This window comes from Chenopodium quinoa, unplaced genomic scaffold (genome assembly GCF_001683475.1).
Source record: "Chenopodium quinoa cultivar QQ74 unplaced genomic scaffold, ASM168347v1, whole genome shotgun sequence".
NCBI lineage: Eukaryota > Viridiplantae > Streptophyta > Magnoliopsida > Caryophyllales > Amaranthaceae > Chenopodium > Chenopodium quinoa.
In genome coordinates, this window is record NW_018742214.1 from 630,339 (window position 1) to 702,427 (window position 72,089).

The 72,089-nt window shown below is 38.2% G+C and overlaps 3 protein-coding genes across 21 annotated transcripts; 1 reads left to right on the top strand and 2 right to left on the bottom strand.

The window, feature by feature from the left end:
* Positions 1-28,954: 28,954 nt before the first annotated feature.
* LOC110734277 lies at positions 28,955-34,637 on the bottom strand. 11 transcript variants are annotated; one of them, XM_021914402.1, is made up of 8 exons: positions 34,309-34,491; positions 31,697-31,757; positions 31,307-31,387; positions 31,108-31,218; positions 30,918-30,990; positions 30,507-30,589; positions 30,308-30,367; positions 28,955-29,476 (listed from the first exon to the last, which is right to left on the bottom strand). In XM_021914402.1, exons 4-8 carry the CDS (start codon positions 31,186-31,188, stop codon positions 28,991-28,993), a joined length of 783 nt encoding a protein of 260 aa, XP_021770094.1. In that variant the 5' UTR covers positions 31,189-31,218; positions 31,307-31,387; positions 31,697-31,757; positions 34,309-34,491; the 3' UTR covers positions 28,955-28,990. The 11 variants fall into 11 exon arrangements, with proteins under 11 accessions (XP_021770094.1, XP_021770103.1, XP_021770060.1 ...); XM_021914411.1 differs by having other exon boundaries at positions 31,642-31,757; XM_021914368.1 differs by having other exon boundaries at positions 31,697-33,206.
* A 1,551-nt stretch (positions 34,638-36,188) lies between these two features.
* Positions 36,189-44,015, top strand: LOC110734387 (probable galacturonosyltransferase 14). Its single transcript, XM_021914526.1, has 6 exons — positions 36,189-37,024; positions 38,471-38,523; positions 38,610-38,765; positions 40,339-40,929; positions 41,497-41,799; positions 42,966-44,015. The coding sequence occupies exons 1-6, from the start codon at positions 36,811-36,813 to the stop codon at positions 43,248-43,250; spliced, it is 1,602 nt and encodes a 533-aa protein (XP_021770218.1). The 5' UTR covers positions 36,189-36,810; the 3' UTR covers positions 43,251-44,015.
* A 1,648-nt stretch (positions 44,016-45,663) lies between these two features.
* On the bottom strand, positions 45,664-57,231 carry LOC110734335 (pentatricopeptide repeat-containing protein At5g39350-like). 9 transcript variants are annotated; one of them, XM_021914493.1, is made up of 7 exons: positions 54,690-57,231; positions 54,375-54,539; positions 50,125-50,411; positions 49,251-49,469; positions 49,075-49,157; positions 48,665-48,733; positions 48,222-48,243 (listed from the first exon to the last, which is right to left on the bottom strand). In XM_021914493.1, exon 1 carries the CDS (start codon positions 56,903-56,905, stop codon positions 54,866-54,868), a length of 2,040 nt encoding a protein of 679 aa, XP_021770185.1. In that variant the 5' UTR covers positions 56,906-57,231; the 3' UTR covers positions 48,222-48,243; positions 48,665-48,733; positions 49,075-49,157; positions 49,251-49,469; positions 50,125-50,411; positions 54,375-54,539; positions 54,690-54,865. The 9 variants fall into 9 exon arrangements, with proteins under 9 accessions (XP_021770208.1, XP_021770153.1, XP_021770145.1 ...); XM_021914500.1 differs by lacking the exon at positions 50,125-50,411; XM_021914486.1 differs by having other exon boundaries at positions 49,251-50,315.
* Positions 57,232-72,089: the final 14,858 nt, after the last annotated feature.

The following is a 72,089-nucleotide window of genomic DNA, read 5'->3' on the forward strand; positions in this document are numbered from 1 at the left end:
AGTTCAACCCAAATTGATTATGACCCGAACCGACAAGAAACCGTCCCGATAAGGACCCAATCTGAATAGAAACTACAATTAAAAAACCAAACCGAACTGACCTGATAATTTTCAAAACCGACCCAAACTGACCCGCTTATTATTTCAACCCGTTATAAACCGACCCGTTATAACCCGAAACTGATAAACCCAACCCAAACCCGAACTGTTTAACTGAATTGACACCATAACCTGTTAGGAATATAGGAAATTGCCGGTGGGTTAGAATATTAAACCCACCGGTGGGATTCATAAATTTGCTTCCGCTTTGCAATAGTTGCAATTTTTGAGTATGCTTCCTCCATTATTGCATCTCCATGGAGATGAAGAAAAGCCACGTTTGGCGTATTTTTTATCATAAAAAAGAAAAAAAAATTGCAGAAGACCGCGGATACCAGCGAAGGGCTTGGCAGAAGAAGATTACGAACACCGGCAAATGGTCGTGGCAAAAGAAGATCACGGACACCAACAAAGGGCCGTGAGAAAAGACCACGGACACCAGCAAAGGGCCGTGGCAGAAGTGTAATCCCCCGTATTTTTAAATATGTTATAAATGAAATTTAATTTTATTTATAATATTGTTTTGTATTTTTCCGTAATTTAATTTCAAAATATTCAAATTATTAATTTGGGTCAAAAATTATTTTGGTACAAATTATTTTATGAACCTTCATTCTATAATTTATTTCAATACAACTAAAGCTTAGTCCATTTCATTCATTTGGCCCATTAATTTTATGAGGCCTGTAGACACCCATTTGTGTCTCCCCAAAACCAAACTCGGTGATGAGTACCTTTCACGTCGAATCATAATCGATTGAAGTGAAAGTGTGGAAAGTTTAGTGTTGCGGATAATTTTAATTTCTTTTCTCTTCTCTCTGTTTTTGAAAACTTATTTTAAGAAAACAGCCAATCCAGTTTGGTTGGTCCATGATATAGGTCCAATAGTAGTGTAGTTGGATAGGGCTTGACAAGAGCTTTCCAACGATATATTATAAGCTCAATTCCGATGAATAATGAGGAAGTTATGGCCAATTTACTAAACTGGGCCCGGTTTGAGCCTTATATGCGGCCCAATGATCTAGAGGAGGGCCTAATATAGATTTATCATTCCTAATGCAATTAGAAATGGTTTTAGTCTTCTAAATTCTTCTAGAAGGTTCTTTTCATTCCTAATTCAATTAGCATTGATAAATTGACTTTTGTTGACTTTTCAGAGTTTTAATTAAAATCAAAGAACATTTTTGAGGAAAAATACGATTTTATCCTTCTGTACGGCAATTTTTATCTGATTTTAAGAAAACGCGTGAATTTCCAGATCAGCGCCAAACGCCAGCTGTAGCGCCTGGCGCTAGCATTGGCGCCTGGCGCTAATGTTGGCGTCTGGCGCTAATAGCTAGCGTTGGTCCAACATCGTTTTATGTGCGCCAGGACTCTGTTTTGATATTTTATCTTTTGGCTGATTTTCTTTATAAATAACGTCGTAAAAACTCCGTTTTCATTCATCAACAATCATCAATTCTACAATCTACCAACTCTCATCAAGTTTTTCTTTCTCTCTCTCTTTTCTAAACTAGCCTTTTACATACAAAATTCAGCATATATTAGATCTAGATACACCTAGCCATATTCGAATTTGCCTTCGCCCTAGACGTGAAAGGTTTAATTTATGAGGGTTTGGTCCCAAATCTCTCTTTCAATTATTTAATTTAATTGTTTGATTATTATTTTCCTTGAAATTACTAACGTGTGTATTTTGTTATTAGAAAGAGATACGAGGCATCAAAGTAAGTATCTTTAATGGTTTTTATTGATGTTATGATATAGAGTTCATGTTTATGATGTTATTATGATTCCTAGTATCATGTCTAGGGTAATTTTAATATTAATAATGATTTCTGTGATGCCTTTTATGTTCTTCCTAATATATATTCATGTTAGTATCATGTTAGGGTTAAAGCTTTGATTTTTATTGTTTAGTGACATGCTAGGGTTTGTTATTAATCTTGTTAGTATCATGCCTAGGATCTTGCTATTAATATTATGCTTTAACATGTTTATGATGATTATTATTATTGTTATAATTATTATTATGATTATTATTATGTTGCTTAATGCTTATTTATTGTTATTGCTTGATCACACCTTTTATCCATGTTTAAAGGAAATTAGTAATTGTAATCACGCTTATATAAGATAATTAATAATCTTGTTAGGTTTAATTTGATTATAATTCAGGTGATCGCCAATAATAGTTTTATTTGTGCATTATATTCAACCAACATAGATAAACAGGTTTAGGGTTAAACATATTGATTGCATGTTAGTCAGAAAGCGCACATGAATACGATCTGAATAAAGTAGAGGCCTATTATTAGGGCAGGTTCAATCTCTTTTAGGTTGGATTTGTACCTTCATCCCCGAACCCTATTTTGGTTCAAGACCTTATGGAGTTAACGATCTCTTGGATCGTTAAGGGGTGTAACCTTCACCTCGTGAACGGTTTACAAGTTCCTAAAACTTGTTGGCGACTCTTTTGCTCTATCTTTTTTCCCCTTGGACGCCACCATAGTTTAATGTATGATCACAGTGGGGTTCAAGTTAGGGGTAATGCTTGAAATATTCCCTACAAGGCCCAATCTTTCTATTTACCCTACAACATTCTATCCTATAAATACCCCATGAATACCCAAAAGTTTTCCACACAAAAAGGTTAGTCTTATTTTCTTTCTCCTTTGTTTTATTAATTTGTGTAATTATAATTATTGATTTATGGGTTTTAATTTTATTGTTTGAAAGTAATTTAATTAGTATCAAGTTGTATTTTGATGATTAAACTTTACAATTTCAGATTTTATAGATGTCATAATTTTCAGATTTTGTAAATTTTATAACCTAGGGTTTTTAATTATTGAAAATCATAATTTTTGGGTTTTTATGAACAATCGATTTAGAGCTTTTATAGTAATGATGTTTTGAAATTTTGGTGATTATAACTACTGATTAGTTTAACTTAATTCCAGATTATTTTGAACATGTAAATTCGTGTTTTAATTTTTAGATTTCCGTTCGTTAATATTTATCCCGTTTTAATCCCGATCAGATTCTGAACTCATCCAATTTTGATGAACAAGTAGTGTTTTCCATGTGGAAACAACGTTTTAAGAAAGACTCACTACCTTAGACCACCCTCTCGTGGCCAAATTCAGCCTCTAAATATGATTTTCGGGCAATTTTTGATGTTAACGAAGTTTTTTTATACTTAAAATATTATCCTTGAGTTTGATTAATAAAATTAATTATGTTTAAAGTTAATTAAGCATAAATATATGTTTTATAGAAGTTTTAAGTGTTGAAATAGTTTCCAAGTATTACTTTTGATGTTTTATAAAGAGGATTTAATCACCCATTAAAAAGGGAGATTATTAGGGGTTTTTAAATAATTCTAAGATTTTTATTAAACTTTAAACTTGCTGTAATTTCACGTATAAGAGTGTATTTTAAGGTTTTTATGATGAAAATTTAAAGAACTATATATAAGCCTTTAATTGTAACTAAAGGGAAGGTTTTAAAGTGTTGTTTGATTTGGATTTTGAAGGTTTTAAAGTAAGTTAGTATTGTTGTAAATTTGATTGATTTGGTATTGATTGAGATGTTATTATTTGGTTTAGGAGAGGAGTTTATTGAAGGTGATTTCTAGTTAGTAAAGTGGCATACCAATTCGTTTGCTCAAGGTACGTACAAGTTACGAAACCTTTCTTTTAGGTGCATGTTTAAGGACGGATCGAGAACTTAGTATCATGTATAGGGATGACTGAGTTAAATTGTTTGGTTATACATTGTGAATTTCTTATGACGTGCACTATTTTATAATGCAAGTATTATTTGTGCTCTAATTATGCAAGGTGCGCTTAGAGGCAAAGGTATATGATTGGTGTAATGATTAATTTATTACTCATTCATGATTATGCAAGCCTCATGAGTAAAGGAAGAATTTAAGTCTTATAAGACGAGGTTAAGGTTTTGGGGTGCCTTATGCACTCAAGGTGTTTATACACAGAGGTAGTTAAAGGAATAAATAATAAATGTTGCTTGTCACTAATAAATCAAGAATTGAAATTGAAAAGTTGTTTTACTTGATTGAATTGATATTGGATTGATTGTATTGTTTGCATATGAGTCATCACCAAGTCTAAACCTGTAAATCACGTAAAGTGCAAGATGGATGAGCAATAAAACTCTGGATTGGTGCACTTCTGGATTAATGACGGTTAGGGGTTGGGGTACACGGGGTATTAGTCGTGTACTTTTATCGAGGCCGTCTGATCTACGAGTCTCCTATTTCAAATATTTTTTTTAAACTAGAAGTTAGGTGAGATCTCATACTAACTACGGTCACGGAGTCGCGCCCGTGGTCGTTGGATGTTTATTGATGTTTCCGAAAGGAGGCATGGGGTTTTTCTTTTATTGATGTTCCAAATGGAGCATGGATTGGACAACCTTGTCCTTTGCGTAATCCAATAAATAAAAATTATGATTTACCTATTATTAATTAATTGAGTCTTAGTAATATAAATAGTTGAGTCATGTGTCAAGTCTATAAACTAATGATGCATGATGATTGATTATTAGTAGCATGTTATGGATTTTTTATTTGTTTCGCAGCTTGTATGTACTCAGCTTTGCTGATTGTGTGCTTTTGTGTGTGTCTTTCTTTGGTCATGACCTTCGCCTTTCAATGACCCTGTGACGATCCAATTTTTACACTTGTAATATTGGGGAGCAGATTAACCACAAGTTCTTACATACGCAGCATTCGCATCAGGGTTGTGGGATTTTGAGTAGAGAGTTGGTTATTATTCGCAGTTTATTTCTTTTCATAAGTTTGAATTTATTTAAACTCTGGTTTTATTTATTTACTACTTTTGTGGGGTTTTGAATAAGGGCCTTAATGGTTCCAAGTTGTATGATTTAATTTGGTTTTGGTTATTGGTTTTGAAACTTATTTATACCTGAGTTAGTTTTTCCGCTGCTAATTTCTGATATAGCTTTAACGTTTGAACACGTGGCGGTAGCACGCCAGTAATTCTCTTGGATTTTGTTCAGGGTATTTACAGGTTTTAAGAGAGAATTATTGGGGTGTTACAAGAAGACCACGGACACCAGCAAAGGGCCGTGGTAGAAGATCATGGACACCAGCAAAGGGTCGTGGTAGCAAAAGTTCGTTTTTTTAAAAATAAAAAAAATTTGAAGGCGACATCAACAGAGTAGTGCAACTCGATCGACTTCAACAAAGTGCGAATTTTCAATCGTAACGTTCGTGTTACTACCGTTACGATTGCGAGAGGGTGTAAGGAATATAGGAAAATATATTATTGTGATATATTTTCCATATAGATCTTATGATATTATATTTAGGATAATAATATATCTTAGTGATATTTTAAGATAGATTTATGGAAGTTTATATGATAGAGTTTTATTTATTTATTTTTATTTTTTTTGAGGAAAAAGTCATTTATTATGTAGGTTATCTTTTGCAGACTATAAATATTAGCCAAAATCATCAATACAAGGCAACTTATTCTCTCATAAATAATTTGTCATAACCACATGTTTATATTGGTAAATCATGTAAAGTATAAATAAAAACTCTTGAAACACCTAAAGAATATATATATATATATATATATATATATATATATATATATATATATATATATATATATATATATATATATATATATATATATATGGGGCAGTTTATGTATTGTTAATAATTACTTCTTCTAATGTGGTATGAGAAAAAAAAAATTAACAAAAAAAAAAGAAAAAAAAAGTGGTATGAGAAATCGTACATTTATTTTATGCATTGGAATTCTATAAGCGTAGGTGTGACATTAGTTTATTTAATTTACTAGTTTAGGTAGCTCTCGAATAAATTCCTTTTAGCCTTTTAGGGTAATAAAATGAAATAAGGTAACCCATTCGATCTGTACTCCAAAACAAGTTAAACTATTAAAGTGGATCAAGTGTCAAGAAGTGAAGTATTATGTGGATTATAATAAATTTCATATAGTATATTTAGCATGTGATGTTTTAATGAATTATTTTGGAGTGTGAATGTTTAGTGTAATTCATTTTTACTAGTGTTTATGCACTTGAATCTGCCGATTACGTGCTTTATTTATTTATTTATTTATTTATTTTTATTGTGATGACCCATTCATTAGACTTTTTTTATAAATTTTGAGTAGTCGTAAAGGAGTTAATTTAGGAAGAGATTATTCGCAGGAGTTTAGCATCAACATATTTGGGATGTGCAATTAAAGTTATCTAGTTTATGTATCTCTTCTAAGTTCTTTATTTTGATTTCATTTGTTTGGATTACATTTTTGCAATACGCTTAATTTTTGGTATTTTTAAAATTTTGTTTGATTTGATTAGGATCATGAATGCTCCAACTTGTAATAAAGTTATCTAAATTTATTGCAGATTTCTAATTTGATTTCAAAACTTTGTTTGTCCATTTATAACTTTGGTAAAAAGCCTCTACTGCATGATAGCAATATTAACCTAGTAGTTCTCTAAATATATTCAATGAAGAGGTTTTAAAGTAAGAGAATTATTCGGCTATGTGTAGTTCACCTTATTTTTAAATCCTCATTACTTCCAAGTCAGAACAATAAAATAAAAGTTTATTATTATTATTATTATTATTATTATTATTATTATTATTATTATTATTATATATATATATATACACACACACACACTAAACTTTTGGCCAGGTCACGAGGCAACGACACTTGACGTTTCAATTTTCCACCAAGTGTCGCACCATATTGTATAGAACTAAAAAGATTTCGTAGGATGAAAAAGTATAAAATTGTTAGTTTAAAGTTTTATTTTCGATAAAATGCCATTATTTCATATATATATATGAATTGATTTATAATTTTATTCAAAAAAGTTAGATTACAACTCCCAATAATCATCATATAAATTTATTTTTAATATCAGAATATTTTTTGAGCGAACTAAGTAGTTCAAACGTACAACATCCATTTAAAATACATTCTTATCAATTAAAATAAATCAATCGGGTCGGGTCATGAGTCATCTCGGATAGGGCCACTCTAGGTTATGGGTCAATAAATGTTTAACCGTAGCCCAAACTTTTGGGTTTGGATCAACCGAACGGGTTTTAAACAATTTTTTTATTTAATTTATTTGCTAATTTTTAAAAATTTCAATTATTTCAAATTTAATTTGCTTTTTTTTTTTTTAAAAAAAAATGTATTTAATAGGACAACTTCAGCAATATTATTATTAGTTATTACATGCCTACTACATTGATAAAATCGTCATAAACGCACATTAATTCCTAAAAAATTTTGTAACAATGATATATTTTAAAATTTGACATATAGATTAAAAGTTTATCTTAAAATTCAATATATATATAACATTACCCTTTGATATCAGGAATGTAACACCCCCCAATTTACTGATTAATAATAAACAATAAATAAAAGAAAAATAGACAACCTTTAAATAAAATTGCAGAAGCATACACCTAAATCGGAGGTATTACTGCCACACTCAACAACCTATCGAGTGTTAAGGCTTACAAAAATCTCAACAATTACAACCCAATAAATCTAAGTGAGCTATTTGTTCAACTTTATAAATTAAACTTGTTATAACAAACTAATTAATCGAAACACATGAACTCCTTTAGCTACGATCATCACTGGATCAACCTGTTATAATCTTAACTGCTCACCATTAAGGACAAATTCCAAAATAGATCGTCGTAGGGCCACCATAAGAAAAATACATGACCGCAAACACAAATAGCACAATAAAACAACACACACGTCAGCAAAAAACTGAGTAATCACCACATATCATAATACAGAGTATAACAAAATCATCAACATTACTAGCTCAATTAAACAATGTAGTTCAAAACCACATTACACATTGTGCTCTGAAAATAACCTTTGTCAACTCAACCTCGAATAATAATACAAACCTTTACTCAATTAACTCATATATCCCATAAGTGTGTCATGCTCTTTGTTCTATACCTAGCCTTGGACATGGGTAATTCGAATAACAAACCAACAAGTATAAAAACTTGAATACTCTCAATAACCAGAAAAACACCTTGAACCAGACCACATACGGGTCAATTCCCACTGTAGGGGACCATAGAAAAATAAATAATAAATATTGTACCTCATTCTTAACTCATGATCATTATCTCATTACCAACATGCCAAGAACTAAGGTATATAACGTTGAGCCTCAAACCAAGAATAAAATAATAATCTCAACCTTTTTTATCTCATACATCGATCAAATAATTATTCATAAACAATCTTAACAATAGCACATGTTCCCAAGTAATATAATAATTCGATTTATAAATATCTCAACTCTTAAGGTAATAATACTAGCACCCAAAAATAATCAAATCTCAACCCAAAAATAATACTGCGCATTAGCAACTCTAAAACCTCGATAAAACAATACTCCCTATAGAAACAACATTAAAAACCCTAGAAATTATAACACAATCAATCAATATAATAAAATAAAATAATACAACTATTAAATCATACATCATCATAAATTAACCATATGTTTTCGAAACATGATCATATGAGTAACATCATAAAATTTCACATAATAATATATAGATTACAATCAATAAACAAATTATAACCAAACATGTCAAATAAATTTACACATAATAATAATAATAATAATAATAATAATAATAATAATAATAATAATAATAATAATAATAATAATAATAATAATAATAATAATAATAATTGATTAGGGGATTTTTCCCCACCAGTCACCATCTAACAAGTGGACCAATCAGGTTCCGCCATGTGTCCGTCACATGGGCTAATAGGAGCCTGCCACGTGTCAAGCAATGATCCGTCCACCATGGACCAATCACGACACGACGCGTGTCCTTCCCATGACACCTGGGATAACCGGTCACCTAGGCCCAACTTCCGAGGGAAGCCCAATCAGCCCAAGGTTAACCTAAACCTAGATTGGCACGTTTCCCGAGGTTATAAATACCTCCCTTAATCCTCATTAAGGGGGATGACAGGCTGATCACGCTAAAAAAGCAGATTACCTACATTAAACACTCTCACCTAGAGAGACCCAATCACTTTAATTTCCGCATTAATTACTCCTTAATCAAGTACTAACTTGACCGTTGGAGGCGGAGCTCCCACCACCAGGAGTCTCCGTTGTTTTGCAGGTACAGGCGTCCGGTTCCAGTCTCGGAATTGTAACTCTCCCGCAGGACATCAGAAAACCCCGAAACATTTGGCGCCGTCTGTGGGGAGAGTACTTCTGAGATGGCATCCACGTTTGTACCGACTCCTGAAGAGAGGCGTCCCCTAGACGACCCTCAAGTTCAGTCGGACCACGATATTGAGAATGAATTTGAAGTTGAAGCTCACACAGCTTCAGACGGGACCCTAAGGGCCCGACGTACCCGTCATACCGAAAGGAGGGAACGGGAACATCTTCAAACAGGAAGTGAGCCAGTAGGCGCACCGCCTGTTCGGCAGCAGCCGACTGATGGGTCTACTCCCATCACAAGGAACGAACTCATGACCTTCATGAGGGACTTCAAGGGAGAAATTCAAGAGTTGATCAACAAGAAGCCGCCTGCTCTGGACAAGGAGCAGTCGGCTAAGAAACCCTCCACATCACTGAAGAGGAAACCAGTTCAAGGACGAGAGGCGACCCCTCATCCTAAATCTAGGAAGTGGGAGCCGCCTGCCCTTGATTTCACAAAATACCGTTTTCCTACTCCAGAAGAAGAGTAGCCGATTGTCAGAGTCGGCCTCTACTTCAAACTTCCAAGACAGTATGCGAAATACCTCAATGAGGCATACTCAGTCGTATCGTGAGAGTCAGTCAGGCGGCACCTCCCGTCAGTCCGGCTTTCATAGCGACCAGGCGGTTCCAAACTTACCGTTTGTACCGCAACAACTGTATTTTTTACAGCCACCTCCGTTTGGTGGACATGCAGCAAAAAATGTCCAACCTATGGACTGGCAGCTACGGTTGCTTAGACTTGGTGAACAGCCGTCGGCCTTCTCCAAGGAAATTATTGAAGCCGCTCAGCCGGCCAAAGTGAAAAATGTATTAGTAGGCGCCTATGACGGCACTACTAACCCAGAAGACCATCTGATGGCATTCACCAACCTGATGTACCTTCAAGGGTTGGATGATCCCACTTGGTGCAAGTGTTTCCCAGCGACTCTCAAAGGAATCGCACAACAATGGTTCGGCAACCTGCCGACTGGTTGTGTAAATAACTTCAGGATGCTTGCTTACTTATTCACCTCCAACTTCGCCATGAACATCCCTGCGAAGAAGACGACCCTTGATTTAGGAACAATTCAGCAGGGCGAGAAGGAGGGGCTTCGTTCTTACATCAGGCGGTTTAACCTGATGAGAATACAGATTCAAGGGTTACCGGATGAAGTAGCCTATACTGACTTTTTCAGAGGTCTCAAAGACGGGTCGACCTTCAAATTTGATTTGGTCTGCAAGAGGGTGGCGACTCTTCAAGAGGCCTTGATTGAAGCGGAAGCCTATATACAGGCGACTGATCTTTGTACGGTAAAACAGTCAGACGGGAAAAGGTCCGACAAAAGAGAAGGACGACAGAAACAGTCGTCAAACAAAGACGAGAAGAGAAAAGAGGTCTGGGCGGCTGACTCCTCTAAACAGTCGGCCCAGAAAAAGAAAAAAGAATTCAAACCATACTCCCCAAAGTATGCGTTTAACAAGGATAGCCAATTTATCCTAAAGGAAATCAAGGGACGGATCTCAATTGAGAAGCCGGTCCCCATGAAGGGTTCTGCAAACAATCGGAACCAAGAAAAATTCTGTGATTATCATGAAGATGTTGGTCATCACACCAATGACTGCATCAGTCTCATGCGGTATCTGGACCGCCTGGCTGAGCAAGGTGATCTTGACACTTATGTCAAGAAATCTACGAGGAACACTTCCTCAAAAAAGCAGTCGACCAAAAAGAATCAACAGGCCGACAGCTCCGATACAGATGATGCAGTCGTCTACACCATTGCAGGCGGCTTCTCAGGAGGCGGCCCCACTATTAGGGGCAACAAAGACAATATCAGGCGGTTAGATGTAAATTCGGTTCACCAAGAACGACCCTCCAAATATTCATTTCCTGAGATTGTCATCACTGAAGAAGATCTAGGAGGGGTAAGAGGGCCGCATGACGACCCTATCGTTATTGAATGTAAAGTGGCCAACCAGAGAGTTGGCCGAATCCTCATAGATACCGGAAGCTCCTCAGATCTCATCAGTAGCAAATGTCTGTCGAAACTAAAATATCAGACTGATTGCATACATCTGGCATCCCACCCTTTAGTAGGGTTTGGAGGAGGACTGGAGGAGTCGTCCACCCAGTGGGACGAGTGGATTTACCCATCCGCCTGGGCGAAAAAGGGGAAGGACGACACATGGTAGTCCGGTTCCTGGTAGTAAAAGAACTCTCGGCCTACAACATGATTCTGGGACGACCAACCCTGAATAATTCCAAGGCTGTTATAATCCCATCTCTTATGTTGCTCAAGTTTGAGAGGGATAATGGAACAGTCGGGTCCCTAAGGGGAGATCAGAGGATGGCCCGAGAGTGCTATCTCTCGGATGTCAAGCCCACTGTTACTGCCACTGGGTCGAGTGGTGGAAAAATAGACCTTGGCAATGTCAAGGAGAGTGCGCCTGTTCAAGAAGCAGGCGGCAAGAAGAGAAAGGCATCCCAGACGGGGGCCGCAAGAAAAGACAGAAAATAGCAATCATTGGCAGAGGAGCGGTTGGATGAATTCCGCCCTCAGCCGGCTGGTGAGCATACGGACCTGATCTTAGATGACTCGCGTCCTGACCGAACAGTCAAAGTTGGGACGACTGCTCTGACAGTCCTGGGTGACGACTTTTACAAACTATTGAAAGAATACAAGGACATCTTTGCATTCGAAGTCCATGAAATGCCAGGCATTCGTCCTGACCTGGCGGTACATAAACTGGCTGTGGATCCGAAAAAGAAGCCGGTAAGGCAGAAAAAGCGGAACCATGGCGAAGAAAGAAGTCAGGCGGCAGCCGCCGAAGTAAAAAAATTACTTGACGCAGGGTTCATTCGGCAATGTTACTTCCCAGACTGGATTGCAAATGTGGTGCTTGTTAAAAAGCCGAATGGCACCTGGCGAATGTGTGTAGACTACACAGACTTAAACAAGGCGTGCCCCAAAGACAGTTACCCTCTGCCTAAAATTGATAACCTGGTCGACTCAACAGCCGGCCATGCTTTGATGAGCTTTATGGACGCTTTCTCTGGTTTCCATCAAATTCCTTTATGGAAGAAAGATCAGGAGAAGACGGCCTTCGTCACTGATCAGGGGTTATACTGTTACACGGTCATGCCGTTTGGTCTTAAGAATGCCCCGGCCACTTTCCAGGGAATGATAAACACTATGTTCTTTGATCAAATTGGGAGAAATGTCGAGGCATAAATTGATGATATGATTGTCAAGTCTAAACTTCAGAAAGATCATCTGTCGGACCTCCGAGAAAGTTTCGCCACACTCAGGCGGCACCATGTCATGCTCAATCCCAAGAAATGTGTCTTTGGAGTTGAGTCTGGGAAATTTCTCGGATTCCTTATCAATCAGAGAGGAATAGATGTGAACCCTGAGAAGGTGCAGGCGGTCATTGACATGCAGTCGCCTCGTACCATCCGAGAGGTTCAGAAGTTAACAGGTTGTCTGGCGGCCTTGGGAAGATTTCTAAGCCGATCAGGCGACAAATGCCTATACTTTTTCCAGGCAATTAAGAAAAAGGCAAGGTTTGAATGGGGGCCGGATGCTGAGGTCGCCTTCCAGAAATTGAAAGTTCACTTGCATTCCTTGCCGAGGCTGGTCAGCCCTTTGCCCAAAGAAGTACTCTACATGTACCTGGCCGTCTCTGATCATGTGTTAAGCGCTGTTCTCCTTGCTGAAAGAGACGGCTGTCAGCTCCCGGTCTACTTTGTCAGTCATGTACTGAAAAATGCCGAGTTGAGGTATCCCTTAGTGGAGAAATTTGGTCTTGCACTCTTCATGGCTGTTAAAAAATTGAAGCCCTACTTTTTGGCACATGCAGTCGTCGTGTATGCAGACCAACCTATCAAGCGGCCACTGACCATCATGGAGTCGTCAGGCCGAATGATCAAATGGGCCATAGAAATTCAGAGCCTCGAAGTTACTTTCGAGCCTAGAAAAGCAGTGAAGGGGCAAGCCTTTGCTGACTTTATTGTTGAGATGACTCGTCCTCCGGACTCTCAAGTTACAGACCAAGTCTGGAAGGTATATGTGGACGGAAGCTCTACTTCAAATGGTTGTGGAGCAGGCGTCATATGTCAGTCGCCAGAGGGTGACAGGTACGAGTATGCTCTACGCTTCAGTTTTCAGGCCTCAAACAATGAGGCAGAATATGAAGCTTTACTAGCCGGAATCCGCATGTGCAAAGCGGCAGGGGCAAGAAAAATAGACGCATGTTCCGATTCACAATTGATAGTGAGTCAGTACAATGGCGAATACGAAGCAACCCATCCGGTCATGATCAAGTATTTACAGGCGGTCCGACAAGCAGTCGGCTCCCTTGAGGATTTCCATCTGACCCAAGTGCCGAGATCAGAAAACAACCAGGCGGATGCACTTTCAAAATTAGCATCATCCGCCTCCTGTGATACTCCTCGAACTGTTTTTTGGGAAGTAATGGAGAAGAGAAGCATCGAGGAAGACCCTATTGGAATCCTAGACAGAAGCTCAACCTGGATGGATCCAATCAGGGCATATCTGACAAACGGTACCCTGCCGGATGATCATCAACAGGCGGCAGCACTGAAAAAACGAGCAACCAGTTTTGAAATAATAAAGGGAGAACTTCACAAAAGGGGGTACCTTCAACCCTTCTTAAAGTGTGTTACTCCAGAAAAGGGACGAGAGATACTAGACGATCTTCACTCTGGTTACTGTGCTTCCCATATAGGCGGTAGGACGCTTGCTCAACGGGCAAGGCGGCAGGGCTACTTTTGGCCTACTTTAGAAGCAGATGCGATGGTGATGGTGAAAAAATGTGACAAGTGCCAAAGGTTTGGCAAACTAATTCACCGTCCGGCTACTGACCTCACTACCATTCATAGCCCACTACCGTTTGCTAAGTGGGGCATGGATATTCTGGGTCCATATACGCCTGCTACAGGCGGAAGGAGGTACATACTTGTTGCCGTCGACTACTTCACTAAATGGGTAGAGGCAGAGGCTGTAAAGGGAATCAAGACGAAGGATGTAATTTCATTCATTTGGAAAAATGTCATCACTCGGTTCGGGGTTCCCATGTCTATGGTTTTTTATAATGGTCCCCAATTTGAGACGCCTGTTCTCAAAAGCTGGTTGGGTGACCAAGGAATTGCACACTACTTTGCATCTGTCGGCCGTCCACAAGCAAACGGCCAGGTAGAAGCCTTTAATAAAATCATCTCAAACGGTCTCAAGAAAAAGATTGAACGAGCAGGCGGCCTATGGGCGGATGAATTACCACATGTTCTCTGGGCCATTAGGACGACTGAAAAAGGGGCGACTGGAGAAACTCCATTCCTCCTAACTTATGGTGCGGAAGCTGTTCTTCCAATAGAACACTACGAGCCGACTCTTCGAGTAATGCTATATGACGAAGAGGCAAACTGGGAAGCCATGCGCCTGGCATTAGACTCACTTCCTGAAAGGAGGGGAAATGCTGTCTTGCGCCATGAAATTTACCGCCTGAGAATGACTAGATCATACAACAAAAAAGTACACAGGCGTCCACTCAAAGTGGGGGACTTTGTACTTAGAAAAATGGAAGCAGTTGGTAGGGCTAATGAGTCTGGAAAACTAACTCCTAACTGGGAAGGACCCTACCGAATCTGTGAAGAGGTCAGGGACGGTACCTACCGTCTGGGAACACCAGACGGACAACCGTTGCCTCGAACTTGGAATGTAGATAATCTTAAGAAATATTTCTTTTGAATGATGTAAATAGTCAAGGGCTACTTAATAAAAGTTTGCATACTTAATATTCAATTTTGTACTAAGAGGGGCACGCCTACTAACAAACAGTCGGCTACTCTCCATGTTTAATTTTTATTCTTACTTCAGAGGGGCATGCCGTCTGTACCTTTACAGTCGGCTACTCTCCATTGAGTATTTTACTCTATCTTCAGAGGGGCATGTCGTCTGTACCTTTACAGTCGGCTACTCTCCATTGAGTATTTTACTCTATCTTCAGAGGGGCATGCCGTCTGTACCTTTACAGTCGGCTACTCTCCATTGAGTATTTTACTCTATCTTCAGAGGCATGCCGTCTGTACCTTTACAGTCGGCTACTCTCCATTGAGTATTTTACTCTATCTTCAGAGGGGCATGCCGTCTGTACCTTTACAGTCGGCTACTCTCCATTGAGTATTTTACTCTATCTTCAGAGGGGCATGCCGTCTGTACCTTTACAGTCGGCTACTCTCCATTGAGTATTTTGCTCTTATCTTCAGAGGGGCATGCCGTCTGTACCTTTACAGTCGGCTACTCTCCATTGAGTATTTTACTCTATCTTCGGAGGGGCATGCCGCCTGTACCTTTACATTCGGCTACTCTCCATTGAATATTTTACTTATCACCATAGGGGCACGCCGTCTGGACATATAGTCGGCTACTCTCCATAGAAGAGGGCCGACTGGTTCCAAACACACAGCCACCCCCCTTATACTTAACTAAAAATGATCAGGGCCTGGCCGACCCTGTGCCTAACAGGCGGCTACCCTCCTTTTACTTAGCACCTACGTTCACCAAGAACTAACCAAGGCCACAGGCCGAATGATCAGACCAGGCGCCAAGCCAACTGATCAGATCTTCAAAACTAATACGACCTGTCCCAACATCATAGCAGGCGTCCGGCGGCATCCCTCCGGATGAAATTCGTCGCGGAGAGCAGCTCCCTTTTGGGTGGAACATTGCTCTATAAACTAATTACACGACACCTATACGACTGTCCCCAAGGGCAACCATGTAGCCGTTTTTGAGACAAGGATAACTCTATCACTAACCAAACCAGTGGTAGCAGTTGACATCTGAGTCAGATGACCGCCTGTATTACTTGGGATAAAATGCAGGGGGTACCTCTTGAGTTAATAGCCAACAAACATTGGCGAATCAAAAGGTTCAGCCGGCCTCCGTCGCCTGGTACCTTTACTACTCAAGCAGGAGTGACGGCGACTGAGTAACACCAAAGTTAACTCATAGTCACTCTCTCAAACTTAGTATGGAGCCTAAAAGGTATGAGTCGTCCGCCTGTTTTTAGCAAACAGGGGCTCTCAACCACTACTCCTGCTAGGTTAACAACCTATGAGTTAAAAGCCAACAAACATTGGCGAATAAAGGGGAACAACCGGTACCAACCGCTTGATACCTCTACTACTCAGTTATTTGGCGACTAGGTAACAATCATGTTTACTTGGTCAAACCACTTTCCTACTTGGTTAATTTTACAAATGACAGGACCGCCTGCCTAAAGGGGATCCAGTCTTTAAAATGGTTCGAATACCGATTGGATAAATGGCCGACTGATCGTCTAGCCTGGAAACAGACAACCAGTCGTCCAGGGGAATAGGCGGCGTGACTAACTATCCGTACCTATCTGCAACTATCGGCCATGTACAACAGTCGGTATAGTGTACAATTGGATATCAGAATATTCAATACTTAAACAAATTTGAAGCAAAACAAAAAAAATTCATTAAAAAGATGCCGGTCATTAAAGACCGGCAAAATATTCAGAGCCCCGGCCCCCTGGCCAGGTAAATACAAACAAACGGCACGCAGGCCGTGGAAAGAAGACATAAAGCTTAAGAAGGGGGCAGGTCTTCAATATTAGCAGCTGCCGCCTGGTCAGCACTCTTCTTGCTGGACTCGGCTTCAGCTGCATCCTTCTTTGATGCGTTACCCCCAAGCGGCACAAGCGCCGCTACCGGCTGCTCCTCCTCCTCTAACGCTTCCTCCAACGCCTCTTCCTCAGCAGCCGCCAGGATCTCTTGATTATATGTATCAGAACACTGGCGGTACGTTTTTTCCCATGAGGCAAAGTCGGCATTGGGGAAGAGGCGGCCCCAAGTCATGCGCTGGATTTGAGCAGAGTCTTCCATCATCTCCCGGACCAGCTCTTTCTTTTTTTGCTCGGCCTTTTCCGAGAGCTCCTGAGTAAGACTCTTCTCCTGGGTCACCAGGCGTACCTTTACGCTCGCCAAGGATTTCTCCAAGGTTTCGTATGAGGACATCTTTTGGCGAAGAGGTCTCAGCTCGGCCTTGAGGTTGTTGATGGTCGCCTCCAGCTCGCTATTCCTCTTCTGGGCCGCCTCTAACTGAGCCCGGATAGCGGCGGTAGCCTGCGCCTGATAATAAAGAATATCAATGGTCAGAACTTCATTTTGGGCAATTTGAAACATTGCCTTATCACAGTCAGAGGCGGCCATAGCTTTTGCAGCCTTTACCTCTTTGTTCTTCCGGTCAAGCGGCTTGCGAAGGCCGTCCACTCGGAGCAGGGCCTAAGTACAAAGGGGAACAGGCGTCAGTTTCCAAACAAAAAGAAAACAGGCGTCCTGGAATTCAAATACTCAAAAATATGCTAAGTATACCTCAGCAAGGACCCCTGCAATCCCGTCTAGGTCAAGGGTGCCGACACCCCTGACCTCCTCCCTTTCAGCTGGAGGAACAACCTTGATCATAGACTTGGCCACCTCGACCAAGTCAGGCTCCTGAGGGTCGGCTGCATCAAGCATAAACAAACGGATTAGACCTAGTAAAGAAGGGAGCAAGTCTAAAATTTACAAGGACAATTTCATACTTCTAGGTGGCCCAGCTGGAGTTTTACAAGAAGTGGTCGGCTGTTTCTCAGCCGCCACATGTTTCCTGGCAGAACCGGGAGAGCTCGCAACAGTCGTCCTCCGGGCCTTGGGGTCCGACTGTTGGGAAGAAGAAGCTCTTGGAGCGCCCGTCTAAAAAAGAAGAAAAGAGTCAGTATATGCATAAACACAACTCCAAAAAGAGGGTGAAAGGTTCGAAGCCCACCAAGGGTGCCCCCTTGTTGGGGGAGTCGGTTGAAGACTGTTGCATGATGGAGGCCCGCAACATGGCCGCCGCAGTCTTGGAAGCGGTAATTTTGCTCATGGCGTCCGCTGCAAAAACAAATAGCAAAGTTAATAAAAGTCATAACAAGAAATGCACGGAACAACAGAGTATTCGACAGGCCGGCTACCTCTTGAGCACCGACTGCTGAGGCCACAGGCGGCCAAAAAGTACTCGTCGTAGAGCCATTTGAAGCTCGGGACGCAGTGCAGGGGTACTTGCTCTCGTACCCCTGAAGTAGAGTTCACCTTCGACTCTACTTTGAAGAGTCCTTTATCTAGGATCTCTTTCTTAGCCTTGGGGGGAATAGGCGGCATGCTGCGGCTGCCTGCAAGAAGGGGCGGATTCCTGTTCCACCTGTTGAAGCGCTTGTTCAGCTCTGTGTCTGAACTCTCAATGATGAGGAAGGTGCTCCGCCAGTCCTTCCATTTGTTTGCTTTACCTCTCGTCATGAGGTAGCCCCTGTGGCTCGTCAATTGATACCAGCCGGTACCGCCTGCCTTAGGTGTCCGGCTGAGGTAGTTCATGTGGGCGAAAGCCTCGAAGCTCGGCTCCACCCCGTGCAGTTCGCACCCGGCCACATAGCCGAGTACGTTAACCCAGGAGTTCGGGGCTAACTGCCATAACCCCAACTCATACCCATCCAAGATCCGCTGAACAGCCGGATGTAGTGGGAAGCGCAGCCCAGCCTTGATGGCCGCCTCGTAGCAGCCAAAGCAGGCGCCATCATAACTGGTACCAGCTGGCCAGACGACTGTGTCTTCTGGATCCGGCACGAACACTAAAAAGCCGGGGCCCATTGTGTGGTTTGTAATAAAGCTCTCCACTTTCTCTTGCATGGCTGTGATCCGGCCCCGAGGTACCGTGCAGTAGTAGGGGGTATTTTGCTCTCGGTGAGAGGCGGATGGCTCCGCCCAATCGTCCCCCTTCTCAACTGCGTGAGAAAGCCTCGCCTCTTGTAGGCGACTGTTTTTCTCTTCTGTGTCCAGAGAAGCATGGCCAGAAGAGCTAGACTCGGAATCATCCTCTGACGAGTCCGAAGAGGACGACTCCTCCCTTCTCCCGGAGGGGCCCGCCTCCTCTTCTTTAAAAGGAGCAGAAGAGAATGAAGAATTGTCAACTGTAAAATGGGAAGGGGTCACTTTGATTCCTCCCTCAGAACTGCCGGATTTCAAGCCGCTTTGTTTCACTTCCACATCTGGCGCCTGGTCAGATGTTTCACTAATCGACACCCTGTGGGAGGAGCCGTCTGAATTTGAGATCCTGGCAGTCTTTTTGTTCTGGCCATCATGCTTTGCATAGACACAGATACAGTCGGACTTTGTATAAAGGGCAAAGATGGGTCCAGAAAAGGGCAGGCGGCACTCCTAGTCCTAGATTCAGCCGTCCCCGGTGACCGGCTGATCACTAACCTAGGTCGTGTCGTGTGCTTCCGTGGTGCCATTTCAAAAAAGAATAAAGTAAAGAGAAAATTAAGAGTAAGAGAACCGACGGTTACCTGAACGAGTGACGATTGATGAAGTTCTGAAAATTCTTTGCAGTCGGCTTGTCAGAGCAGGCGGTAGGCAGAAAGGGTCCAAAATGTCAGAGCAAGTTCAGGGGTCCGAATGTTCTCTCACAAAGTTTTCAAGTGTGAAAATGACCGAAGTCAACACTCCTTTATATAGGCGAAGTGAGAAGGCGAAGGGTCACTTCCAGAATTCAAAATTTTGGCGGGAGAATCTCTCGGCCTCTCGCCGAGTGACACCTGTAGCAGGCCGTCGCCTGTTACAGGGCGATACCTGTCACAGGTAACACGTGACCAGTCACGTGCCACCTGTGAGGGGCAAATGATTAGGGGATTTTTCCCCACCAGTCACCATCTGACAAGTGGACCAATCAGGTTCCGCCATGTGTCCGTCACATGGGTCAATAGGAGCCTGCCACGTGTCAAGCAATGATCCGTCCACCATGGACCAATCACGACACGACGCGTGTCCTTCCCATGACACCTGGGATAACCGGTCACCTAGGCCCAACTTCCGAGGGAAGGCCCAATCAGCCCAAGGTTAACCTAAACCTAGATTGGCACGTTTCCCGAGGTTATAAATACCTCCCTTAATCCTCATTAAGGGGGATGACAGGCTGATCACGCTAAAAAAGCAGATTACCTACATTAAACACTCTCACCTAGAGAGACCCAATCACTTTAATTTCCGCATTAATTACTCCTTAATCAAGTACTAACTTGACCGTTGGAGGCGGAGCTCCCACCACCAGGAGTCTCCGTTGTTTTGCAGGTACAGGCGTCCGGTTCCAGTCTCGGAATTGTAACTCTCCCGCAGGACATCAGAAAACCCCGAAACAACAACAATAATAATAATAATAATAATAATAATAATAATAATAATAATAATAATAATAATAATAATAATAATAATAATAATAATAATAATAATAATAATAATAATAATAATTGGGTTCGCTATAGCTAGAGGGGTGGGGGCCCAAATTGTATCTCGGCTCCCCATTAATTTCTTGTAAATCTTTTGACTTTGTAGGTTTTTGTTATTTTATAATAATAATAATAATAATAATAATAATAATAATAATAATAATAATAATACAACCACATTAATATCAAACAACTCCCAAAGATAAAGATTGATAGTGTGATTACCTATAATAATTAATATGATCAAACAACTCCAAAGGGTCGAGCGTGATTACCTTTCAATGAATATTAAAACAATGAGACAGTACACAGTTGGTAACCGCACACAAATTGTGCAATTGTGCAGTGAAGGAATGATGAGAAAATAAATTAAATCAATCATCTTGCATGCCACTCGAAACTCATCACCAACTGATAAGGGAAAAGGTAATGGTGTGCTCTTGTGAAAGTGTATCAAGAATGAATAATAAAAGGGTTGATGATAATATAGTGATCTCATAATTGAAGAATAGTATGAGATCGACAATCAGATTAAAGGGAATGATTATTTAATGAAATAATGAATTAATGAGAAAGCTTAATAATAAGGGCATAAGGTCTGCTTGTTCCCACGCAGATGAACAAAACGGCAAAAGGGATGGAAAAAAAAAAAAAAGAACCAACAGAACATTTATAATACACTAGTAGAAAAATACAAATAGGCAACCCCCTAATGGCACTGGTTCAGGCCAAACCGGTGGCAAAAACCGGCCTAAAAATGGGCGGGTTTTTAAACAAAGAGAAATGGCACCGGTTCAGCTCAAATCGGTGCCAAAAATAAAAAGGGCATCGGTTTGAACCGGTGCCTTTACGAACCGGTTCTATTAATTATTAAAAAAAAAACCGCCCATATAACTCCCCCCCAACCTTAATTTTCGCAACCCTTTCTCCTCTCCTCCTCTTTCTTTCTCCTCTCCTCCTCTTTCCTTCTTGCTCATCGATCTCCTTCATTTCTTTATCTTTCTGGATCTCCTCCTTCTTTCTATCACTCGAAGACCACCAACAGTCCGAAGACAACAACATGCATCACCGATTTTGATTTTTTTAATCGATTTCTTGTTTTTTTTTTTTTTTTTTTTTACCATTTCAATCGATTTCTAGGTTTTTCGATTTCAATTTTTTTTTTTTCAATTTCAATTATTTCGATTTTTGGGTGTTTTCGATTTGTGAGTTTTGTTTTTCTCAGATTTATTTCGATTTTGATTGTTTTTTTCGATTTCTGGTTTTTTATAATTCGAATTTAATAGTTTTTTTTAATTTCGATTTCTGGGTTTCTTTTTTCGATTTTGTTTTGTTTTTTTTTTCTATTACTGGGTTTTTTTTCGATTTACATTTTGGTTGTGTTTTTTTCGATTTTGATTTTGTTTTTCGAATTCAATTTTGATTTCTGGGTTAATTTTCTGTTAAAATAATTGATTATTTTGGGTTAATGCATGCGGTTTTGGGGTTTTTATTTTCTTTATTTTAGGTTTTTTCATGGGTTTTTTTTTTTTCCATTTCAATTCTCTTTAGATTGGGGTTTTTTTTTCGATTTTCATTTTTTTTTCGATCTCTGGGTTTATTTTATTTTCGATTTCAATTTTGTTTTAATCAATTTCGATTTTGATTTTTTTTTTCAGATTTCAATTTTTTTCGATTTCAATTTTTTTTAGTTTTCTGGGTTTTTTTGGATTTTAATTTTTTTCGATTTCTAATTTTCTCTTGGTTTATTAGAATTTTTTATATTTATTTTCTGGGGTTTTTTTAATTGAAATTAATTTTATTTATTTTATGGGTTTTTTTTTTCTTTTTTTTTTTCTTTTTTTTTTTTTTTTTTTTTTTTTTTTCTGATTTTCGATTTTGGTTTTTATTTTAATCGATTTTTTTTCCAGGGTTTTTTTAATATTTTTATTTTTCGATTTTCTTTTTAATTGATTTTCTGAGTGCAATTCTTTTTAACTGATGTTCTGGGTTTTTTTTTTCTTTTCAACTGATTTTCTTTTTTATTTTTCGATTTTCTGGATTTTTTGTAAAAAAATTTCGCAGCTTAATATTTTATTGGTTTTTTTTTTTCTTTTTTTTTTCTTTTTTCTTTTTTCTGATTTTCGATTTTTGTTTTTATTTTAATCGATTTTTTTTCTTGCGTTTTTTTTTAATTTTTTTTTTCGATTTTCTTTTTCACTGATTTTCTGGGTTCAATTCTTTTTAACTGATGTTCTGGGTTTTTTTTTTCCTTTTCAATTGATTTTTTTTTTTCGATTTTCTGGATTTTTTTTTAAAAAAAATTCGCAGCTTAATTAAATCATTTTAATCGATTTATTTTGGTTGTTTTAATTGGTGCAGGTATATGGATTTAGATCTTAAATCAAAGAATCAAGATGCAAGTATATTGATTTAGATGTTGTATGAGTTTTTTTTTTATTGTGAAGTTGTATATTTTTATTTTGATTTATATTGTAAATTTTTTTTTATTTATATGTGTTAATTTTTTATTTTGATTTATATGTTGTAATTTTTTTGTTGATCTATACTATAATTTTTTTTTGATTATATATATATTGAACAGATTTGATTATATTGATTGTGATGTTCGATTTATATTTTGTATTCTCATTTAATTTTAGTTTATTTAATTTTTAAGTAAAAAAAAAATTAATTTTTTGGCACTTTTGGCACCGGTTAACCGGTGCCAAAAACAGTGAACTAAATTTTTTTGGTATTTTTTGGCACCGGTTAACCGGTGCCAATTCCGAGTTTTGGCACCGGTTTTAACCGGTGACTTTTTAAACCACTTATTGGCACCCCCCACATTGGCACCGGTTCAAACCGGTGCCTTGGGCCGGGTTTGAATCGGTGCCAATTCATTTTTTCACGTAGTGATAGTTTGGGTTTAAGAATACTTATAAGGTTTAAATTAACTTATGTACTCTTTAAATTGTACAATGCTATTTAAACAAAATAGAGTTTTAAAACTTTACGAACTTTAAAATAAAAATATGAGATTAAGAAAGTTATTTAATAAATAAAAAGTAACTATTTTTTTTATAAAATATAATATATAAAATTATAAAATATTCGGGTATTACAAGGAATTTTATCTAAATATATAACAAATTTTAGCACATAAATATATATATAAAAAAATTATTTTAAAAAATTCAAACAAATCGTGCATCGCACGGGTTAAATATAATAAGATCTCGATATATTTTTTTATATTAATCAGTGCATATATAAGGTCATATTTTGGCTTAATTAGACAATCAAATCAGATCAACCTAAAAAAAGTAATTTTAGATAAGAAAAATAAGTTCAAATCAGATGAGAGAAGCAAAAGTTTAGTGAACTAAGCATAACCTTAAAGTGATAATGTTAGCGACTCTTTACTTGTCCCTGATTCGTGCCTTTTCACAAAGAGATGGTATTATGTGAGACAAAATTCATTGTGAATCCAATCTATATTAACAAAATTAGGTTATGATAATTTGACTCTTCTAAATTCACTACGTGAAAAAACGAAATAGGCACCGGTTCAAAACCCCTTAATGCCACCGGTTTTGAACCGGTGCCAATGTAGGGGGTGCCAATTAGTGCATGAAAAAGACACCGGTTCAAACCGATGCCAAAACTTGTTATTGGCATCGGTTAACCGGTGCCAAAAAATGCCCACAAAAATATGATATCCTCCTTTTGGCACCGGTTAACCGGTGCCAATGTCCAAAAAAAAATAATTTTTTTTTTTTTTTTGGTCTTTTTCTCTTAAAAATTAGCAGAAAAATCATACAACACCAACTATAATCGAAATTCATAATCAATAATTAATTACACACCAAATGCTAAAGTATAATTGAAATTCATATATAATCACCAAAATGTTATATATAAACATTTCTGCCAACAATAATAATACATTAATACATAATAAAATTAAATTAATAATCTGTAATTTTACATTTGCCAACAAAAAAAAAACAAAAAAAAAAACAAATGGATTAACGAATATTGTTTAGCAGTTGCTGAATAGTATAAGCAATATCGGCCTTCAATTTTGCTCCTCCGACCCCGAATTCGACGAAGATACTCACGAACTGGAAAAAAAAAAGCCAGAAACTCAGAATTATAAAAAAAAAAACAAAATCCTCGAAAAAAAATAAAATAAAAAAAAAACCGACAAAACTCAATATTAAAAAAAAAATTCGAAAAAAAACACATGCATGTACGAATTAAACCCAGAAAAACTGATTAATTAAACCCAAAATTAAAACGCATAAAAAATGAAAAAAAATCGAATTAAATACAAAACCGATAAAATTCGGATAATTATACCCCGAATAATCGAGAAAAACTCGAATTAAAATCCAATAATCGATTAAGTAAACCCAGAAAAATCGATTGAAATCCAAAATCAAACCCAAAATTAAATCCAACAAAATCGATTAAAATTGAATTAAACCCATAAATTAAACCCTAACCTTAAATAATTATACCCAGAAATTGTTGTTGATGTCGGTGGGCTTCGCGGCGGTGGTCAAACTTTGTGGTGGTGGTGGCGGTTTTGCGGCAGTGATGATGTGGCAGTGGTGGGCTTTGAGGCGGTGGTCGAATTTCCTTTATAAAGAAAGAGAGAGAAGATCGAAGAAGAGATGAGAGGAGAGAGGAGATCAAAGAGGAGGGAGAGGAGAGAGAAGAGAGGAGGGAGATCAAATTAGAGGAAATGAAATGGAGAAGCTAAGTTAGAGAGAGAAGCTAAGTTAGGGTTTTATGTACAAAAGTTCGGGTATTATATTATGTTCTAGAAGCAGAGATGAAAGAAGACCGGTTTTTTTGTTTTTAAACCTTTTGGCACCGGTTCGGTTTGAACCGGTGCTAATACTCTACTCTTAACACCCCGCCATTTTCACCCTTTTTTTTACCACCGGTTCTTAAAAACCGGTGCCTATATCTCGGTGCCAATTACCATTTTTCTACTAGTGATTACATCATATCTAGGTATTTTTTATATCATATTTTGACATTCTAATATCAAAATTGACTTTTTAAAATTAGAATTTTATATTTGTACATTAGTTTTTGACTTTTAAGCGTCAAATCTTGGTATCATTAATTTTGACTTTTATCACATTAGATTTTATTTATTTTAGTTTAGATATTTATATTTCAAAATTTGACTTAATTTTGAATTTATTAACATTTTAATATTTCCTCCGTTTTTTTAGTTGACATCGTTTGACTTTTACACTATTCACATACTGCACTTTGACTCGCTTTTATGATCTATAGTATAATAAAATATAGTCAGGTAGGATTTTGTTCGAATCGTCTATATGTATATTTTATTAAAATCCCCCTTTTATAATTTTACAATGTATGTTGATAATTAAAGTTAGGGTTTTTCTAAGCTATACCCCCCAAGTTCTTCGGTTACTAAGTTGTACCCATGCATTTTCAAAGTTATAAGTTGTGCCCCCCACCTCACGATATTTTATCAACAATACCCTTTGATAGCCATACATGTTAACGAAAGTTAAGTTATTTTATCAACAATGGTGTCGTTGTGTTATTAATTTGACACGTATCCCATTCTAATTGGTTTAACACTTTTAAAAAAAATTAAAAATCAGAAAATAAAATAATAAAAAGGTTATTGTTAACGTCAAAGGTTATTGTTAATAAAAATTATTGAGGTTGATGGCAAGATCTTAGACGTTTGAAAAGGCATGGGCACAGCTTAGAAACCGAAAAAGTTTGGGGGCATAACTTAGAAAAACCCTTAAAGTTATTAAGCGTTAAAAAATGCATTGACAAGCGTGATAATATAGAAACGGAATTTTCACCATATACCGTTGAGTTTTAACTTAATTCACCATATAACACCAAAAACTTTCTAATTCACCATATATCACCACAAACTTTCTAATTCACCATATACCACAAAATACATTTTTTGATAACTATCGTTAGTCTGCCATTTGGGGTATTTTCCTAATTTAACAATATACCCATGTTTATAAAGTTATTTCACCATATAGCATTATATTAAAAGATATTTCACCATATACCTAGAATTTGCAATGACTATTTTTAATTGTTGCATCTATTATTTTTTGCTGCTTCACTACTCTTCTCTTCAACTCTTTCAACATGCTCTCAACTCCATAACATTGTGTGTCTATGCTTTCCCTGCTTTGAAATTCATAACCTGAAAGGAAATTTTGCTCGACATGACCCTTACACCATCGAAACTTCTCTCATATGTCACACTTATAGTATAATTTTTTATGGATATTTTGTCGAATAATCACATCTTCTTATTGCAAATTTCTTCCCACATGTACAAGTTGTGTTTGACATTCTTATGTATGCATATTCGTAAGATGACGATAATGATTTCGAGTGAGTTGACATCTTTGCAAATGCTTTTAGAAGGGTGGAGTGCTGCTTCAATCCCTCAAGTATTATGTTTATATACATAAACTATCCGTTATAACAGTCAACGATTAATTATTATTTTTTAAAAAAAAAAACCGTTGTAATTTGTAGGTATATAGTGAGATATTTTTTAATTTAATGGTATATGGTGAAATAACTTTATAAACCTGGGTATATGGTGAATTAGTAGAATATCCCAAATGGCAAGCTAACGATGACAGGCTAACGTCAATTAGTAAAAAAAGTATTTTGTGGTATTGCGCATGAACTCAATGATATATAGTGAATTAGAAAGTTAAATAAATATTAGATGTATAGTTTTTTTTTAGACAAAGATATATGCTTTTAATAAAGGGACGAAATGAGTATATGATTTCAACACTTCATTATATGATATCTAATCGCTTGAGTTATACCTCACTCTCAATATTTTAATACCAACAATACCTCTATGGCTCTATCCCAACATTTTAATATACCTTGATCCCAACATTTTAATACTAACACTTCAATATACTAGTATGATATCAACAAACATTTCAATATATAATACCAACATAATGCTAAGATATAACTTAAATGTATATTAAGATTACATTGTACTAAGATATTATTTAAGATAATAATGTACTAAGATATCATCCCCTACAAATAACCATCATCATCAGCATCATAACCATAACCAAGTGCATCAATAAGAAGAAACGAAACATAAGCCTCTATCACTGTCTCTTTCTCCACCACCACCTCGGCCATCTCCACCATTATTTTCAAGCGGTAACTTCCCATTACCATCGTCGAAATAACCACCATCATCGAGGCCAGGCGAAACATTCACCTCTAAAAAACGAACATCATCATTTGGAATCATCACCGTAGATTCCGAGTTATTATATGATTTGACGACAAATCCAAATTTGTCTCTCTTCCAATGGGCCGAATTCATGATTTTACGTCACGCTTTTGTTTGAGAAAACGTAGAAATTCTACAATGGAGGATGAAACTACAGAAGGTCCATTGATGGGTAAGATTGGTTTCATTCAATGCATTATTGTGAATGTATGGAAGATTGGAGCTCGAAGAAGCAACTGACATAGCGGTTGTGTTAATGATGATCAATGATTTTTCGAATTTTATGTAGAAATTGGGAAAGAATGATTATTTAGTAGTTGATGAAAATGGAAGACATTAAAAGTTTTAGAGATCGAAGGAAAATGAGGTGCATGAAAATGATCGACTCAAACAATACTTTTCCTTTTGCAAAAGCTAATCTCATACTAATCACATTCATATGTGAAATACATTGTACTCAATTGGTCATCTACACATACAATTGCTTATACAATTGCAAAAGCAAGATAAGTATGATTCATGAAATTGTTCCTTTTTTGAGGTCTTCGTGATTTTGTTTAGGTTAAGATTATAGAGGCGTTTTAATTTAAAAGTTGTTAGAAGGGGTAGTGTTAAAGCTTGTAAGATAAGTAAAATTCGATTGTAATATTCGTGGTTGTATTAGGGTGTTGTAATAGCAAGGATACAAGAATTTGTAAGTACTAACAAGGAATAGTGATAAAGTTTCTATAGAGATATATGTATGGAAAAACAATTGATATAAGTGAAGTTATCTAGAATTTGTTAGAATTTAATGATTTTTAAAAAAATATACTATTGTTTTAGATATTATTTCAGAACATAATATGGTTTATTGAGTACCTAATTAATTTCGAAGAGCTTTATTTTAAAATGATTGTGATTATAAGGATTAGTAATAAGGAAATGCAATCTTAGAGGTTAAAGTAATGTAAAATGGATTAAATATAAAATATATAAAAGAATTGTATACATATTTTTTAGACTATTTAAAGTAGAAAATTTTCGAGTGGTTCTTCTATTGAAAATTATAATTGTTAGAGTTTGTAACTGATACAGTACATTTAAAGAGCTGTTTAGTGAACTAAGCTGGTTCTTGCAAAAAACTTGTTCTTGATACCCCTCATGTACTGCTTTTCTTGGAGTACCGGAGGACCTTTCAATTGGTGGATAATCTAGGACCTCCAAATAAAAATAAATAAATAAATATAAATACATAAAATATAAAAAATTAGATGCTATGACTGGGTTGTGCAAAAGTGTGTTTTCTATACTTCTCTTTTTTTGGGTGTGGGAGGGGGGATGGGTCAGAAATCTGAAGGCTACTTTCTTCTCGTTATCTCTGTACACCATGCTCTTTAATGGAAGGAACAAAACAGCATATAAGCATAGTTGCCTAAGCTCGTCCTGAAATGATTAAAACGGGACAACAATAAAATATGCAAAAACCCGAGATCAAGTAAAAAATGACTGATAATGAAGTACAAAACCTGAACCAGTAGCAACAAAAAAATTATATATTTTGTCCTCAATTGTTCAATAAAAAATTACTAAGCTCTTCAGAGACAAAGTACACAATAAAGAAGTTTAGCACTTCATAGTGTTTATACATCTACCAGCAGTCCACAGTACTGAAAATCATATTCATGTTCCACGGTCAGGACCATTGTCCCGGATAAAAAAAAAATACAGTTCAAAGATTACAAATATATATTTCATATATACTTGTATAGTTGTATAGAAATGGAAAACATATAGACGCATAGTTCAAAGGTCAACAACAAAGTCTTAATCTTAATGTACTTGGCGTTAACTTGCAAGTGCAAATCCACCAACTCTACAAAATTTTAGCTTAGTTTAAGAGCATAACAGCAGTCATAATATAGTATCTAAATAACTGCAAGAGATACACTCATAAGCTTTTGGCCAACTATCAGCATCTGCAATATGATGAGATGAAATAATGCAGATTGACATTTAAGATAAGAGTTCCCAATGAATGAACCAGCCTCCATGTTCTACCCATGAAAGCAAGACAAAGCCAGTTTTCTGAATTCTGAAGTAATATAACTTCAAGAGTTCATACTTAATAAACACTGCTCAACTTATCTTGTAAGGCAAAAAATACTTCAGTATTATGTAAACTGAAGGAAAAAGAACAAGTGAACAACTATAGATCGGAAATTCTTGCATGAAATATGGGACATCAGCATCTAACAACAAAAAGGAAACACATACTCTGTCAAGAAAAAGGCTTCTCTTCATACTATTCTTAAATAATGCAAGTTGAAGTTCTTCCTGATCATCATAATTGATAATTGTATTAGAATAAAGAAACAATAATAACTTGATATAGCAATAATATAATACATAACAACTCTTCATTTGCTACCATATAAAACAGATTATCACTTATACGTCAAGGATATTTATATACCTTTTGAATAAAACCATCTTTGACAACAGAGTTGCTGAGTTTATTGAATAAGTCATATAAAAGATCCACTTCATCCTCAGTAACTGCAACACAAAACAATCAATAAATTATCAAATTATAAATATTTATTTTGTCTAAAATATTTAGGTAATTTTGGGCATAGCTTCTTTATTTAATTTAAAAAAAAAAAAAAAAAACCGAAAAAGAAGTATGTAACATTACTTTTGTGAAAGAAAAAGAAAAACCTTTCAAAAAATATGGAGTAAAAAGATCATATTTTGTACCAAAAATCAAAATATTGTGCCAAATATTTCAGAAGTACCAACTCCGAGTCCAACATAATTTCTAAGTTATGGCAACACATATATAAGAGTACAAGTCTTCTACTTATAAAAGTAATGCAAAATTTACCTTTTTTCATCTTCGATATTCCCATCTTCGGTTTGTTTTTCCTCGTCCATTTCCTCATCGTCTTCATTGTCCACTTCCAGAAAATATTTCCGATAAATGTTACTATTGTCAGGATCTTCTGTTGCTTCACAAGACAACTACAAATGGCACAAGGCTCAAACCAGGCAGGCTAAAATGAATAAAAACTTACATCATCTTCAGTGACTGGTTCTCCAGGAACAGTTAAAGGAATTGGCTCAGGCTCCAGCTCTTTTTTATAAATTTTCTTCATCTCTTCTGCAACAGCTTGTGCCAAGGAGTCCTAAAATGCTCATTGATTAAAATTAAGTAAACGTTTGATGTGGTTAAAACCGCAAGACAATAAGAGATATTGGGTAATAACTAATAACCTTGTGACTCTCATCCTCTGGATTAAAAGAGCATCCTTGAGGCTCAACTTCAACTGCTGGAATTTGTGAAGGTTAACCTTTCTGTAAATCAAACAATTCATAATGGACACCAGTCAGACAAGGGAGCTAGATCATACGCAGCCAGATATAAAAAGAATCAAGTAATAGATTCTGTGCATCAAATATATATCTAAAATCAAGGGATCTCATAAGAGACTTTGACCCAAAGATCAACAGAAAAGATATCCAAATTTGACAAGCCAAATACTTTACATAACATGGGTAACAGTGTAAGCACCTTTTAATGGGAAATAAATAATCAAATGTCTACATACTTAAGGATGGGAAGCACAATAAGCGGAGTGAATCATTAGATGATTAGGTTACCACCTTTCCTCTTCATCTTCTTCATCTTGTAATTGTCGAAGTGCTTTTTACCCACCGTCCCCAACTGATTAACAAGCAAGCACATTATCTTCATTCTCCAAGAAAACAGATTATAAATTGATTTAATAAAGCTTCAGAAAGTAATGACCAATGGCAACAAAAGGTAATCATGGAAAATGATAAAGGTGGTTAGTGTTTTCCTAGTATCTACCCACTAATAGCAGCTGTTCATCAGATCAAAACTCAAAGAAAACCTTGACAGTTATATTACCACGTGTTAGCTCTTTCTTTCACATCCTCTTCATTTTCATAAATATAAACTGATACTACCCATAGACAAGCCTTATTTTGATTTAGATTGTTTGTTTGCCCCAATTTTTGGTTTATTCTTTGAATGTAGAATATGATCAAGTTTATTTTGTAATTTACACCTAGCTAAATGTCCAGAATTCAACAACTAATACAAAAATGCACACAATTGATAGAAAAATAAGCACTATAATACAAAACCCAAAGCAAATTTAAGGAGTAAGAGATAACCAAGAGGAACCCTTGCTTTCCAAGAGTCCAGTAATACTGAAGACAGCATCAGCAGAGAATCAATTCAATCCACCATAACAAATTCAAAACAAAAATAGCAAAATCACAAGAAACAAAGGGTTAAGTATTTATCAGTCAATCGAGGAACCTTTATAGCGATACTACTAAAACCTGCACACTTATTAATACTACATCATCAGATTGGAGGTGCAATTGGAGGTGAAGGTGAATCAACCGTAATGATTATGGGCTTAGGATGTGGCATTTCTCTTCCCATTTCTGGCAGCTTCTATGGCTTCCTTGTTCACGGAATTTTTGTAGTTTGGTTCATACTTGTAATCTAATTTTATTGTGGATTTTGTTTCAAATTGAGATGTTGGAATAAGCAGTAGGAAGCTCTCATCAGAATTTAGCATAGCTTATGAGTTAATACTTTGAACTTATCTAAACTCAAGGTCAAAACAAAATTAGAAAAAAGCATAATACAACCAAGATCAATCTACAAATGTAGATAGTGTTAACTACGTGTACTCATGGCTAATTTAGTATATTGCACTAAAATTTCTGTGAATGAAAATGGATGGTAAATACATATTCCATATAGGATCAGCAGTTCAGCACATCACAAATATCAGTACACGCAGCCACGCAGGCACGAGCACAGACACACACACACACACACACACAGTCAAGAACTAAAGGTGAATAGCAACTCACTAAATTGTGAAAGGTTTAGATACTAAAGAAAAGGAATTATATGATAAATAACCCCAAAAACTGAGAACAATAATACATTATGCAATCAAGCATTATAGACTCACGGCGTTTTTGTCTGCATTGTCCTCAGGATCCTGCTGCAAGGTTTCTTCAACAAAATGGGGTTGAGAACAGCAAGTTGAGTTCAATCAAGTCATCTACATCTTCTGGCAGCTGATCTAACGTTGTTGGTTTTGTCATTTTTAGAGTTTAAATGCTGAAATTGGTTCAGATTGTGTACTTCAGATTTTTTTTATCAAAATAGTAAGAAAAACATGTTTTGTTCCTCGAAGTTGCCATTTTCAAAAATGTAAAGAAAATTCTATCAATCTTTTACAAAAAAATATGATGAAAATTAAAATTACCCATAATTTAACAACAAACGATTAAATGTAGCCTTTATCTTTTTATCATTCCTTAATTGTGGGTAACTTTTTTAACTTACAAAGTAATTAAGTAACAAATCTAAGTACCCATTTTACGTAAGATCATCATATTCATCAAATGACATAAAAAAATTGACAAAATTACTAAGAATATGAAATAATTAGTAAAGAAAAAACGAAAACAATTAAATGAAAGAACCCAAGAAAATTGAGAAAATTCGATGAAATTGTAGTAAAAGAAGTAAGAATAAGAGGTAAATGAAGATAAAAATGTAGAATATAAATGAATACAAAGTCCGCACTTCTGCTTCTTCCTTATTCATTAATGATCTTGCTCACTATAAGCTTGACTTTGTATACAATCGAAATTCAGATTATAATTAAGAAGAATTACCAAAAAAAACATAGAAAAGAAAGGAAAAAAGAGGAGAAATAGCCCAAAAAAAAAACACAGTCAACATTCATATTAAAGATTAGATGAAAATTGAACCAATTTGAACAAGAAAGAGAAAGGAGAGATAGAATTGTACCTGGAGATCAACAATCCTGTGACAAATCAGACAATAATACTACTAACAATAATAATAAAAAAAAATCAACCTAAAACAAACGATAAATCACTCAAATTCAACCCAAAAAAACCACCACACAATCAAAGAAGGCACTAAAATTCAACCCAAAAAACGAAAATAAATAGAACAAATAAACCCTTAAAAAATCGAAAAACAATCGAACAAATAAACCCAATAAATCGAAAACAAATCGATCAAATAAACCCCATTAAAAACGAAACAATTTCGCACAAATACACCCACAAAGATTCAAGCCCAAAAATTCGGAAACATAGAACATATATGCAAAAAATCCACGACAATCGAACAAGTAAAGCCTAAAAATTTGAAACTAAATCGAGAAAGAGAAACGAGATCAAACCTGATGAATGTGATGATCGGAAAATCTTCCACAACCTCAGACTCGAAAAATCGTCGAAAGGGATGATAATACAGAGGTTTCTCTCTCTAGGTTTCTCTCTCCTTCCCCTTTTTCCTTCTGAGATGAAAATACAGAGGGGGAAATGGGAACAGCAGCAGAGTAAAGGCCAAGTAAGGGTGAGAGAGTAAGTCGGTTGGAGAGCAGCAGGCAACAAACAATAGGAATAAGGGGCAAAATGGGCAATGCATTAATGTTGGGGGCAAGGCTGTAATAGCACCACACAGCACTATTCACAAGCTACAGTATTTACATTTGCATGTTTATAAGGTTTAAGGATAAGAAAATTCACTTATCACAGGTTACTTTTCTTTTGAGGAAGCTTGATCTTCTTTATAAACAAAATTTGTACGTAGTACAATTTTTTTATAGTCATGACATATTTGTAAATAAATCAACTATTGTGGGTTTATTTTTATTATGTAAATAAATCAACTGTCCATTTTTATTAAAAAATTATTTTATATACAATTTTGCCATTTGATAATCATATCTTATTTATCAAAAAAGATAATCATATTTTATTTATCAAAGAGATAAATTTGTATTTTCTCCTTTTACTCTGTACCCTGTGTCATTAATAATACTTACCCACTACCTACCAAATAAACCAATTGGTTGTTGGTGTAGTGATGATTGAGACTACACTTGATAGGGAGGACTCGTATTCAATCCCCGCAACAAGAATCGGGAGAAGACTGGAACCTAACCTGCCAGAACTGATCCGAATTCGGATTAGCCTAAAGGGTGAAACGGGTAGAACACCAAAATAAAAAATGACCTTTGAATCATTGATATAATTACTTTGATTATAGTATTATTTACCATAGTATTATTTACCAATAAATAAAAATTTTAAGTTGCCATCTTAAATATTTTTGGATTAGTGTTTATATATATTTTCACTATGTATCAATTTTTTTTAACTTATTAATGAAAGCTTACAAATATTAATGGTTAAAGTTGTGCATTGACTCGTTTGCCAGTCAAATTGTTGTGATTAATTATGAAACAAAAAAATTATAATATTCCGTAAAAACACTAAAATACCAACTATCACACAATTAATTAAGAAGTTAACTAAAAATTCCTTAAATCTTATACCAATCGAAATGTGTCAACTAATTGGATGTAGAGCAACCAAAAATTTATTTTTGTTGTTATCTTATACTCCGTAATGTCTAAGATATTATTTTATAGAGTTCTACATATTTATAGCTATCATAATAAAATCATAATAATATTATTGAAAGCTCGCTAATCATTAGCCAACAATCATACATATTTTACATTTTTTCACCTTTTTTCCTTTTTTTTTTTTTTTTTTGACAAGATCCATTTCTCACTACAAACATACAACTACAAAACCTTAAAACCTTCCATAATTTAATTAAAATAAATAAAATTTGAATCTTATGCTTGTCCATAAACATAGGAGAAAGAAAGGTCTAAAATGAGCAGAATTTCTCCCTCACTTCCCTCTTTCCAACTTCCTCCAATCTCGAGGTCAAACCCCTTTGCCGACGGCCCCCGATCCAGCCAACCGATCCGAACACGGCATTCCATTTCAATCTTATTGACTTTTTACTCTAAATCTCACCTTTCTCATTAATTATTTAATCATACATTTTATTTTTATTTTATTTATCTATTATTTAATTATTCATACATTTCTATTTAATTAATTAATAAATTTAATAAATACATCTTAAAATCAATTTATAATTTTTGTAAAATTAAAAATACAGTAAAGAAGAAAAAAAAAACCCCGAAAGAACGAGGAAAATTAAACAAACAAAATTTCATTATTTTTGTTTTCTTTTTTCATTTTTTATCGGATTTTCCTTTGTTTTTCTTCCCTTGTTCCCAATCTCTCTCTAGTTTCTCTCTCTACCCCGATCCATCCATGACAGAGTAGACTAAAAAAGCTTCAGCTTATTTACCCTCTTTCCCTTCTTTCCTTCAATGCTGATTTTCAATTACTCAAACAACTAATTTCCCAAAAGAAAAATATTTAAAAAAAATTGAAAACCCCACTTAACCAAATCCAACAACAAAGAAAGAAATTATTCCGTCATCACAGAATAATTTCATTTCATATCATTTTTCATATTATAATATAATATAAATCAATCCCAACTTGTTGAATCTGAGCAACAAGATTAAAAACTAGGGTGGGTTGTTGTTTTTCTTGACAACAAGGGATTGTTGTTATTTATTTATTTATTTTTTGAAGGGGTTTGAAAAAAAAAAGAGGGATCATTGTTGATCGGATGTTGGAGAGGTTGTCGAGGGGAGATGGGTCGAGGGGAAACCGATAATAGGAGAATTGAATATACAACCAAAATCGAATGAACCCGAGCAACAGCAGGAACAGAATTTATTATGTTATGTTTGTTGTAGTTGTTTGATAGTTATATATAGAGAATTGGTTAGAGGACGAGGATGCAGCTGCACTTGTCGCCGAGCATGAGAAGTATAACTATATCATCGAGCAATGGTGGGTTCGTTGACTTGATGAAGATCAAAGTAGCTGCTCGTCACATTTCATATCGTACCCTTTTTCATACAATCCTCATTCTTGCTTTTTTGTTGCCGTTCGTCTTCATTCTTACTGCTCTTGTTACTCTTGAAGGTGTCAACAATTGTTCTTCTTTAGGTATGATTTTGATTCCATTATTTTCTGGATCTTGGTTTTCATTTTCGTTTGATTTGGTTGTGTATCGATTTGCATTGATTGGAATTGGAATCTGATTGTTTGGATTTGTGGGTGTGTTTGTTTTCGATTTCTTGAATTCGATTGACATGGAATCACTTTGATTAGGATGGTTTTGGGGTTGCCGACACTTGGTTGATTTCTGATTTCTTGGTTTTTTTGGGTTTGAGTTAGGTTAGTTTTGGGTATAAGCGATTGTGTTTGTTCCCATTGTGTTGATTGGGATTGGATTATTAATCGTTGTTGAGCTTTTTGTGATCTTTAGTATTGTTTTAGGTTGCTGCTTTAGACGGCAATCGTTGCAATCACTAGGTGTTTTGGGCGTTACTAATTACTATAGCAGTATAACTGAAATCACCGTTTTGATTTTTATTTGTATCTTGCACAACCCTCTGTTTCTTTCTCTCTCTAGTGAGATACTGTCGTTGGTTTATTGATTTTTGTATATAATTGTTGGTATTTAGATATATATGGATGTATCCTGTAATGCAATTGGTAAGATTTAATGCATAGATGCGCTTACACTTGTTCATGAAATCAGAGATGGTCCCGGTGTTGTTTTATCATTGATTAAAGTGTGATCAGCGATCTTATAATTGTGAAGATGCCTAATGAGTTGAGCTGATGCCTAATCTAGTTCTAGGGCACATGTTTTCACAGGGGTTTTGTATATTTTGCAATATAGCAGGGAGCATGTCTTAACTCGCTAGCATTTGAATAATTGAACCTGACATTCACCATAGTTCACCTCCTTTCGGAAGGGAGAGAAAGAAAGAAAGTGAGAGAAGTAAAGGAAAGAATGTTTGCTCATTCAATGGTTCTTGCAATGTTTTATTGCTTTTTTGTACTGTGCACTGGGGCAATATTATATTTGAAATTTTGTTAACATGGCTTGAACATTACTTTGAATGATATATATGTTTCACGTTGATCTATTTTGGTGGCCTCTATTATTGTGCGCTTTGTAAAGTTTTATCCCTCTATTTCTTATCTTAGATAGAGCCGTTGAAATTTTGAGGTGTAAAGCAGTTACAGAGGAAAGGTTGTACTTACCATTATGGCTTAAATTTTTTGTGAAATCACACATAACCTTGAAAGGCTGCTACATTGTATCTTGTGTCTCTCTTGAGTTTCTTTCTTGTCTATTAGTGTGTTTGCATGCCGACCTCCGGTTCATTTGAGTGTTTGTCAAATAATTATAGCTTAATTCAAAGGCCACAACTATTATATATAAACTAATCTATTATTCTGCTGTCATGTGCAATTTTCTGCTGGCTTTTCTTCTGGATAAAAAAAAATTAACCTTGTTTTTGCTTGATCTACTATTCTGTACGGCCAACTATTCAAGGAAGCTATGATTTTGACTTTTGTCTTTCCATTATGTTTCAGATTGTTTAGGTAGGCGTTTTGGTCCCAGGCTACTCGGTAGAGATGATTCAGGGGTATTAATTTTGTGCATGTTATTGTATTATAGTTTTTCTTATGTGAAGCAAATTTACTTTTTCTCATTCTCTTTTTGTTGCAACAGAGGCTGGTTAGAGATTTCTACAAAATTCTTAATCAGGTCAATGGTGAAGAGATGCCATCTGGTCTAAAGCTTCCAGATTCATACAGTCAACTTGTGTCTGATATGAAGAACAACCAATATGACGCAAAAACCTTTGGTTTCATCTTAAAAGGAACGGTATGTATTGCTCTTTCATATCACGAAGCCTATGTTCTGGTCTTCAGCTTACATTATTTGTGGAAGTTTGCATGAAGATAGATCTTGTGGATGTATATCTTTCTAACTTTTCTCAGTTGAAATTGTGTATATTACACTTACGAGAATGCATATGGTAAACTAAAGTATGCAGAAATGTCATTATTATATTGTTTTGGAATATATGGAGACACAACTTTTTATTTATATAATCTTTGGTAAACTAAAGTATGCAGAAATGTCATTATAATATTGTTTTGGAATATATGGAGACAAAACTTTTTATTATATAATATTTAGAGAGTTCAGGTACTCTATTATTGTTTCTTCTCCTGCAACATTAATTACAGATAGTTAAAACAAAGGAGCTCTTGATAATTTTCTTTTCGTTCAATACATTTTTTTACCATCATGAATAGTGGTCTGTTGGACTGATAAAACTAAGGTAGCAGTTACTTCCATTGCTAATTTGGTCTACATAAGACTTTTTCTTTCTAGAAGTTTAGAAAATTGTCACTGAAAAGTGAAAACCCAACAGGTATTCCTCTTGCAACATAAGTTACTGTTTTTAAAATTTAGAATGTCATATATATTCCCTAACTTTTGTTGTTTAGTAGTATATTTATACTGTTACGAAGAGAGAAATATGGCATTTTGGGACGATAAAAGATAGGAATGTCATTTATAACCAACTAAGAGAATTTCCTGTTCTATTTTGACTATCAACTCTGATGTCCATGAATATTTGTCTTCATAATCTTTGTTAGCAACTAGCCTTCCCTTATGTTTCTGAAATGTACATAATTTGTTAAACTGTGTAATTTGTAGTAGTGCTTCCAACACTTGTGGGCTAATTCAAAGTATTTAGGTAGCGAATTGTTCTCCTATCACCTGTTCCATGTATTATAGCAAATCGCGGAATTTGAGACACTGACATAGAGGATGAAAATCTATCTGCACTTTCTGGATCTCTGGCCTGGTTGAAGGATTAGGTGACCTAAAAATTTTCAATGCAATAGATTGGAGACTCTCTGTTGTTTTCTGCATTGAGTACATTAGGCATGATGCTCTCTGTTCTAGAAACAAAGAGAGCAGCTGGAATGGAGAAACTAAGATCAATTATCGTGATTGAAATAATATTTGTTCTATATAGATTCTTAGAGTATGATGTGATGTTCACAAAGTAAAACAAAAAAGTGATTTGGGTGACTCTGTAGCTTTTGTAATTTTATGGTTATAGGGCATTTGTGACTTCTTTTGTTTTATTACATTACATCAAATAAAGGTGGGTGGTAGTCATTCCTCTCATAAATAATATAAAGTTTTAGAACTTATGTTTCTATCAATTATGATGCACGCGATGGTTGTCTTTTGGTGTGGTTCATTAACTATAATGGAAGGTCTTCTCTGATTACAATCTATGTTATGGCCTTGTAGCTAATATTGGTGTTTGATCTCCAACAATAACATATCTAGATATGCTAATGATTATTTGTGTTTATGTTTGTGTATGGTAATGAAGTGATTGTTAACGATATAAATTGTTACTTAACAGATAGAGAAATTTGGAAGAGAAATTAGGGAAGCTAAGTTTGCAGAGCTGATGAACAAACACTTTGCTGCTAGTTCAATTCCAAAAGGCATCCATTGTTTGTCTCTGCGTTTGACTGATGAGTACTCTTCTAATGCTCATGCTCGCAAACAATTGCCCCCTCCGGAGTTGCTCCCACTGCTATCTGACAATTCCATGTACCATTTTGTTTTGTCCACGGATAATATTTTGGCTGCTTCAGTGGTGGTTGCTTCTGCTGTGCAGTCATCTTTGAAACCTGAGAAAATAGTCTTTCATGTTATCACTGACAAGAAAACTTATGCTGGCATGCATTCTTGGTTTGCTCTAAATCCTGTCTCACCTGCAATTGTTGAGGTAAAAGGTGTCCACCAGTTTGACTGGTTAACCAGAGAGAACATTCCAGTTCTGGAAGCTATAGAGAGCCATAATGGAATACGTAATTACTATCATGGAAACCATGTGACAGGAGCCAATCTCAGCGAGACTACTCCAAGAACTTTTGCTTCAAAATTACAGGCGAGAAGTCCAAAATACATTTCATTGCTCAACCATATCCGGATCTATTTACCTGAGGTAATTGTCTGAGGCACATTATTTGTTTGACTTTGATGACTGTGTATTTATTTTGTTGGGATTGATGCTATAAAATTTTATGGATTGAGTGAAATTCTGAAACAAATATGAGAAACACAAAGACTAATTTCCTGAAAAAGAAAGGGATAGTGGATGCAAGAGAGCTTGGAAATCTTACTCTAAATATAAGTATCTGCTGATTGATCTCAAAAGTTGAATTTGTTAGTGAATGTCAATTCATGTCTTCCTGTCCATTTCTTCAAACTTCATTTTTCTCATTGTCCCACTCCAGCCCCAATACCTTTTGAAGGAAATTGGAAGAGTGAACACCTATTTTGCCCTCTTGTAAACTATCTTCCCATTTAGGCAGGCTTGTGCAAAACACCTTGCTGATTATGATTTTCTTTTCATGATTTGATATCTCTTGAGGCTTCTTGTTTGTGCATCTTATAACAGTTTTTTTATGAGTACTCTGTAGCGTGTGTATTAATACTTGTTTAAGGTGCATTAAGCCATGTTAGTGTAAACCAAGCTGGTTTTTAATTTCATAACATGGTTTTGGAGCAGCTATTCCCAAATCTCGACAAGATAGTATTTTTGGATGATGATGTGGTAATTCAGCGTGACCTAGCTCCTCTTTGGGATATTGACCTTGAGGGGAAGGTAAATGGAGCTGTAGAGACTTGTAGAGGTGCAGACGAGTGGGTGATGTCCAAGACATTCAGAAATTATTTCAATTTCTCCCACCCTCTCATATCACAGAATTTGAATCCTGATGAATGTGCATGGGCCTATGGGATGAACGTATTTGATCTGCGTGCGTGGAGAAAGGCAAGAATAAGGGATACTTATCACTCTTGGCTTAAGGAGGTAAAATTTTAAAAATGTTCTCAATTGTATTCTTCTGTGTGTTTCTGATTTACATATTCTTGGAGTTTATATGCTGAATCGGAAGAGAGAGAGAGAGAGAGAGAGAGAGAGAGGGGGGGGGGTGTGTGCCGGGATGCTGTGGCCATGAGGGAAATATGGTGGGGCATGGAAAAGCTATATTATCATGAAGTGTTTAATCTGCATCCCATTACTCTCGCACAACACCCCCCCCCCCCCCAACCACCACCAAAATTTGAATCAGAGACTTAAAGGGGCATACCAATAGGAAGTTGATGGTCATTGCTAATGCTCACCAAACCTGCAATTTTCTGAGCCCTCCTGTTTCTGTTTTTATCTGTCATATGCTGTTTGATAGGAATATTTTATTTTAGGTAGTAGTATAATGGTCGGTTGAGGCTGGGTGTGGTCTGAAGGCTCTGATCTTTAAAGAGTAATGTGTTGAATCTAGCCCTTTCAGACTTCTTTTCAAGTTCTCCTTTCTGAAAAAATAAGCAAATTATCAAGGAGGATTCTTGAAAAGACTAAAGACTTTCTAAGTTTGACATTTAGGTTTTTAGCTTCCCTCCCTTGTGGCTCTGTAGAAGCATGGGTCTTATAAGGATTGTAATGCATATATATGTAATAAAATGAATGGGAAACTTTGGGGTTCAATATGCTAATAGTTTCTGATAACCTTGCTTACTTTGTCAATATATATATATATTTTTTAATTCAGATTACATACACCTTTTTTACTTTATGCCATTAATGGGAGTTTATTTTTTGTTCATCGTTTTGTTCATAGAAATATAGAATTTATTACGCCTCAAAAAAAAAAAAAAAAAAAAAAAAAATACATACATACATATATATATATATATATATATATATATATATATATATATATATATATATATATATATATATATTAATTCATATGTTTAAGACTTCCTTCATGCCACACTACTTTTAGGTTCAGTCTTTGTCTTTTTTAATGACCCTTGTTTAATTGTATTAATTTTAGTGACAGCTTTTTTTTCAATCCTCATATTTGAAATAAGTAGACAATGTGGCACAGAAATTTGCAGATGATATGTGTCCTATAGATTTTTTGTTATACTGGCATTGAGTTGTGTGACATGGATTTTATGTTATTTATTGTGCAGAACTTGAATGCAAACCTTACCATGTGGAAACTTGGAACTCTGCCTCCAGCTTTGATTGCTTTTAAGGGCCATGTACATCCGATTGACCCATCTTGGCATATGCTCGGTTTGGGCTACCAGAATAAGACAAATCTTGAGAGTGTGAAGAAAGCGGCAGTTATTCATTACAACGGTCAGTCGAAACCATGGCTTCCAATTGGCTTCGATCATCTTCGACCCTTTTGGACCAAGTATGTCAACTATACAAATGATTTTATTAGAAATTGTCACATATTGGAGTCATAGTCGTCAGTCAGCTACATGAGAATCTGAAGAAAAAAAAAAGGCAGGATAAAAATGGATGTCTGCTTCTGATGTGTGTTTTCTAATGGGTAGAGAAGTGAAGGGAAGAGGCATCATAGAATTTGCCAAATGGTTAGATATTTGAGGTTTAAGACTCGGCAATGGCTTCTCAAATTAAAGGGGAGTAGCTGAGTTAGGGTGGAGACTAGCATGGCACAAGAATTCATTTTTTCCATCTGTAAAATAACAACTCTTGTTAATTCTTTTGGTTGAGAAAGGACAGTAATGCTCGTTCTGTGGGCTTCTCACGTCTTATGGGATATAGTTCAATAATTGAAGATACATACTACGCACAGAATATTCCCCTTCCTATAATTGCAGCTCAGTGCATCAAGCCGAAGGCCAAGTTGGACTTCATATGAGCTCCCCGATGGTGATGGTTCCTCATCTGCCAAGCAAAAGATCGGGATATAGTTAATTCTTTTTTCTCTTTAATATCATTTTTTGGTTCCTGTTATTTTCCATCAACTAGATTTCAGTTTTCCTACTTTTGGCTAGGGTAAGATTTGTCTTCTGCAACAGGTTCCTTGTAGTTGGGGATTAATCCTAGGTCATATCATTAAATTTTGCTTGTGTACGATTCTTGAGGGATATCTAAATGTGCAGAAATTCTTTCTCAAGTATCACAGACAACAATGCTTAGTTATACTACACCCCGAATCACTGTCTGTTTGGGTCCCTATTATTTTCCGCCACTAGATTCTTGAACGATGTTTAATCTGTGCAAATTTATATTTCTTTGAGTACTCGTGATTTTCATCGACAAGAATTCGTACATCTCATCTGAACAAAAGTTATGACTCATAAACTATCCCATAAACTGAAGGTTAGTGTACTGAATCAATGTTGGCCTTAAAAACCTTCTTGGCCTATAAATTTACCTTCATTAGGGATCTGCAGAGTCATCGAGTAGCAATGGGCAGTCCTTGGGGGTCGCCTTATTGTTTATTACGGGGTTCTATTGGTGGTTTATTATATGACACAATTTAAGAACCTATCAATGTCTTCGTAGCCTTAGTTTGATTTCCTTCATTAAAGCTTTGATTCTAAACCAAATATTTCAGGTTGATTACTTGCATTTTCGGTTTAGGTTTTAAATATTCAAATGCCACAATTAAAGTCCTTGAACATTCAAAGAATTTGTGAAGCACTAGTCCTCTACATTTCAGCAGACGTTTAAGACTTTGAGCCAAGGATGATGAGTAGGGTGGGTAGTTGATAATACTTGCTTTTCATTTGTGTTGAATAAGATGTTCTTAAATACATAGCTTCTTTCCTCATAAGAAACGTTCAAACACAAAATACTTTAAGTGCCGTATTCAAAACACATTTCCAAAATATTCTTATTCTATTAGTATCATTTTAAAGTACATTTATACTATAAAAATAATATAATTAAGGAATAACTTTTTTTAAGTATAGTCATTAGTAAATACCATTTTTTTTTTTTTTTTTTTTTTGGTGCTGAACGAGGAAGAAACCTTACAAACGAAATAACAAAGCAACACAAAGAGCAAACAAACAAACACAAAAAATAAAGCAAATAAACTCATTATCAAACAATTCAATTGTCCATGTGAGTTACACTTGTCGATATTCCTTTGAAATAATCTTTTAAACCCAATATATGATAGATAAAAGTGTACCTTAAATAAACTTAGGCTCCGTTTTATTTCAACGGAAAACAACTTTTTAGAAAAATGATTTTCTAGGGAAAACCTTAATTGTAAAAATAGTTTTTCTTTGTTTGTTTCCTTATAAAAAAAATTATACAGGAAGGAGAAAATATGAATGGAAAAGAGAAGATAGATGACAAGAGAAGTAAGGGATGTAAGGAGGAAAATGTTTAGAAGGAAAACATTTTCTACTATTAGGAAAACTATTTACTACTCTGTACCTTTGGACAAATTATTTTCCACCCCTTTACTATTGCAAAGACCTTCTAGCTGACCCATCATGGGGTATTGAAGTCAAGCATATCTACCGTGAAGCTAATAGAGCGGCTGATTGGTTAGCCAATCAAGGAGTATATCAGAACAACAAAATAGAGTTGATTCAAGTCTCACCCCTAGCTTTAGGCCGCTGATTTGCGCACACCCCAACTTGATAACCGCACACCCCTTTGGCCCCACTATAAGATAATATCCTTTTTTTACTTCTAACGCACGTGAGAAAGTGAGAAAGCAAATTGATATTTGACCTTTTTTTTACTTTATGCATTATTTTTCTTCTATCATTAATACTCCATTTTTTTTAGTATTAAGTATTTCTTGTACAACGGCAGTAGTTTTCAACCTTGAGTCAAGTTTGAATTTTTTTTTTTTTATTTTTTTATTTTTTTATTTTTTTATTTTTTTTTACATAAATATAAAATGACAATTTTTTTCTTTCAAAAAATTTTAACGTTATAATCAATTTGATATTATATACTATTAAACATCTTAAATTAATAGCTATGATTATCTCAAATTAAGTTTATAAAAAAATACAAAAGTTGGGTAAAAGTTAAATCAACAAATATTGTCTCAAAAAATTACATAAATACGATTTATCAACCAAAGCTAATCCAAAGATCTTGTGCTAGTAAATTAACTACTCCAATGACAAAACCTGCATCCATTACGACAAAACTACAATAACATATAATAATTAGTTTAGACAATTAAACATAAAAGATAACCAAACTACGAAAAAAAAACAAAATTACCTTAATTAGTGTCTTTGCACTTTATATCGTGGACATCACATAATATCAAATATTCTCGACCTTCATAATATTAATTAAACATGTTAATATAATATCTTTATATAATAATAAATACAATATCATGACAATATAAACACAACTTATCAAAAAAAAAAAAAAAATTACCTTACGATGGGTTATTATAATCTGAGTTTGGAGGCAAAAGGTTCAAATCAACAACAAAAGAGGTGGATGGACTAGGCAAGCCATTCAAAATTGGAGGCATGAAGGACATTGAAGAATTTTGAGTAGTATTTTTAGGACATCTTCTACGATCATGATTCATGTTGCCACACATGTTGCACCTTCTGACCTTTTCGACCATCTCAAAACCTGAAGGATCCTTCTTTGTAGAAGAACTTTGTTTTTTCTTTTTTCTTGAATTAGTTCCAAGAGTTTTAGATTGACGAATCATGGGTTCAAGAACCAAAGGACTTGAAGGACTAACAAATTGAGAAATTTGTTTTCGAATACCTTCTTTTTGAGTAAGAGGCAATTGCTGATATTTGAGTTGTAACTCTTGTACAAGCACATCAATCCGATCTCCATGAACATCTTGATTCTCTCCGTTCTTTGAAAGTGATATGTTGTCCATTCTCCACTGGTAATGAATGGTGTCAAGCTTTAAATCCTCATTTGTCATCCTTCTCATCACGTGAGCACAAGGGAGACCCATAGTTTTTGAAAACTGACCAATACAAGTAGGAGACAGAGAATCGGAATAAGCTAGCTCAAATTGGTTAAGGAGTTTTCTTAATGCAAAATGAGAAACATGACCTATGAGCTTACTTAAGAAGGGGATACGCAAGTCATGAGGAATGCGTATCTTCTCACTTGACAATTGTGTTTTAATCTCATTATATTGATGATCAACAGCATGACAAATTTTTTCCTTCACTGTGCGAAGGTCACCACTCGAAACTTCAAGGTATTTCTTCAAAGTAGCATGTGAACCTTCAGCTCTAGAACTAACATGTCCAAAATGCATATATTCACTTGACCATGCTCTAAAAAAATATTTTTTCCATGGAAACCAAGTATTATGAATGTAAATGAGAATATCCCTGTACTTCCCATACTTCACTTCAATTTCAGACCAAGCTTCATTAAATTGATCTTCAGTTGAAGAATCAATCAAATTTGTCCAATCGGACATAAACACATCCCATTCATCACCATCATCAAAAAAAGGCTTGCACTTTGCTAAAATATTTTTTTCAATGTGCCATACACACAACAAATTACAAGTATTAGGGAAAACAACTTTAATTGCATTCATCAAAGCCAATTCTCGATCAGTCACAATCACCGATGGTTGTTTATCATAACCCAAAATCTTACCAAATTTTTGTAGTGCCCACACATAATCACTTTCCTCCTCTTTAAATAAGAAGGCAAAACCGCAAAAGAATGATGTATTAAAACTAGTAACTCCAACAATATCAAGTAAAGGCATTTTATACTTGTTAATCTTATAAGTGCAGTCCATCACAAAAGTATATGAGTAAATTCTTGCTAATTCAATCGAACTTGGATGAGAAAACAACAAATGTGTCACATGTCCTTCATTATCACACTCAACATCATACGTAAAACCACCTTTACCAAGTTCATCCATCAAAGCTTGGATCATTGAACGGCCTCCTAGCCCATCTTTAATAATTTTAGCCTTCACATTATAAAGTGTTCTAGATATTGCTTTTAGATTAGAGTTACCTTTTCGAAGTTTTGTAAGTATCTGCCGTGGAGCAATGTCGGCAGCAATCATCTCTTTAATCTCATTAACTTCCTCCCTTGAGAAACGCCGGGTATAAGGATGTCCCGAAATATCACTTGATAAATTATGGTTATGAGAAAGATATTTAATTTCGACTCTCCAACTAGTGCCTTGGTTCATTCTTCCACAAATTTGAAATGGGCAATTCATTAATCGAGTTCCTGACTTTTTCTTTCCACTATTAGGGATACGACTACGATTAGTTCGATATGATCCACCATGATCACAACCAATAATAACCCATCTGTTTTTTTTTTTTTTGGATTTTTGAATCACTGTAACAAAGCCTAGTGAGTAGGCCATTCCTCGAACAGTCTCCAACAATATTTCTCTATTTGAAAATTTTTGGGATGAAAGTTGATACATATCAGTGGGCATTTGAGGAGGTTGATGATTATCAAATTCTGGTGAACCTATACAATAAAAAAAAATTAACAAGAATAGTCACAAAATTATGTTTTGAATAATCAAAAAGCCATTAAAAATATACACTTAGCCTATGGCTGAGAGTTCGATAATACGAGTTTGTTCTTTTGGTTTTGCAATTGTACTCTTTTGGTTTTGATTAACACCAAAGTTAAAATTAAACTAATCTAGCTTATTATACTATTTTTAATCACCAAACCTTAAAAAGCTGAAATTGAGACATATAATTTGCAAATAAACTGATTTAATACTAAGGTATAACAATATTGGAATCAATTTGACTCATTATCAAGAATTATGAAAATTTTCCTTTAAAACCCTAGAATAATTTTATTGTATAATTGAGTGAAATCCAACCCCAATTACAAAGATGCTTGTAAAAAATAGATCAATATTGAAAATTATTACCATTAATATGAGAATGTGAAGAATTGCAGTCTTCATGGCCATTCTCCTCTAGTACATTCGGCAAGTCATCTAGCCCAAAAAGCTCCCAAAATTCATTATCATTAATCCCTTCAAAATCAAATTCTCCATCCATCTTCTTAATTATAATAAAGTGCAATTACAATTAAGATATATTAAAAAGGTGAATTTCCATAAAAGGTAGAAGCTTTTGAGGTATCAAATTAATGGTGCGAGTACTGGAGTGTAAAAAGGGGGATGGAGTAAAAAGCAAAATCAATGTTTATGATTTTGGGAGTTGGTAATTTACCCACAAAAGTCGAAATAAAAAAATAAAATTAAAAAAAAAAAGTAAAATATTAACATTGGGCACGTGAGACTTAGTGCAAATTAGAAGGAAAAAAGGAAATTACCTTATAGTGGGGCCAAAGGGGTGTGCAGTTATCAAGTTGGGGTGTGCGCAAATCAGCGGCCAATGCTTTCAACTGTAAGTACCCTGTAAGCAAAGAGGAATAGCCTTAGCAGATTGAGGAGGGGAACTGAGAGAGAGAGCATCATGGAGAAGTAAAGACACAGGAGGATGACTAACCTTCCACTGATTTGCAATGTCAGTGTTCAAGTCTTTTATGGTCGGGGTCTTACCAATGACAACAGGCCCTTAGCAGCAACAGCGGCCATATTTAAAAATCCTTTATCCCACTAACCCATCTCAACGGTTATAGAAGAATCCAATGAGAAAAGAAATTTGATTCATTCAGTTGTGTTTTCAGAGTTTCTAAAAGTGTTATAGTTTTCTCAACTGTAAAACCTGCAAGAGAAACTTCATCATAGCCTACCTTGTGTTTGGAATCACTCAGATTTTATACTGAAGAAATATAACGAAACAAAGCAGTGTTCTCTCCTCAAAATCTGGACACTTTACTTGGCAAAGGAAATCTAGTGTATATAAACTATGAAAGTTTATACTATTAGACGACCGTATCCTAAAATGTGTACAGTTAACAGATTTCTAAGGGTAAATTAATTGGATAATTTAGTTCTGTCCAAGTTTTTCCTTATCCCCTTTTCTATTTCTAGACTTGACATACTAAAAATTTAGGAACCTCAACTTATATAACTTCCTCGCGAGACCCAATTTGTTGCTTAGGATAAACTAAGGAGCACTAAGTGCATAAATTTACTGCTTTCCAAATATTATCAAGTCAACAAACACAAGTGAGAGTTAACACTCATCAAACTTGGTTCTAGAAACTCAACAACCATGAACAGCATTATGCCTAACAGAAATAAACCAACCAAATAATTCATAGAGGTGATTGACATTATATACACTCTTAAGGGTCTGCAACTACATGATATAGGGCTTATGGACAATTAATCTGTAAAAAGTGAACAGTTTGGCTCTAGTGCTCTACTAATACTTTGATTACAAAACACATAGTTTGAGACATTCAATGACTTACTCTACCAGTGGATGTCCATATCTTCCCTTAAAATGTAAAATGTCAACTCCACAAAAGCATCACAGTCTCATCAGGAAAACGAAGGAGCCCCTCCCCAATTCATTAACACTGCAGTAATAGTACATAAGTACATTACATCAGATAAAAGTCGGGCGAAGTTGTCCTGTGACTCTTGTCAAGTACACCAATGGCTGTTTATCAAAGAAAACGATTTTAATCCAAGATTGAATTCACCACATAAACCTGTCCTGCCTTTTGCAGAATTTTGTTTTACAAGTCAGAGTGATCTGCAAAAGAGCACAAGTTGAAACTCACAGCAATTCATAGAGATCCCCCGATTCCTAATCTAATACGCAGTACTTTTCATGATACAGGAAAATAAAGTGAAGGAATCTATAGAGTAAACAACTAAACACAAATGGAAATGGTTTACTATGGAGACAGGAAAGATGATACACTGAAACTTATTAGGTCTCCTTGAGTGACGGAAACATTTTTCAAAAAAATGATTATGAAATACAATTTTCATGGAAAAATACAACTGTAAATATATATTTTGTTTGTTTGCTTCCCTGTAACAACAAAAAGCCTTGGAAGGGCAGTGATATATATGACACCCCTTGGGGCTAAGAGCCTTTTGGATGGATGATGATATGTATGACGCCCCTTGGGGCTAAGAGCCCCTTGGGTGGACGATGATATGTATGACAACCCTTGGGGCTAAAAACCCCTTGGATGGAAGATGATATGTATGACAATCCTTGGGGCTAAGAACCCCCCTGGATGGACGATGATATGTATTGTATTTTTTGTGCACAATTTTGTAAAATTGTACGTATTCTCCGTACTCTTTTCTACATGATTGATAAGTGTCTGTAACACGTGTGTGGACTAAAGCGATTGAACCAAATTGCAGTTCACTTTTCGAAGTATATATTTCTCTAAATATAGCCAGTTCCTTATTCATTTCTCACTCTCAATTTCAATCTCAAAATCTGTAGCAAGGAAAGTCTTTGTAAAGAGAGAGGTGCTTATTTTAATTTAATTGGAAGACACTATCTTTTAAGGTACGCCTTTGTTTCCTTATGCTTTCTTTCTTGTTAATGGCTTCTTATTCACCTTCTTTTAGTAAGTTGTCAAGGGGGAGCCCTTTAGGAGAGCCTGTCATGAAAGTAGCATTTGTTGCTTCCACTTTGACGTGTAGTTGGATTTGTTAGGTATTCACAACCCAGACAAGGTAAATGTGAATGAAAAATGAATAAGAAACTTGCTATATATAGTGAAATGTATGCTTCGAAAATTTAACCGCGATTTGGTACAATCGATTTGGTCCACGCGTGTCATAGACAGTTGTCAATCATGCAAAAAAGAGTTCAGAGAATACGTACAATATACGTAATTGTGCACAAAAAGTTCAATACATATTATCGTCCATCCAAGGGACTCTTAGCCCAAAGGGGAATCATACATATCATCGTCCAAAGGAGTGTCAAACATATCACCGTCCATCCAAGGGGCTCTTAGCCCCAAGGGGTGTCATACATATTGTCGCCCATCCATCCCCAAGGGATGACCCGAGCGCATCATCGTGCTCTACACCATCCAATTCTATGTCTTAGAGCAAGACCATGATCAGAAAAATGGCATGTTCACCATGCTAGAGGCCTTTTTCACGATTTCGTTGGACCAAATACCCCTGAGAATTTGCAGCTGCATAGAGCTCGAAAAAATACACAATTTGAAAAGAAAAAAAAGTTTGCTCAATTCGGACACCCGAAGCCCAAGTTATGACCACCGAATTTTTGTCAAAATTTACCAAGCAACGGGCAAGACCACTACCAAAAAAGATGAAATGGGTCCTTTTTAAGCATTCTTGATGGCAGGGTTTTAAAATGCGGCCGCATCGTTACGTATCGGCTGTTTTGTAACGGATTTGAATTTTACCGAACCAAATTTTTCCGATTCAGCACGCTGCATTTCAACGCTACGCAATTTCGGCCATCACGGCCGTTATGAATTGAAAATCGGCCGCATCAAGCGTTCCTGACAGAGAATCCAAGGAAAAAGAACCCAAAGTATAAGTTTTCCGGTGAGGAATCTGTTTCTCCATGGAAGTCAATGAAAACTATCACATCTTTTTTGTCTTTAAAACAAAAATTGGAGAGTGGACTGAATAGTGACAGTTGTATGTTACCTCTTTTTATTTTTTGACTTCTGACCTGACTCCACCAGCCATCACTCTTCCTCTTCTCTCTTTTATTCTTCCTTCTCCCCCACACGACTTCCTTTTCTAATAACTATTGTACTCTTTTATACTTTATTTTATTACATTTATGAAGTACTCCCTCTGTTACTTGCAACATTTTAACTGGACACACTTGCCGATGCACATGTTTGATCATTAATATCTTTTATTATATACTTATATAAGCTATTAAAAATTTATATTGACAAACTATACATTAAAATAGACCCAACAACATATTATATGATTACATTGGCTTTCAGATAATAGCTAAAAAAGATGGTAAAAAAAATGAGATGTGTGATAGTGCAAAAAGTCAAAACGTTGCGACTAATTTGGGACGGAGGGAGTAGTAAGTTTACTACGTATATTGTATACTTGTACACCGCACTATTGTAATACTGTACAAGATATAAAATGGGGATATATATTAAAAAATAAGATTTTCGAAAATTATGAGAAAATTTATTACAAAACTTATAAAAACTAACATAAAATAAATTAGGGTGACAACTGCAACGCGTTCTGCGATCAACGCATCAGTTTCGTTACCGAACTACCGCGACCATTTCCGCGATCGCGACCGAAACTGCATTTTCGAACCATGCTTGATGGTGAAGGAAAGTGTCCATGACATTTCATCGCCCACAGGGCATAAAGGTCCCAAAAACACTTCATCGATTGAGGCGAATGGACGCTAAAATGCAATGAAAAGGTCCGGAGCCACTCACATCGTCGCTCGAGCCGAGAGGTTGCAATTCATCTCCCGGCGCGGGCTGGTTCGAGTTGGCTCACAACACATCATCGCCCAATGCTACTGGAGGAGCACCGCGTCATCGCCAAAGTGCATGCTGGCGCGCGGCATATCATCGCCAGATAGCGCGAGGCATGCTCGTTCAGCCAGGGCTGGATATCACCGCCTAGGGCCTAGCATGTCGCCAGCCCACAACCTTTAGGTGGCTAGGTGTTAGAATCCAACTCCTTTTGATGTATTAGATTCCCTTTAGATGCTTTCTTAGAGTTTAGTTTATATTTTCTTAGCTTGAGCTCCAATTATTGTGTTACTGTCACTTCACTGTTCACTAGGGATTCTCCTTGTAATTAAATTAAAGCTCTTTAGAGGGTGAATAATTAATGAAATCTTAAGCCTTCTACTAAGTGTTGCTTTGCTTTTATGCTTGTTTGTTGTTAGACCTTTATAGATATTGTGTCTTACTTGCATAATAGCTCCCCTCCAAACCAACTTGATGCATTAAGAACTCGTGGTTCGGACCCGCTTGTGCCCGCCTTGAAGTATCGGCCACCACAAGCCCCGACCACCCGCACTCCGTCGCCCAAATAGACGTGAATGCTCCTTGGATTTAATTGCCCGCTTGTGTTGCTTTGTGCTCACAAGCCCTTCCGCTCAAGGCTAGTGTTCTTGCCACCAAAAGGCTAGAGCGCGCCGCACATTTCAGGGTCCAAACTCCCGGACCGTGACACTAGGCCTAACATTTTCGCCTAGCATGTCGCGAGCCCATAGTGTCTAGGCCTAACTTTATCGCCTAGCAGGCTCGCTGGCAGGTAGCTAGCTCACCTAGGAAGCACGCCCATACCAAGATCGCCTAGCCTAGGCTGCTAGGCTAGGCTCGCCCATCCCCAAGCTCGACTAATGCCCTACCTCGGGATTCGATTTGTTCGCACTCACGTGTATTCTTGTACTCACGCAAAGATTATTTTCTGACAAACTCCCAAACAGCAAAGCAGGCTTCACGAATTTGCCGTGGGGCTAATGTTTGGACCCCCTTGTGGGCCCACATTCAGTAAATGCAGAAATTACCAAAATACCCTTATTTAAACCCTAAAGGAAGAATATTCCAGAATCGTGCACAACACGCATCTTGAGAACCCTAATAAAGACCAACAGTGCCTAATACCGCCCTTATGTGACACAAATGCTCTGAAACTAAATGATTTGGAATCCAAGCTATGAAAGTAAGAAGCATTGCAAAAAGGTTAAGGTTACCTAGTTTATATCACGGTCACATCCATTGTTCCGATTAAATCATACTTCATAAATTCCATTAGGCTCTGCTTAAAATGGAATATGGTCTTCCTATTATTTTACTGGCTTTCTTTGAAAAGCAGAACTTGACGTCAGAATTAGCTATGAATCGCCAACCATTTGCACCTGCAACTTTTTGAAACAATAAAGTCAAGGACTACAACATCTCCACAATCTGATAATAGTTGCAAAGTAGTATAGCATATGTATTATGAAGAGGAAGGAGGTGTAAAGAGAGTGCGATTTCCATTCATTAAAAATATATGCTTTCATTACCTGATAACTGTTATACAAGCATGGATCAGAATATCAGATGCCATGATTCGTGAATTGCTTCAGATCTTAAGAGATGGCCTGGTTTAGAACTAAACACCAAAAGCAAGCTTCAAAAACAAGAACTGCACTGGACCCCTAGGAGCTCCCTACCTATCCTCATTTTTTTCCAAGGTTACCTAATTGACTTTGACCTCGACCAAACTATGACCAGGCGTCTTTCTTAATCCAACTTTATCTATAATCGAACGCATATTCTCTGCATCTTTCCATCTGCCTGCAGAAGCATATATGTTTGCCAGCAAGACATAATTACCCATGTTCTCTGGCTCCATAATAAAAAGTAATTTTGCCGAAATCTCTCCAAGTTCAACATTTTGATGTGCCATGCAAGCACCCAGCAAAGAACCCCAAACAGCATGATTAGGCATAAACGGCATTGTTATGATCAAATCATATGCTACTTGCAAACGACCAGCCCGACCAAGAAGATCAATCATACATGTATAATGATGAATGCTGGGATTAATTTGGCATGTTCTGAGCATCAATGTGAACAGCTCAAGACCCTCATCTACTAAACCAGCATGGCTACACGCATCCAGAACACAGGTGAAGGTAACCTCATTCGGTTTAACTCCAGATTGAACCATGCGCTTAAAAAGTAAAACTGCATATTCACCATGCCCATGTGCTCCATATCCAGCCATTAGTGCACCCCACAAAGTAATATCTCTGCACTCCAGTGGAACTTCACTGAATATCTTCTGAGAATACTTCAAGCTTCCACATTTTGAATATAAATCAATCAGGCCCCTCAAAACTTCGTATTCTGAGAGAAATCCAGATTTTAACATGTAGCTGTGAACACTAAAAGCTTGTTGTCTGTCAGCTAAATCAGAACAACCACAAAGGAGACTACTAAAAGTAATAGCATCAGGACGTATTGCTTCATGCAACATTTGTTTAAAACAGTGTACTGCATTACTCGCCAAACCATTATATGTATATGCAGAAATCATTGCGTTCCAGGATGCTACTCTCTTCTGTGAACTTTGATCAAAAATTAAAAAGCAATAACAGACATGATTGCATTTCACATACATGTCAATCAAAGCGGTTTCAATTATTGCATCACGGAAAAGATTTCGCCTAACTACCCAAGCATGCAAGCACCTGCCATGTTTCACTGCCTGCAAACTTCCAGAAGCCTGAAGCAACATAGCAATAGTCACTGAATTAGGCACCACTTTTTCGAGGTGCATCAACCTACAAAGGTTCAATGCATATCTAGCATTGTCATTCATAACATACCCTTTCATCAAAGAGGTCCATGTCACTACATCTTTCTCCTTTATCCTGTCAAACACTTCTCTAGCATCATTCATGCTACCACATCTTGTATACATATTAATCAACGCATTAGATACACATACATCATCTCGTAGTCCTCTCTCTTCAACAATCCCATGAACCTTTCTTCCAAAAGTTAAATCATCTAAATCCCCACAAGCAGACAACACAGATAACACAGCAGACCTATTAAGCTCTGCACCAACACCAATCATTTCATCAAAGATCACTAGAGCATCATTAGCACACCCATTCTTAACAAGCCCACTTATCATAGTCGCCCAAGACACCATATCCCTCTCACCCATCACATAAAAAGCGCGCCTCGCCATCTCAACCGCACCACAATTCATGTACATAGCCAATAAAGAATTCAACAAAAACAAATTTGAACCAAACCCACCAGTTATAACTTTCCCATGAATCACAACACCAGTCTTAAGCAACAACAAGTCTCCACAAGCCTTAATAACAAAAGGGTATGTAAATTTGTCAGGAAACAAATACCCAGATGACAATACATCAACAAAAAGCTTAAGAACCTCAAATGGCGAACCACTTTGAGAATGCGCCCTAATAACGGCATTATACAAGAACAACTTTGGTTGACGCAATTCGTCGAACAGCTTACATGCATATGCAACATGACCACAAAGAGCATAACTTGAAGCAAGATTAGAGCAAAGAGTAAAGGGTTTGAAAGAGGAGAGAGAAAGTATACCAGTACTGATGATGTGAGCGTGAAGTTGCTTGATTTTAGAGAGGGATCGAGTGTTGGTGTAGCTTTCCAAGAGTGAAACGAACTGTGTTGTGGAGAGAGAAAATTGCTTAAGTTTTGAGGGAAGAGGAGAGATTTTGGAGGCCATTCAAAAATGGCGGATGGGTGTAGTTGATGGAGAAGACATGGTAGTGAGACTCGTAATTGCGACACTTCTCAGATTAATGCACTTCTTTCTCTTGCAAATATTGTGTGCGAGTGCGACTGTCTGAGCCCTATTCAATTCAATTCAAAAAAAAAAAAAAAAAAAAAAAAAAAAAAAAAAAAGAAAGTGATATGGAGAAAAGTCTTATTGTATACCAAGTAGTAATTAGTTTTAAGAAAATTTGAATTTCATCACTCTTAAAAGACCAAATTTTTATAGGAAAAATTAGAAAAATTAATCCCAACTTTCATCAATTTTGGGAGAATAATCCCAACTTTCATATATTTTGGAATAATCCGAATTTTGGGGGGTTTTCTTTTTCTTCAATCCCAAATACCGGTTATTTTAAAAGTGACATGTGTCATGCGTAGGCCTGTACAAAACTATCTGAGAATCCGAAAATCCAATAATCCGATCTGCAACTGATCCGAATTTTTGGATATCCGATCCGAGTTTTCATTTTGGATCGGATATCCGATCCGAAAAGGTGGATATCAAATGCGGATTTGGATATTAATTTTCAAAATTTCAAATACCCGATATCCAAAAGATATCCGAAATATAAAGCCTAAAATAGTGAAATCTATATAAAAATTTTAAATTGCTCATATAAAACTAACCTTGTATCATTAACTTATTATAGTATTCTTAATATATTTGATGATAATATTTATTGCAAAAGGACTACTATTTTATTAAAATATGTTGTACAACTTAGCGATAAAAAACGGTAAAATTAGTGAAATTTAGAAAGTAGTTGATTAGGGGATTTTTCCCCACCAATCACCATCTGACAAGTGGACCAATCAGGTTCCGCCATGTGTCCGTCACATGGGCCAATAGGAGTCTGCCACGTGTCAAGCAATGATCCGTCCACTTTGGACCAATTACGACACGACACGTGTCCTTCCCATGACACCTGGGATAACCGGTCACCTAGGCCCAACTTCCGAGGGAAGCCCAATCAGCCCAAGGTTAACCTAAACCTAGATTGGCACGTTTCCCGAGGTTATAAATACCTCCCTTAATCCTCATTAAGAGGGATTACGCGAACAACGCAGATTACACACATTAAACACTCTCACCTAGAGAGACCCAATCACTTTAATTTCCGCATTAATTACTCCTTAATCAAGTACTAACTTGACCGTTGGAGGCGGAGCTCCCACCACCAGGAGTCTCTGTTGTTTTGCAGGTACAGGCGTCCGGTTCCAGTCTCAGAATTGTAACTCTCCCGCAGGACATCAGAAAACCCCGAAACATTTTGGCGCCGTCTGTGGGGAGAGTACTTCTGAGATGGCACCCACGTTTGTACCGGCTCCTGAAGAGAGACGTCCCCTGGACGATCCTCTAGTTCAGTCGGACCGCGATACTGAGAATGAATTTGAAGTTGAAGCTCACACAGCTTCAGACGGGACCCTAACGGCCCGACGTACCCGTCATACCGAAAGGAGGGAACGGGAACATCTTCAAACTGGAAGCGAGCCAGCAGGCGCACCGCCTGTTCGGCAGCAGCCGACTGATGGGTCTGCTCCCATCACAAGGGACGAACTCATGACCTTCATGAGGGACTTCAAGGGAGAAATTCAAGAGTTGATCAACAAGAAGCCGCCTGCTCTGGACAAGGAGCAGTCGGCTAAGAAACCCTCCACTTCACGGAAGAGGAAGCCAGTTCAAGGGCGAGAGGCGACCCCTCATCCTAAATCTAGGAAGTGGGAGCCACCTGCCCTTGATTTCACAAAATACCGTTTTCCTACTCCAGGAAATAGGAAACCTGTTCGTCATATTCAGGCGGACGGGTCGAGGAAAACATACACAGACGCTCGGCTACTGCTAGAGCAGAAGAAGAGTGACCGATTGTCAAAGTCAGCCTCTACTTCATACTTCCAAGACAGTCTGCGAAATACCTCGATGAGGCATACTCAGTCGTATCATGAGAGTCAGTCAGGCGGCACCTCCCGTCAGTCCGGCTTTCATAGCAACCAGGCGGTACCAACTTACGGTTTGTACCGCAACAACAGTATTTTTTACAGCCACCTCCGTTTGGTGGACATGCAGCAAAAAATGTCCAACCTATGGACTGGCAGCTACGGTTTCTTAGACTTGGTGAACAGCCGTCGGCCTTCTCCAAGGAAATTACTGAAGCCGCTCAGCCGGCCAAAGTGAAAAATGTATTAGTAGGCGCCTATGACGGCACTACTAACCTAGAAGACCATCTGATGGCATTCACCAACCTGATGTACCTTCAAGGGTTGGATGATCCCACTTGGTGCAAGTGTTTCCCAGCGACTCTCAAAGGAATCGCACAACAATGGTTCGGCAACCTGCCGACTGGTTGTGTAAATAACTTCAAGACGCTTGCTTACTTATTCACCTCCAACTTCGCCATGAACATCCCTGCGAAGAAGACGACCCCTGATTTAGGAACAATTCAGCAGGGCGAGAAGGAGGGGCTTCGTTCTTACATCAGGCGGTTTAACCTGATGAGAATACAGATTCAAGGGTTACCGGATGAAGTAGCCTATACTGACTTTTTCAGAGGTCTCAAAGACGGGTCGACCTTCAAATTTGATTTGGTCCGAAAGAGGGTGGCGACTCTTCAAGAGGCCTTGATTGAAGCGGAAGCCTATATACAGGCGACTGATCTTTGTAGTACGGTAAAACAGTCAGACGGGAGAAGGTCCGAAAAAAGAGAAGGACGACAGAAACAGTCGTCAAACAAAGACGAGAAGATAAAAGAGGTCTGGGCGGCTGATTCCTCTAAACAGCCGGCCCAGAAGAAGAAAAAAGAATTCAAACCATACTCCCCAAAGTATGCGTTTAACAAGGATAGCCAATTTATCCTAAAGGAAATCAAGGGACGGATCTCAATTGAGAAGCCGGTCCCCATGAAGGGTTCTGCAAACAACCGGAACCAAAGAAAAATTCTGTGATTATCATGAAGATGTTGGTCATCACACCAATGAATGCATCAGTCTCATGCGGTATCTGGACCGCCTGGCTAAGCAAGGTGATCTTGACACTTATGTCAAGAAATCTACGGGGAACACTTCCTCGAAAAAGCAGTCGGCCAAAAAGAATCAACAAGCCAACAGCTCTGATACAGATGATGCAGTCGTCTACACCATTGCAGGAGGCTTCTCAGGAGGCGGCCCCACTATTAGGGGAAACAAAGACAATATCAGACGGTTAGATGTAAATTCCGTTCACCAAGAACGGCCCTCCAAATATTCATTTCCTGAGATTGTCATCACTGAAGAAGATCTAGGAGGGGTAAGAGGGCCGCATGACGACCTATCGTTATTGAATGTAAAGTGGCCAACCAGAGAGTTGGCCGAATCCTCATAGATACCGGAAGCTCCTCAGATCTCATCAGTAGCAAATGTCTGTCGAAACTAAAATATCAGACTGATTGCATACATCCGGCATCCCACCCTTTAGTAGGGTTTGGAGGAGGAGTCGTTCCCCAGTGGGACGAGTGGATTTACCCATCCGCCTGGGTGAAAAAGGGGAAGGACGACACATGGTAGTCCGGTTCCTGGTAGTAGAAGAACTCTCGGCCTACAACATGATTCTGGGACGACCAACCCTGAATAATTCCAAGGCTGTTATAATCTCATCTCTTATGTTGCTCAAGTTTGAGAGGGATAATGGAACAGTCGGGTCCCTAAGGGGAGATCAGAGGATGGCCCGAGAGTGCTATCTCTCGGATGTCAAGCCCACTATTATGGCCACTGGGTCGAGCGGTGGAAAAATAGACCTTGACAATGTCAAGGAGAGTGCGCCTGTTCAAGAAGCAGGCGGCAAGAAGAGAAAGGCATCCCAGACAGGGGCCGCAAGAAAAGACAGAAAATAGCAATCATTGGCAGAGGAGCGGTCGGATGAATTTTGCCCTCAGCCGGCTGGTGAGCATTACGGACCTGATCTTAGATAACTCGCGTCCTGACAGAGCAATCAAGGTTGGGACGACTGCTCTAAGGGACCTGGGTGACGACTTTCACAAACTATTGAAAGAATACAAGGACATCTTTGCATTCGAAGTCCATGAAATGCCAGGCATTAGTCCTGATCTGGCGGTACATAAACTGGCCGTGGATCCGAAAAAGAAGCCGGTACGACAGAAGAAGCGGAACCATGGCGAAGAAAGAAGTCAGGCGGCAGCCGCCGAAGTTAAAAAAATTACTTGATGCAGGGTTCATTCGACAATGTTACTTCCAGACTGGGTTGCAAATGTGGTGCTTGTTAAAAAGCCGAATGGCACCTGGCGAATGTGTGTAGACTACACAGACTTAAACAAGGCGTGCCCCAAAGACAGTTACCCTCTGCCTAAAATTGATAACCTGGTCGACTCAACAGCCGGCCATGCTTTGATGAGCTTTATGGGCGCCTACTCTGGTTTTTCATCAAATTCCTTTATGGAAGAAAGATCAGGAGAAGACGGCCTTCGTCACTGATCAGGGGTTATACTGTTACACGGTCATGTCGTTTGGTCTTAAGAATGCCCCGACCACTTTCCAGCGAATGATAAACACTGTGTTCTTTGACCAGATTGGGAGAAATGTCGAGGCATATATTGATGATATGATTGTCAAGTCTAAACTTCAGAAAGATCATCTGTCGGACCTCCGAGAACTTTCGCCACACTCAGGCGGCATCATGTCATGCTCAATCTCAGGAAATGTTTCTTTGGAGTTGAGTCTGGGAAATTTCTCGGATTCCTTATCAATCAGAGAGGAATAAAGGCGAATCCTGAGAAGGTGCAGGCAGTCATCGACATGCAGTCGCCTCGTACCATCCGAGAGGTTCAGAAGTTAACAGGTTGTCTGGCGGCCTTGGGAAGATTTCTAAGCCGATCAGGCGACAAATGCCTATACTTTTTCCAGGCAATTAAGAAAAAGGCAAGGTTTGAATGGGGGCCGGATGCTGAGGCGGCCTTCCAGAAATTGAAAGTTCACTTGCATTCCTTGCCGAGGCTGGTCAGCCCTTTGCCCAAAGAAGTACTCTACATGTACCTGGCCGTCTCTGATCATGCGTTAAGCGCTGTTCTCCTTGCTGAAAGAGACGGCTGTCAGCTCCCGGTCTACTTTGTCAGTCACGTACTGAAAAATGCCGAGTTGAGGTATCCCTTAGTGGAGAAATTTGGTCTTGCACTCTTCATGGCTGTTAAAAAATTGAAGCCCTACTTTTTGGCACATGCAGTCGTCGTGTATACAAACCAACCTATCAAGCGGCCACTGACCATCATGGAGTCGTTAGGCCGAATGATCAAATGGGCCATAGAAATACAGAGCCTCGAAGTTACCTTCGAGCCTAGAAAAGCAGTGAAGGGGCAAGCCTTTGCTGACTTTATTGTTGAGATGACTCGTCCTCCTGACTCTCAAGTTCCAGACCAAGTCTGGAAGGTATATGTGGATGGAAGCTCTACTTCAAATGGTTGTGGAGCAGGCGTCATATGTCAGTCGCCAGAGGCGACAGGTACGAGTATGCTCTACGCTTCAGTTTTCAGGCCTCAAACAATGAGGCAGAATATGAAGCTTTACTAGCCGGAATCCGCATGTGCAAGGCGGCAGGGCAAGAAAAATAGACGCCTGTTCCGATTCACAATTGATAGTGAGTCAGTACAATGGCGAATACGAAGCAACCCATCCGGCCATGATCAAGTATTTACAGGCGGTCCGACAAGCAGTCGGCTCCCTTGAGGATTTCCATCTGACCCAAGTGCCGAGATCAGAAAACAACCAGGCGGATGCACTTTCAAAATTAGCATCATCCGCCTCCTGTGATACTCCTCGAACTGTTTTTGGGAAGTAATGGAGAAGAGAAGCATCGAGGAAGACCCTATTGGAATCCTAGACAGAAGCTCAACCTGGATGATCCAATCAGGGCATATCTGACAAACGGTACCCTGCCGGATGATCATCAACAGGCGGCAGCACTGAAAAAACGAGCAACCAGTTTTGAAATAATAAAGGGAGAACTTCACAAAAGGGGGTACCTTCAACCCTTCTTAAAGTGTGTTACTCCAGAAAAGGGACGAGAGATACTAGACGATCTTCACTCTGGTTACTGTGCTTCCCATATAGGCGGTAGGACGCTTGCTCAACGGGCAAGGCGGCAGGCTACTTTTGGCCTACTTTAGAAGCAGATGCAATGGAGATGGTGAAAAAATGTGACAAGTGCCAAAGGTTTGGCAAGCTAATTCACCGTCCGGCTACTGACCTCACTACCATTCATAGCCCACTACTGTTTGCTAAGTGGGGCATGGATATTCTGGGTCCATATACGCCTGCTACAGGCGGAAGGAGGTACATACTTGTTGCCGTCGACTACTTCACTAAATGGGTAGAGGCGGAGGCTGTAAAGGGAATCAAGACGAAGGATGTAATTTCATTCATTTGGAAAAATGTCATCACTCGGTTCGGGGTTCCCATGTCTATGGTTTTTGATAATGGTCCCCAATTTGAGACGCCTGTTCTCAAAAGCTGGTTGGGTGACCAAGGAATTGCACACTACTTTGCATCTGTCGGCCGTCCACAAGCAAACGGCCAGGTAGAAGCCTTTAATAAAATCATCTCAGACGGTCTCAAGAAAAAGATTGAACGAGCAGGCGGCCTATGGGCGGATGAATTACCACATGTTCTCTGGGCCATTAGGACGACTGAAAAAGGGGCGACTGGAGAAACTCCATTCCTCCTAACTTATGGTGCGGAAGCTGTTCTTCCAATAGAACACTACGAGCCGACTCTTCGAGTAATGCTATATGACGAAGAGGCAAACTGGGAAGCCATGCGCCTGGCATTAGACTCACTTCCTGAAAGGAGGGGCAATGCTGTCTTGCGCCATGAAATTTACCGCCTGAGAATGACTAGATCATACAACAAAAAAGTACACAGGCGTCCACTCAAAGTGGGGGACTTTGTACTTAGAAAATGGAAGCAGTTGGAAGGGCTAATGAGTCTGGCAAACTAACTCCCAACTGGGAAGGACCCTACCGAATCTGTGAAGAGGTCAGGGACGGTACCTACCGTCTGGAAACACCAGACGGCCAACCGTTGCCTCGAACTTGGAATGCAGATAATCTTAAGAAATATTTCTTTTGAATGATATAAATAGTCAAGGGCTACTTAATAAAAGTTTGCATACTTAATATTCAATTTTGTACTAAGAGGGGCACGCCTACTAACAAACAGTCGGCTACTCTCCATACTCAATTTTTCATTTTTACTTAAGAGGGGCATGCTACTGACAAACAGTCGGCTACTCTCCATGTTTAATTTTTATTCTTACTTAAGAGGGGCAGGCCACCTATACATTTACAGTCGCCTATTCTCCATTGAGTATTTCACTTTATCATCAGAGGGCATGCCGTCTGTACCTTTACAGTCGGCTACTCTCCATTGAGTATTTTACTCTATCTTCAGAGGGGCATGCCGCCTGTACCTTTACAGTCGGCTACTCTCCATTGAATATTTTACTCTATCACCATAGGGGCATGCCGTCTGGATATATAGTCGGCTACTCTCCATAGAAGAGGGCCGACTGGTTCCAAAGCACACAGCCACCCCCCTTATACTTAGCTAAAAATGATCAGGGCCTGGCCGACCCTGTGCCTAAACAGGCGGCTACCCTCCTCTTACTTAGCACCTACGTTCACCAAGAACTAACCAAGGCCACAAGCCGAATGATCAGTCCAGGCGCCAAGCCAACTGATCCAATCTTTAAACTAATACGACCTGTCCCAACATCATAGCAGGCGTCCGGCGGCATCCCTCCGGATGAAATTCGTCGCAGAGAGCAGCTCCCTTTTGGGTGGAACATTGCTCTATAAACAATTACACGGCACCTATACGACTGTCCCCAAGGGCAACCACGTAGCCGTTTTTGAGACAAGGATAACTCTATCACTAACCAAACCAGTGGTAGCAGTTGACATCTGAGTCAGATGACCGCCTGTATTACTTGGGATAAATGCAGGGGGTACCTCTTGAGTTAATAGCCAACAAACATTGGCGAATCAAAAGGTTCAGCCGGCTTCCGCCGCCTGGTACCTTTACTACTCAAGCAGGAGTGACGGCGACTGAGTAACACCAAAGTTAACTCATAGTCACTCTCTCAAACTTAGTATGGAGCCTAAAAGGTATGAGTCGTCCGCCTGTTTTTAGCAAACAGGGGCTCTCAACCACTACTCCTGCTAGGTTAACAACCTATGAGTTAAAAGCCAACAAACATTGGCGAATAAAGGGGAACAACCGGTACCCACCGCTTGATACCTCTACTACTCAGTTACTTGGCGACTAGGTAACAATCATGTTTACTTGGTCACTCCTTAAAAATTTAGTATGAAACTAAAAAGGTGTTCATACAGCACCTGTTCACACTAGATTAAATATGGCGGGGAACAGTCGGCCTAGACGGCCTAAAGTCTCTAGCCTAAAAGCATGACAAGTAGGAAACCACTTTCCTACTTGGTTAATTTTACAAATGACAGGACCGCCTGCCTAAAGGGGATCCAGTCTTTAAAATGGTTCGAATACCGATTGGATAAATGGCCGACTGATCGTCTAGCCTGGAAACAGACAACCAGTCGTCCAGGGGCATAGGCGGCGTGACTAACTATCCGTACCTGTCTGCAACTATCGGCCATGTAAAACAGTCGGTATAGTGTACAATTGGATATCAGAATATTCAATACTTAAACAAATTTGAAGCAAAACAAAAATATTCATTAAAAAGAAGCCGGTCATTAAAGACCGCAAAATATTCAGAGCCCCGGCCCCCTGGCCGGGTAAATACAAACAAACGGCACGCAGGCCGGGGAAAGAAGACATAAAGCTTATGAAGGGGGCAGATCTTCAATATTAGCAGCTGCCGCCTGGTCAGCACTCTTTTGCTGGACTCGGCTTCAGCTGCATCCTTCTTTGATGTATTAACCCCAAGCGGCACAAGCGCCACCACCGGCTGCTCCTCCTCCTCCAGTGCCTCTTCCTCAGCAGCCGCCAGGATCTCTTGATTATATCTATCAGAACACTGGCGGTACGTTTTTTCCCAGGAGGCAAAGTCGGCATTGGGGAAGAGGCGGCCCCAAGTCATGCGCTGGATTTGAGCAGAGTCTTCCATCATCTCCCGACCAGCTCTTTCTTTTTTTGCTCGGCCTTTTCCGAGAGCTCCTGAGTAAGACTCTTCTCCTGGGTCACCAGGCGTACCTTTACGCTCGCCAAGGATTTCCCAAGGTTTCGTATGAGGACATCTTTTGGCGAAGAGGTCTCAGCTCGGCCTTGAGGTTGTTGATGGTCGCCTCCAGCTCTATTCCTCTTCTGGGCCGCCTCTAACTGAGCCCGGATAGCGGCGGTAGCCTGCGCCTGATAATAAAGAATATCAATGGTCAGAACTTCATTTTGGGCAATTTGAAACATTGCCTTATCACAGTCAGAGGCGGCCATAGCTTTTGCAGCCTTTACCTCTTTTTTCTTCCGGTCAAGCGGCTTGCGAAGGCCGTTCACTCGGAGCAGGGCCTAAGTAAAAAGGGGAACAGGCGTCAGTTTCCAAACAAAAAAGAAAACAGGCGTCCTGGAATTCAAATACTCAAAAATATGCTAAGTATACCAGCAAGGACCCCTGCAATCCCGTCTAGGTCAAGGGTGCCGACACCCCTGACCGCCTCCCTTTCAGCTGGAGGAACGACTTTGATCATAGACTTGGCCACTTCGACCAAGTCAGGCTCCTGAGGGCCGGCTGCATCAAGCATAAACAAACGGATTAGACCTAGTAAAGGAGGGAGCAAGTCTAAAATTTACAAGGACAATTTCATACTTCTAGGTGGCCCAGCTGGAGTTTTAGAAGAAGTGGCCGGCTGTTTCTCAGCCGCCACATGTTTCCTGGCAGAACCAGGAGAGCTCGCAACAGTCGTCCTCCGGGCCTTGGGGTCCGGCTGTTGGGAAGAAGAAGCTCTTGGAGCGCCCGTCTAAAAAAGAAGAAAAGAGTCAGTATATGCATAAACACAACTCCAAAAAGAGGGTGAAAGGTTCGAAGCCCACCAAGGGTGCCCCCTTGTTGGGGGAGTCGGTTGAAGACTGTTGCATGATGGAGGCCCGCAACATGGCCGCCGCAGTCTTGGAGGCGGTAATTTTGCTCATGGCGTCCGCTGCAAAAACAAATAGCAAAGTTAATAAAAGTCATAACAAGAAATGCATGGAACAACAGAGTATTCGACAGGCCGGCTACCTCTCGAGCACCGACTGCTGAGGCCACAGGCGGCCAAAAAGTACTCGTCGTAGAGCCATTTGAAGCTCGGGACGCAGTGCAGGGGTACTTGCTCTCGTACCCCTGAAGTAGAGTTCACCTTCGACTCTACTTTGAAGAGTCCTTTATCTAGGATCTCTTTCTTAGCCTTGGGGGGAACAGGCGGCATGCTGCGGCCGCCTGCAAGAAGGGGCGGATTCCTGTTCCACCTGTTGAAGCGCTTGTTCAGCTCTGTGTCTGAACTCTCAATGATAAGGAAGGTGCTCCGCCAGTCCTTCCATTTGTTTGCTTTACCTCTCGTCATGAGGTAGCCCCTGTGGCTCGTCAATTGATACCAGCCGGTACCGCCTGCCTTAGGGGTCCGGCTGAGGTAGTTCATGTGGGCGAAAGCCTCGAAGTTCGGCTCTACCCCGTGCAGTTCGCACCCGGCCACATAGCCGAGTACGTTGACCCAGGAGTTCGGGGCTAACTGCCATAACCCCAACTCATACCCATCCAAGATCCGCTGAACAGCCGGATGTAGTGGGAAGCGCAGCCCAGCCTTGATGGTCGCCTCGTAGTAGCCAAAGCAGGCGCCATCATAACTGGTACCAGCCGGCCAGACGACTGTGTCTTCTGGATCCGGCACGGACACTAAAAAGTCGGGGCCCATTGTGTGGTTTGTGATAAAGCTCTCCACTTTCTCTTGCATGGCCGTGATCCGGCCCCGAGGTACCGTGCAGTAGTAGGGGGTATTTTGCTCTCGGTGAGAGGCGGATGGCTCCGCCCAATCGTCCCCCTTCTCAACTGCGTGAGAAAGCCTCGCCTCTTGTAGGCGACTGTTTTTCTCTTCTGTGTCCAGGGAAGCATGGCCAGAAGACCTAGACTCGGAATCGTCCTCTGACGAGTCCGAAGAGGACGACTCCTCCCCTCTCCCGGAGGGGCCCGCCTCCTCTCCTTTAAAAGGAGCAGGAGAGAATGTAGAATTGTCAACTGTAAAATGGGAAGGGGTCACTTTGACTCCTCCCTCAGAACTGCCGGCTTTCAAGCCGCTTTGTTTCACTTCCACATCTGGCGCCTGGTCAGATGTTTCACTAATCGACACCCTGTGGGAGGAGCCGTCTGAGTTTGAGATCCTGGCAGTCTTTTTTGTTCTGGCCATCATGCTCTGCATAGACACAGATACAGTCGGACTTTGTATAAAGGGCAAAGATGGATCCAGAAAAGGGCAGGCGGCACTCCTAGTCCTAGATTCAGCCCCCCGGTGACCGGCTGATCACTAACCTAGGTCGTGTCGTGTGCTTCTGTGGTGCCATTTCAAAAAAGAATAAAGTAAAGAGAAAATTAAGAGTAAGAGAACCGACGGTTACCTTAACGAGTGACGATTGATGAAGTTCTGAAAATCCTTTGCAGTCGGCTTGTCAGAGCAGGCGGTAGGCAGAAAGGGTCCAAAATGTCAGAGCAAGTTCAGGGGTCCGAATGTTCTCTCACAAAAGTTTTCAAGTGTGAAAATGACCGAAGTCAACACTCCTTTATATAGGCGAAGTGAGAAGGCAAAGGGTCACTTCCAGAATTCAAAATTTTTGGCGGGAGAATCTCTCGGCCTCTCGCCGAGTGACACCTGTAGCAGGCCGTCGCCTGTTACAGGGCGATACCTGTCACAGGTAACACGTGACCAGTCATGTGCCACCTGTGAGGGGCAAATGATTAGGGGATTTTGCCCCACCAATCACCATATGACAAGTGGACCAATCAGGTTCCGCATGTGTCCGTCACATGGGCCAATAGGAGCCTGCCACGTGTCAAGCAATGATCCGTCCACTATGGACCAATTATGACACGACACGTGTCCTTCGCATGACACCTGGGATAACCGGTCACCTAGGCCCAACTTCCGAGGGAAGCCCAATCAGCCCAAGGTTAACCTAAACCTAGATTGGCACGTTTCCCGAGGTTATAAATACCACCCTTAATCCTCGTTAAGAGAGATTACGCAAAAAACGCAGATTACACACATTAAACACTCTCACCTAGAGAGACCCAATCACTTTAATTTCCGCATTAATTACTCCTTAATCAAGTACTAACTTGACCGTCGGAGGCGGATCTCCAATCATCCGGAGCATCCGTTTGTTTTGCAGGTATAGGCGTCCGGTTCCAGTCTCGGAATTGTAACTCTCCCGCAGGACATCAGAAAACCCTGAAACAGCATCCAAAGCGAAAGAAGATAGAGCAAAAGAGTTGCCAACATGTTTTAGGAACTTGGAAACCGTTCACAGGGTGAAGGTTACACCCCTTAATGATCAGGGAGATCGTTAACTCCAATAGGTCTGGAACCATGACTGGTAGTTCGGGAATGAAGGTATAAATCCAACCTAAAAGAGATTGAAACTGTAGTAATAATAGGTCTCTAGTTTATTCTGATCGTATTCATGTGCGCTTTCTGACTAACATGCAACCAATTGGTTTAACCCTAAACCTGTTTATCTATGTTGGTTGAATATTAATGCACAAATAAAACTATTATTGACGATCACTTGAATTATAATAATATTAACCCTAAACAAGATTATTAATTATCTTATTAAGCGTGATTACAAGAAAAAATTCCCTTTAAACATGCATAAAAGGCGTGATCAAGCAATAACAATAAATATAATCAAGCAACATAATATTAACGATTATAAAAATAATAATAAAAATAATCATGTTAAAGCATAATAATACCAAGATCCTAGGCACGATATTAACAAGATTAATAACAAACCCTAGTATGTCACTAAACATCAATGATAAAAGCTTTAACCCTAACATGATACTAACATGTTATTAGGAAAGACAATAAAAAGCATCATAGAAATCATAATTGACATTATATTCTTTACCCTAAACATGATACTAGGAACTTATTGTTGTCATTCTAAACATAAAATTAAGGAAAGCATCCTAATAGGATACTAGGAATCAAATTAACAACATAAGCATGATTTCTACATCATAATATTAATTAAAACCATTAAAGCACTTACTTGGATGCCTCATACCTCTTTCTAATAACAAAATACACGCGTTAGTAACTTCAAAGAAAATATAAAATAAACAATTAAATCAAATAATTGAAATAGAGATTTGGGACAAACCCTCAAAAATTAAAACCTTTCACGTCTACGTCGAAGGAAACTTCGAACAATGCTAGGTGTTTCTTAGTCTTGTGAATGCGGAATTTTGTTTGCTAAAAGGGTTGGTTTAGAAAAGAGAGAAGAGAGAACTTTAGCTTCGAGAGAGAAGAGAATTAGAGAGTTGTTGGTAATTGGTGATTGTTGGTGATAATTAGTGATAAAAAATGGAGTTTTGAGGAGGCTATTTATAGAGAAAATAAGCCAAAAGGATAGAAAAACAAATCAGTGTTTCGACGAGGAAAAAAGAAGTTAGCGCCAGGCGCTAACGATAGCGCCCAACGTCAGGCGCTAATGTCTGTCGTCGGGCGCTAATTAATTTTTTCACGCGTTTTCTAAATTTAGATAAAATTTAGCTGTACAGAAGGGTAAAATCGTATTTTCCTTAAAAAAAACTTTTTTTATTCTGATTAAAACTCTAAAAAGTCAACAAAAGTCAATTTATCAATGCTAATTGAATTAGGAATGAAAAGAACCTTCTAGAAGAATCTAGAAGACTAAAACCAATCCTAATTGCATTAGGAATGATAAATCCATATTAGGACCTCCTCTAGATCATTGGGCCACAAATAAGGCTCAAATCGGGCCCAGCTTAGTAATTTGGCCATAACTTCCTTATTATTCATCGGAATTGGGCTTATAATATATCATTGGAAAACCCTTTTAAAGCCCCATCCAACTACACTAGTATTGGACCCATAAAATGGACCAAACAAATTGGAGTGGCTGTTTTCATAAAATAGGTGTTCAAAAACAGAGAGAAAAAGAAAGAAATTAAAACTATCCGCACACTAGACTATCCACACTTTCACTTCATTCGATTATGAGTCGACGTGACAGGTACACATCACCGGGTTTGCTTTTAGGGAGACACAAATGGGTGTCTACAGATGCCCCAACTTTAAATGAGTTTGGAGAAACGCAAGTATCGAAATCAAAAGTCAAAGTATCGATAGGGACGGAGAATGATTTAGAACGTTCTGCAATCCTAAATCACTCTTGCAACGCCGATACCTTCAAACTAGCGTTAGTTAAACAGATAAGAGAGTTATGAAACGCGTATCTTGCACTGTCGAGCACACGTCTATGAAGGTAACCGATTTGCTGCTACGCGTGTAATTGTCTCCAATTCTACCATGATAGACTTCTGCAAGCTAAAGAACCCCATCGAAGAATGCTTTGCTTGAAACCACCTTCTAGCACTTTGTGACCATCTTCCGCAAGCCAGGGAACACGATCGAAGACAACTTCGCTTGAAATCACCTTCAGTTGTTTGTGAAAACTCTCCGCAAGCTAGGGAACGCTGCCGAAGATATCGTCGCTTGAAGCTATCCTTATCTGTTGCGATAATATTCCGAGGAAAATTACCGAAGACCCAACTTTGTTGATCTTTTTAAAAGCTCGCTTGAACTTTGTTTACGTATACGTGTACGTCGGCACTTTTGTTGGTTTTGAACCTGTATGTCGGTGCCTTCTGAATTATGAACTAGTATGTCGGTGCCTCTTTGTATGAACCAGCATGTCGGGGCCTTTCAATGAGCCAATGCTTAGGCGCTTAAGCTAAGTGAGACGATCATTAATAAGGTCGATCACTTTATGTAATTGTAATCGAGCCGATTACTAAATCATGTCAAATTTCTTAGAGGGGCTAACTGGCGTACCAAGGAACCCAAAATATATTGCAAGAGGTTAGAACAACCGCACTGAGTGGCTGCACAGTCTGTCGCCGCTGA

What these genes read in the sequence shown, in the direction of transcription:
- LOC110734277 (XM_021914419.1), bottom strand. Translation starts at nt 31,188, where the DNA reads ATGAAGAAAATTTATAAAAAAGAGCTGGAGCCTGAGCCAATTCCTTTA. An exon ending in AAGATGGTTTTATTCAAAAG is followed by an intron (nt 30,368 to 30,506) that starts GTATATAAATAT and finishes TATGATGATCAG; the next exon opens with GAAGAACTTCAACTTGCATT. An exon ending in GAAGCCTTTTTCTTGACAGA is followed by an intron (nt 29,477 to 30,307) that starts GTATGTGTTTCC and finishes TAATCATTTCAG; the next exon opens with GACGAGCTTAGGCAACTATG.
- LOC110734387 (XM_021914526.1), top strand. Translation starts at nt 36,811, where the DNA reads ATGCAGCTGCACTTGTCGCCGAGCATGAGAAGTATAACTATATCATCG. An exon ending in CAACAATTGTTCTTCTTTAG is followed by an intron (nt 37,025 to 38,470) that starts GTATGATTTTGA and finishes ATTATGTTTCAG; the next exon opens with ATTGTTTAGGTAGGCGTTTT. An exon ending in ATCACTCTTGGCTTAAGGAG is followed by an intron (nt 41,800 to 42,965) that starts GTAAAATTTTAA and finishes TTTATTGTGCAG; the next exon opens with AACTTGAATGCAAACCTTAC.
- LOC110734335 (XM_021914461.1), bottom strand. Translation starts at nt 48,797, where the DNA reads ATGGATGGAGAATTTGATTTTGAAGGGATTAATGATAATGAATTTTGG. An exon ending in TTCACATTCTCATATTAATG is followed by an intron (nt 48,244 to 48,664) that starts GTAATAATTTTC and finishes TTTATTGTATAG; the next exon opens with GTTCACCAGAATTTGATAAT.